At 35.7% G+C, this 72,089-nt stretch overlaps 1 protein-coding gene and 2 long non-coding RNA genes across 3 annotated transcripts in view; 2 read left to right on the top strand and 1 right to left on the bottom strand.

Moving 5' to 3' along the window:
- LOC131078263 (uncharacterized) overlaps nt 1-3,715 on the top strand; it is a 7,353-nt gene extending 3,638 nt beyond the window's left edge. The window contains exon 2 of the long non-coding RNA XR_009113758.1: nt 1-3,715. This exon is cut by the window's left edge and continues 1,341 nt beyond it. This is a non-coding gene — a long non-coding RNA (uncharacterized LOC131078263).
- Nucleotides 3,716-43,314: 39,599 nt separating this feature from the next.
- LOC131856527 (BTB/POZ domain-containing protein At1g63850-like) lies at nt 43,315-44,325 on the top strand. The gene has a single exon (XM_059208350.1). It carries the CDS (start codon nt 43,315-43,317, stop codon nt 44,323-44,325), a length of 1,011 nt encoding a protein of 336 aa, XP_059064333.1.
- Nucleotides 44,326-49,085: 4,760 nt separating this feature from the next.
- On the bottom strand, nt 49,086-51,242 carry LOC131078264 (uncharacterized). Its single transcript, XR_009113759.2, has 2 exons — nt 50,459-51,242; nt 49,086-50,253 (listed from the first exon to the last, which is right to left on the bottom strand). It is a non-coding gene; the product is annotated as an uncharacterized LOC131078264 (long non-coding RNA).
- Nucleotides 51,243-72,089: the final 20,847 nt, after the last annotated feature.

Here is a 72,089-nt window from a genome sequence, read left to right as displayed (position 1 = left end):
CAAATTTTAATATTTATCATCAGTAGGGTTTATATACACACATTTTGCAGTGTTTTCATATTTCTTCCGTCTTCTTGTGCTGTGATGACTCCACGCAACAGCACTGAAGGGCTTTTCTCCTGCTCAGCTCCTGTTAATGCTTTTTCCCTTACGCATCTTTAATTGTTGACAAAAGACTTAGGTCACAGTTTGGAATTGTTGATGTTTTTTGTATAGCATTCTGAAACTGATATCTTTAAGAAAGTTTAATGTGAAGTAATTATAGTATTTGAATTCTCACTATTATATTTGTTACGACCAATAAAATTCTTTAAAAAATGGAGTTAAATTAGTAATTTTACTAATTTATATAATTTTTGAGAGAGATTTTTATTTTTATGGTTAAAATTGATGAGGGAAACTGATTTTTTGCTTTTAAAAGGAAAGACGTGAATTTAGAGAAAGCCAGCTAGTAATCTTGTTTTTCAGAGTTGAGTCATTGAGTTTTCTTGCTAGTTTTTGACAATTGTTTTTTACAACTCAACAAGTTTGAGTCTTTGACTCGTGTTCCACATGAAAAATATGGATCAAGCACTCTAAAAGCTCTGGTTTTTTGGTTTTATAAGCATTGTTTTTGTCTTTTATAAAATTACGAAAATGATGTGTGCCAGGAAGGTCTGAGTGACTTTGAAAATCTTCAGTTGGACTTGGTGGCAGGGCCTTTACCCATCAACCCCACCCTGTTTCTCGATAGGGAATGGACTAGGGGTGCTGCCTTCATACCTCGTGAGCGGCACTACCTGTCGATCCATTGGGGGATCATCCTCAAACTCCCACCAAACTCATTTGATACATTTTGTACCTGTATTTTGCATAAAAATTATGATTTTTTTTTTTAAGTATTCTTTAAGTAGTAATAAGTTGGAATCCAGACTTTTTAGAATCTAAAATCCATCTTAGAGAGAACAAAATGCCACTACAATACTACAGGGCCGTAGAAAAGGAATAGCGGAGACAAACTTGAGGGAATAACTACAAATTAATATTGTATTTATCATTCTGGAAGGTGATTTTTACTAGAAATTGAGGTTGTCTGCTAATAAGTTTTAGTTCAAAGATCTAGTGGTTGTATCCAGCAACAAATAACCATCGGATCTACTTCTACTATTCAACTGCAAATTATAATGTGACTCAGGGATTCAGTGGTTGGCTTAGCTCTTAGTGCAAGCCCCTGGTTCTTATGTTTTTGGAAGCTTGTAGGGATATGCCTAGACTTTCAGCCTTGATATTATACAAGTATGTTATTAAGTGATCTTCTTCCGTTAATCATTCAGATAAATGAATCGGGGATAGTTGAGATTGGGCAACTAATACTAGGGACATTGTAAAAATCCAATTTTGTACCCTAATGTGGATCAGATTCGAAGTTTTGTGAAGTTTAAAGTTCGAATGTCTATTTTCTGCAATCAAATAGCTTTGTACATATGTGACTTAGCAAAATTTAATAGCTATAATAGGCAGGATTTATTAAGTAAACTAAACACCTGAGTCCTCACGTATATCATGATTATTATGGATGCAACAGTCCAGTCTAACAGTATCATTATGTTAAGCTCTGGACTTTTTCCTTGGAATCTTCAATGACATGATATTTTAATGCTTCTTACTTGTGCAAGTTGAAATGCTTGTTTATCTTAACAGGTCACAACTGAGAACTAAAGACCAATAAGAGAATAAAGCAAAGTTCATAGGATTTTAAATAGGCACACACATTCCTACTTTGATATTTGATAATTGATCGCCAAACTCTTAATTTTATTTTGTTTCTTTTAATAGGTTTTTCTTCCTTTTTCTCTATTTTTTCACATTTTATTTGTGTCTAATTTTTACCCCATATTCGATTTTTATCCTTATTTTTTTGGAAAAATCTATATACTTTCGATTTGCCGAGTTTTTCTACAAAAGATTTGTGCTGCTGTGTTATTTACAGCAATATGACTTTTTCTTCTTGGCGCAGATGAATTGTTCAGTGCTTTGTGTATTCGTGGATATGATCATGAGGTTAAATCAATATAAAAAATATGCATGTTCATACCAGTTGGGTCTCGTGTCAAAATAAGTATTCTGGTTACTATGATAAAAAAACTCTTCTATTTTTTGTATATGCTAGTATGATCATAGTTGGGTTTTATGCCAAAAAAATTTGGTGACAAGGCTTTCGTCTTAAAATTCTACCCTCCACCTTTGTATTGCCTGCTGGAGGTTTTGCGATTGTAGTTGGGTTGAATGGTTTTCAATTTTTTATTTACTCTACTACCACCTTATGGATATTGACTTTCAAACCTCTTCGTATGTGCAGCAACTGGTATCAGGTAAAAACTAAATTTTGCAACCAATATAAGAACATGATAATTTGTTTAATTATATATCTTTGTGTTGTGAAACTGCGAGTAATGAATTTGCTATATTAAAAGCTCTCTACATGCAAAACCATTTGTTTACAGAGATATGACTTTTCATATATGCTGAAAAGAGTTTGAATTTTGTTGAGGGTGGATGGGCAGTCTAGATTTCATACAATATAAATTCTTTCGTTGAAAATCATTTTCCAAACCTCTAAAGCTATTTGAAATTTTGAATTAATGGATGAGATGTAAAAAGCTAAGTTGCTGAATTGGGTACGGAACGGACTTGGCTATGAAATGCTGTACAGCAGAAATTTTTTTGGGGGTTTGGTATATTTTTGGTACGTTAATACAAATATATATATATAATTTTGTGAACCTTTAAAGTTATTTGAAATTTTAAATTAATGGATGAGATGTAAAAAGCTAAGCTGCTGAATTGGGTACAGGAACGGGCGTGGGTATGGAATGTCGCTATGGCAGAAATTTTTTTTTTTGGGGGGTTGGGTACATTTTTGGTACTTTCATTCAATATATATATATATATAACTAGAATCTCATAATAGATAAGTTTTGAGTTCACTAAACAGCACTGTAGGTCTTAAGAATATCATGAAGATCAAACCAGAATCACTATATCACTAAACATTTCGGCATCTAAAAACACATACATTTTTGGTATGTTCATAAATATATAACTAGAATCTCATGATAGATAAGTTCTGAGTTACCTAAACAGCACTGTAGGTCTTAAGAATATCATGAAGATCAAACCAGAATCACTAAATCACTAAACATTTCGGCGTCTAAAAAGGCGAACCCTGAAGAATCCTGAATGCATCGACGGGAGATTATTTTCAGAATCCGATTCCAGAATGTTACATACCCAGAATTGCCCAAGAAATCCCACGATTTAGCTACTTTGGTAAAAAGTTAACTGTTTATTTTATTTTACCATAATGAGTCAAACGAACAAGTCTTTTGTGATAGTTGACACAAATATATTTCTTTTATTTGTAAGCTTTGTATGGATGATCTACAGATGTTTCGCCACATGTTTAGTATTTTCCTGTAATGCACTTTCTCTTGGTAAGGCAGAACCATGTGCAGCAATATTAATTTTCACGATAGTGTTGAGAACAAGCAGCAGCTGAGAGTCATTTCAACTTCATATTGATGCTTTACCAGTACTTTTTTGGTATTTTATAACCTTATCTAGGGCATCGATTGTGATTTAATTTAGTTTTTGAATGCCAATGGACCAATCTATTGTCATAAACAATGTCCGGGTTCACGATTTATTTAATTTAACTGCTCTTGTATTGTTGATCTGCAAGTTCTTTCCCCTACTTTCATTGTATTACTATATTATACTGGATAGACATCATAAACTCATGTATGTTAATGGGTTAAATTGTTAGAACTGAAGATTTTTTAATGATGAATGGGAAGATAAAAAATTAGAATGATCTAAAATCACGTGTAGTGAAGTGACAGTAATGTGCTATAGTTCAAAGATGAAAAGTTAAGAATCAACTTCCAATTTGATTTTCTGACATTTATCGTCTACTTCTTTTAATCCATTTCAAAGTAACATGGAGTGCAACAATTTTGTAGTTTATGGACATCTATATCCATTTAAAAGTTAAATGAAGTGTCACAATTCTGTTTTTGATTTCTTGGCCTCATTCAGTTCAAGCTTGTCTTCACACAGTTTTGGGTAGGATGTTTGAACGCACAGAGGAGAAAAAACGTATGCCTCATCCATTCGTTGTACGATGGTTGAGCACTACAGAAGAGGTTTGAAACCCAAATCTTCCCTTATCTTACTTATGGAAAAAGCCTATGCTTCTGGTTCTCTTAAAGTTTATTGGCGTCATATTATTTGTTAGTTGGTGTGCACTTTGTTTTTCTTTTTGTTGCATGCTATCCTATGCATACATTTGGTACATCTATAATGGTTCCCAACCCATTGTTGCTGGTATTCTGCTCAAACATATCCAAAAGTCTTAGTGCGTAACAATTGAAAACATTTTATCGCATTGCAGCTATCTTGCGCATTGGAGAGTGCATTCCATGTGAAATTTCAAGTTAGTTGATAATTCCCGTTAGTTGATATATGATTAAATTTGTGTCCCCATCTATCACTTCGCTTTGGCTTTTCACCTGTGTATTCTTTGTGTCCTATTTTTTTCATGTCATGCCATGCCTAGATTATCTAAGCACTTCCACATAAAATTTCCAACTATCTAGTATATGTGCTTGCTTCTCATTACATCACGCAATGTAATTCGCATGGAAAGCAAGTGAGTTTAAAGAAGCACGAAACCCCCAAAGCGCAGTCTTGCAAGAATCGTTTTTTTTTTAAATTGAAACAATGCAAATAAGTTGACCAGCAACATAAGCAACTAATATATGGACACAAAATGGACCAGCAACATGACCATCAAAATGTGACATTTAAAAGCTCATCAATAACATCAAGCAAGCATCGATCAGCATTCAATATTGCAAGAGAAGTCTTAAACATTGTCCCATGCAAAACCTTCATTTTACTAAGCAATTGTGTAAGTTGAGATTTGATTTGTTGATTTTGGAAATCCATCTTTAAATTTTTTTAACCTCAGCCTATAGTTGAGAAAATAGATAAGCAAGGCAATAGGAAACATCAAAGTAAAGCTTTAAAAAAGCAAATTCCTAATGAAGTTGAGATTCGATTTGTTGATTTTGGAAATCCATCTTTAAATTTTTGTAACCTCAGCCTATAGTTGAGAAAATAGATAAGCAAGGCAATAGGAAACATCAAAGTAAAGCTTTAAAAAAGCAAATTCCTAATGATCATTATGATTATTAAATATAGTTTTATGCCTATTCCTTCTTGAATGCAACAAAATAACATGTTTAATGCCATTAGCAATGGTATTAGTATGTAAAACTACCTCGAGAAGGGCCTATTTCTAATGTAATTAAAAACAACATTCCACTATATTCCACTTTTCCATTAGAAATAGGCCCTTCTTGAGGCAGTTTTACATACTAATACCATTGCTCATGGCATTAAACATGTTATTTTGTAGTTTCCTATTTCTAATTTTGTAGTTTCAGTGAAAAATTTTGGTCAAAACATTTTACTAAAATTTGGAGATGAAAAGCTAGTTCGTATACTCCCATCACTTGAAAAATTCTACATTCCAAACTATACATTGTGGACAAATTGAAATGCATGATGGCCTAAGGCTTAACCTTTTAATTATCCTTTTTGTCATAAGCAAGAAAACATAAGGCATATTTTTGAGAAATGCCAATTTGTTAAAATATAGTGGAATGTTGTTTTTAATTATATTAGAAATAGGGCCTATTTCTAATGTTGTTTTGGCAACATCAATCTTCCTCTTTTCCAAGGGATATTTATGGATTAAAGAATATTTCTTTACCTTCTTATTTTCCTAAAGTCTTCGAGGCCAAGATTAGTATCTCCAACCTTCTTGCATTTTGTCACAATCTTGGACTCTAGTTTTGATTCTTTGTTATTGAACTTCATTTGCGCCTTTCTAGAAATCCCTCCTTGAGTTCACATTTACCACTTGAAAATCAAGAAAAATTTCTAATTTAAAAACAATAAGGGGGTTGGATGTTTGTTCCTAGCTCTGAGTGCAAAGTTTGAAGAAATTTTCAAAGAATAATCCTTAGTAAAATTTGGGAAATTGAAGCATTTGCCCGTAAAAATGCATTAAAAACCAAGATGATTTTGAATGAATTTGAAGAATCTAAAATGAAAGTTCTTGTGTACTTTTGGAGAATTAGAAATTCCAATTGAAAAATTGAAAGAAATTTTGGAATTTGAATGAAAATATACCCTCAATCCTTAGTAAACCTAAGAATTTTGATAAAATTCCCTAAATTGCTTAAGGAACCACTTTCAACTTTGTCTTCAAGCGTGGAAATTGGCTTTGAAATTCTCTCGAAAGATGTCTTGAAAATTTGCAATTTCGAACTTTTTCAACACTTAGCCAAAACATTCTAGAGTTTTGAACCTTCTCAACGCTTAGGCAAATTTTACCCCATCCTTTTTGGTTGAGCTTTATCTTGCTTCTCATATCTCATATTTAACCAAAATTTTGACTTTTTCTCTTCGAAGACTGTGCAAATTTCTTTTTTTATTTCATCTTTTTGCTTTAATCATCTTTCCTTCAACACTCTCTTTCAACACTTGGGTGATTTCTTTTGCTTCTATCCTTTTTTGCTTTATTTCACCTATACTTAGTTAAAGTCTTCTTCTATCCACCAAGGGCGAACTTAATGATGCTTGGAGGAATTTTCCATGTCCCAAGGTGGACTTTGTATGTGTTCAAGGAACTTCCTTATACCTTGGGCAAACTTCATGCTTGCCCAAGGAGTTCTTCATGTTTTGAGGGCGGACTTGGATGTTGGCACAAGAATTTCATCTCTCCATAGGCGGAATTTCTTCTTGATCGAAAATTTTCACCATGTTGCCACTCACTTAGCCAAATTTGTCACCATCGTCCTTGGGTGGACTTCATGTCTTGCTAAGGAAATTTTCACCAAGGGGGGGCAAACTTTGTATGAGCAGAAGGAATTTTCCCTATTGCCAAGGCATTCTTAATGCTTACACAAGGAATTTTCACCTTTGGAGGGTAGACTTCACATGCTACAAAGGAAAATTCACCAAGGCTTCGGCATACTTGCTAGCTAATCAAGAAATTTGCCCTTGGATGGAGGGCGGAGTTTGCTTGAGACAACAAATTCATCCATCTTGAGGGTGGCCTTCATGTGCAACAAGGAATCTTCTTCATCTTGAACAGACTTGGTTGGGAATCGAGAAATGTTCCCAATGCTAGGTGCCAGACTTCATGATGCCATTAGGAAATTTCCAAAAGCATGGGTGGACTTCATGTTGGTCCATGGAATTTTCCTTGTTTGCCAAGGCGAAGTTGGAATGAGAATAGGAATTTTTCCAAGTATGGAAGGCAAACTTCATCATGAAACAAGAAATTCTTTCATGGATAGGCATTCTTCATGATTTGGACAAGGAATTCCTCATTTCAAGTTCCATACTTAGTCAGTTTTTGTGATCTTCAATTAGCTTTTGGAAATTATCCTTTGGATTTGAAAGTGATTCCACACCTAGTTTATTTTGGATGAACTTTCTTGACTTGACATTTTCAAACTCAATGACCACTTGTGACCTCGAAAAAACAAAAAGCAACTTTCTATTTTTAGAAAGAAAACAAGTTCCTGGATTGGCCCTAAAATGTCAAAAACAAAACTTTCTAAATCTAGAAAAAGCGAAAAAAACAAATTTCCTAAAAAGTAGGAAGTTGTTAGAAGTGACTACGGGAAATTGTAATTTTACTCCTTCAACTTGTCTGAGCACATTTGTAGCATCAGAACACCTTTTTGACCACTCCTCCTTATTGATTTTGATGACTCCTTCAAATTTCGAAAAACTCGATTCATGTGTAGAGGTGAGAAATCAGAGACAAAATCCCAAGACGCCAAAACACCACCATAAAAAGCAACAACAATGGGGTCACCATTTGTAATGGGGCAATGTGTGATTACGTCACAACAAGTAGGAGTACATAATTTCATAGCTAGAGCTAAAGGATGTAGACATTGCACAAAAATAAAATGTATTTTATATTTGTTGCTTATGTTGAATTGAGATTTTTGATGGTATGCAAAGGTAACCAACTTATTGTAAGAAAGTCTCAAAGATCACCAACTTTGCATTCTCGTTTTAAGTAGATAATACGAGTGATTTGGACACCTTAAGGAAAAGGGTTAAATTTGATAAATAACATGTTTGTTCCACCAAAAAGATGAGGTGGAGAAGATAAATCTATGTTGGAGCGAGTTTTTCTCCATATTAGAAGAAAAATATGTTGCCAAGTCTTTTATATCCATTGAATGGGAAAAGAGGCCTCGATTGAATTAAAAGGGGCATGAAGAACTTGCCATTGCACATGCTGCAAGATACTTTGAATAGAGGCAAGATCAATGTAATTTTGCATAAGTATCATCCATGGTTCATTCCAATGGACAACTCTAATAATCCATTTGGAAGTGAAACAAAGTCCTTGTGTTTTTGGATCTATTAGCCCCTAGCAACCTTTACATTTAGGCTAAATACAATGGATCAATGATGTGGATATAAATGTTGGCCCAATATGGAAAGCTAATGTACTGAGAGGGGAGGGGTGAATTAGTACTTCAAAACTTTTTTTCAACAATATCTTTACTGTTATGCATAACCCAAAACTCTTGTAACATAACATAAAGCTAAAACAAACGAATAACAATCATACATGATTTCACTCCATAACACTTATATTTTGTTTATGCAGAAACTCTTGGTTAGAGAGAAAAATTGCGGTGGGGATGGCACCCACAGCTTCACTACTGCAATAATAAAGATTGCTCGGTTAGAGCTACATGTTTAGCTATTTCTAATAGCTTACCCTATTAGGAGTATCAAGATCTATTAGATCTACCTTACTAAAGGATTTTACAACACTTATTCTAAATGTTGCACCTGGTTAAAGGCTTTACAATTTATAGACTTTGTTAGAGTCTTTTACCCTGTTAAAGGTTTCTCTACAACTCAAAATATTACAATAAAATCAATACAAATATCTACAACTTCACATCTGAAATGTTATAGCAGATTCTATGTGCTCAAATAAGATTACCTTGCTTACAGCATACCTCGGTAACCCATAAAGTAACTCGGTAAACCCTTCTGTTTACTCTGTTCTTTGACTGTTTTGTGAAATGCTTCTCGGTGACCTTTGTGCCTCTGACAGTCGTATTACTCAGTGCTTTCTTATCTTTTACACGTCTTTTGTTCATACACTCATTTTTTTCATATTTTATCCTTAATCCATGTTGTATAAATAGATCTCTTATGTCGGTGATCAGGTTCATTGCTTCGATCTTACAATCATGATTTATCGAATGAATAACCATGCAAAATATTTCATTGGATAAATGACCTCAAAATCATACAGAATCTTGAAGTGCAATTTCCAATGTGATAACGGCTCTATGTTCCTCGATCTTGTAACACGTTTCCATATGAGTGTCCAAGTTCAATGAATCTGGTAACACATTTCACTCGGTGTATCATCTTTGCTACTCGGTAGTCATATAATGTTACTCGGTAGACTGCTCGGTGTATACTAAGCTCTGTGACTACTTTCTTCTATAATCGACTGTTCTGTACATACCGATTGAATATTTTAGTAGTAGTAACCGATTAGAGTATATAGAATGACTTTGGACATAAAACCAATGGCAACTTAATAAGTAGTAACAATCTCCCCTTTTGACATTAGTTGAGATGTTTGACAAAACTACTTTCAAAGTCATAACTCAAAATCTATATACTTAAATTTTTTTGACAAAAACTGATAGTATATACATTTGTCAATGAAAATATTTAAATATACTCCCCTTATCAATATACTGTACATAACTCTAATTTTGTATGCTCGGTGATCAATATTCTGTATTTATTGCTTGGTTTATTGCTCAGTGATCACTGTCAAAATTAACTGTTCATAAGATACTCTGTTTTGCTCGTATATCTGTTCTGCTCGGTATACTCCCCCTGTATACTACACTCCTTGTTTTTGATACTTTGATGCTATATCACTCCCCCTTTTTGACAAACATCAAAATTTAATTACCATTCGGTGGTGGCAACTGGTCAAAAATGGATTTGTACTTTGTTTGTCCGTCGGTAAGAGCGGCAGAGAGGGTATTCTTGACATTGTCCATAAATGAATTCTGAGCTGTAATGTCAGCTAATAGTGAAATTAGTCCATCTAATGTGCTTCCCTCTTGCTGAGTGGATAGGGAGGTAGCCTTGTGGATCTGTTCTTGGACGGATGAAAGATGAGGAATGAATAATGTTTGAAGTGCCATTATGTCCATCCTTATCTTGTGTTCTTCATTCCTGAGTTCCAACTGTTGAGCCATGAGCTTTTGCAACTTTGTATAGAAGTTCTGAATAGAATTGGGCTCAGTGGTCAACTTCCTTGAGAGATTGGTGATCTCTTTTTCAATCACGTCCATTTTATTTTTAATGTCCTTAATGAATAAAGAGAATGTACAGAGTTTTTGAAATAAATAAAGAATGTGCTTGAGTTGAGGGGTCAACTTAGCAATAAATTTGACAAGTTTAACTTTGCCAATAGCTATAGCCTTCTATACCTCTTCAATCATCCTAGCAATGAGCTCCTTGTCCTTTAATTTGCTCAAATATTTCGATGCATCTACTCCAGATATCTCTATCTTGGTTAGGAGTTCATCCAGTTGAACATGGATGGCTGCATCAGTTGTCACTGTAGCTTCAGGTAACATATCGGTTAAGAGTGCTTTCACCTTCTGAAGTACTTTATTTTTCTTTTGAATAGCCATTTGCTTCTCTTGTTCGGCTTTGGCTTTGCATAGTTCACCGAAATCAATGAGTGCTTGCCCTTTTAATTTGGATATATCAACATTTGGCAACACTATTGGTTTTGACAAATCAACTTTGAAACTATGCTTTTTCATCTTCTTTTCTTTACCTTTCACTGGTTGAACTAAGACAATTGCTTGTGAGGCCGATTACTTTAGCCTCTGATGTGTCCTTTGGTGCCTCTATGCTTGGTGTCTCGGTTGCAACATTTTCAGTGCTAGAAGGTGCTTGTAAGGTCTGTTTCCTGGTGGCTTGGGAAGTACCTTTTCCTTCTGTAGAATTGTGAACTTCTGTGCCTTGTTCCGTATCCTGAGGGGCCTCGATTGAAGTAGGTTGTTTGATTGGAGGATAGGGTTGAACTTGTTCCAAAACTGATTCACTGGATACAAGTAGGGCATAAGAATTTCCTTCTATCATTTCCTGGTCAGGTGCCTCAGTGTCCATGATATCTTCATCAACTTGTATAGTATTAGCAGGGTCTTGCTCGGTGACATCAACTATTTCAATTTCAGCTTGCTCACCAGCATCCTTGATGTGAAAGATTTCCTGCCACTTTTCCTTGGTTTCTATCTCTACTTCCAGATAAAGTCCATTCATCAATTTTAAAGCTTTTTGCTTGACTAGGAAGCTTTTGTGGTAGTTTTGCAGATTTTCTTTGATCTCATCTACCGACATGTCTGGAAAGAGATGTACCAGACTTCTTTCTCTAATCTGTTTTTCCGAGTCCATTGCATATTTCCACCTGTTATCAATATGCACATACAATTCTTTTGGAAGAGAATTAGATACTTCCAATGGGACCAATCGGAATTTTAGAAGTGTGCAGATGATAGCTTCTTCAATTTGTCTCTTTTCTGCATCATTTCTAGATTCATATTTAACATATCTGAAGGATCCAAATCCACCATATTGTTTCCGATTAACACAAAAAATTTCAACACTATGTACATTATCCTTTGTACTCTTGACAATCTGAAATTTGTTTTTGTCCTCAGATTCAGTATCACTAGACACTTTAGCCAAAATGAGTCTCCAAGTAGATTTCTTGTAAGTTTTTGTTACCTTAGGTGCAGCAACATTCTTTGGCTTCTTACTCGGTGAAGCTGCTAATGCTCTTCTATTAGGTCACTTTGCTAAGGGAGTCGGTGATACCTCTGATGTATCCTTCTTCTTCCTTTTCAGAACTTTACCTTTAGGCAATTTGGTGCTCAATGTAATAGCTGCCTCCTGGGCTTCAAATTCCTCTTCGGTGACGACTAGAGTGCCTTTGTTAGGTGTGGAGGAAGAACCTTCTCCAAATTTCTCTGTTAATACCTTGATCATTTTTGTTGCCTTCCTTGTAGCCTTGGGTACTACAATGCTCATCTTTACTTTCTCTTTAACTTCTTCATATGTTCCATATCTCAGCTCGGTAGCATGCCTTGGTAATGTTAGAAAAGCATCTATCTGCTGTTGTGTGATGTCAAAATCAATCTCATAACCCATAGGTGGCAAAGATTGAGTTCTTGGTTCCACAACATTCACATAGCAATAGTCGGTGTCCACTTCAAAACATATGTCATCCTTGTATTTTTCCACTAGCTGGGGTGGAATTCTATGCCTGTTATGCATCTTCTCTTGAAACTTGCTGAAATAATCATCCATAATATCATTAAAATTATCACCTAACTTCTTGATGAAGTCTTTGATTTGATGTGTGATTGGTCGGTGTAGCTCCCAAACTACGTTATTGACTGATGGAAATAATTTCTCAAAATAGAAAAACATGCATACCAGAAGTGATCCAAACTTCAATGTATTCGCCGAGTTGTTCTTCTTCAGCTTCCTTATGGTATTCAGATTCTCAAACAAGTTTTTCAACAATACCTCGCATAAATCAATTTTCATGCCTTTCTTCACAATTTTGTATGCTAGATCAACTGCTGCACAGGGTACACTATTTTCCCTTGCCGATTGGAAGAAACAATAACCTATTACTCTAATGGAAAACTTCAGCTCTGCATTTGTCACATTGTTCAGTTTCAGTCCTCTGCAATCAGATTCCACTCCGGTTAAGCTGATCAATTCCTTCTGTGATATCATTTTCTGAGCTCGTGCATGATCATAGATAGGGTAACTGGTGATCAAATGAATGATTTCCTTGGTAATTTTGAATGGTTGTTCCTCTAACCACATGAAATTATCATGAACTCTGCTTAGAACAAACTTGACCCACTGGGGTTTAAATACACGGGGATAGGTTAGGGCTTCAGTCAATCCCTTGATTCTAATGTGTTCGAACTTGCTATCCAATTTCCCATCAATGCACAATTCATCATATGTATCTTTGATTTCAACATGACCGAGTTCCTCAACACGACATTTGGTGAAGAATCTGAAATCCTCAACTAAGAAAACTCTATCCGGAATGAGTGAAAATGCAGTTTTGTCATCCGGTTCAGATGCTACTTTGGGAGTTAAAGAGTATTTTAGTGAGGGCTTTTCAATATTCTCAACTACAATGGGCTTCTGGATCTTAGGTGCCATTGCAGATTTCAGATAAATTCTAACAAAAGATTCTTAGGGTTTGAAGACTTTCAAACGGCAGACGCTTTCCTCTTAGCAAATATGAAATAGAAATTCTCAACAGATGTGATCGGTAAACTAGCTTGACAATGTGTTGAGATTGATGTGTAAATACCTTGAAATTCACTTCGAAGGAGGTTTGATCGCCTTAGAATCGCTTGCTCTGCTCTCTTGAAAAGTTGGTAAGTGTAAAATGACCGCGTAAATGCATAATATACCTTATCGGGCTTTCTGCAGATTAGGTCAAAAACATTAAATGCACTCGGTTCCACTAAACTGATTTACTTTCCTTTTTGCGCTTTAACTAAGTAGCCAGACTTCCTGCATTTACCAACTTGACAGGCTTCCTGTATTTACCGACTTGACAGGCTTCTTGTATAGTGCTCAAAAAGACTTTATAAAATTTCAGATTTTCTAATACATCTTAGCTATTCAGATTTTTAATTAAGTACATACTAAAATAGGAACTGTTAAGATTTAACCTTTGAGAGAATGCAGTCCCTTCATACTTTTACCGATTAATTTGGAATAGGTGCACCTAACTTGGTAGGTAAGGTGCTTTCTTCATTTGACACAATTTCCTTCTTTCTCCAAATCATCTGTAATTTGCCTTTTATTTCTTCACTATCTCCTCTTGGTTGATCTTTGCAATCTCCAGCCAAGTGTCCAACTTTATGACAATGAAAACATGCCATACCAGAATTTCTCCATGATCTTCAGTTTTTCATTCCAAATCTTATAAAGCAGTTGGCATTTATATGTCCATATCTTCCACAACATTCACACCATATCCTTGTATTGTAATCCCATGGTACTACAGAATACTATTGGTAAGGATCTATGTGAGTTCAGTAGCCTCTAGGATTTGCTCGATGTGCAGACCACATATAGTTCTTTTTCTTATACCAACACTTCTCGATACTATGTCCATATCTATTGCAGTTTTTATAAAATCCTTTGAATTTTGCCTTTTGATAATTGCTAGCAGACTTTGTCCTACATTGGTTAGATGTATGACCATATTTATTGCAATTGTGACAATAACCATTAGACTTAGTGACATTCGGTTGCTTACCTTTTCTGATTTGGCACATATTAGCAGTATGACCTTGATTTCCACAATAGTTGCAAATAGGCTTCTTTCCTTTGATATTCTTCTTATTTCCAACTTGCTTTGATGATTCTCCTCTCTCGGTAGTATGGATTCCATTCTCGGTAGAGTCGTTTCCTTTGTAACCGAGTCCTGCATCTTTGTTGGGTCTTCTTGTATTCAGTTGTTCATCCAACATCTTTGATGCTTCATAACTCTTCTTTAGTGTTTCTTTGGATTTCTTCTCTATTTCAAGTTCATTGGTCAACCTTGATATTTCAAGTTTCAATGCTTGATTCTCATCATCTTTTAGATTTGCTTCATGACGTGCATAACCTACTTGATCTGACAGATTTTGTTGAATACCAGTCAACCTTGTGATTTCATCATTCTTTTCAGATACTAATGCTTTAAGCTGTTGATTTCCTCTTTCTAGATCTCTTACTTTATCCTCAGCTGTCCTCAATGCATCAAGATTTTCAGTCATCTGTGTGTTGAATTGTTCATGTTCTCTTTTCATTGCTTTTAGCTGATCAGCCAGTGCTTTGTTCTTTTCCTTCAATACTTCAATCATTTCTTTAGTCTCTTCAGACATACTATTCTCAGATGATGTCTCAATTTGTTCCACTAACTCTTGAGAGTCTTGCAAATCACTAGATAATCTTCTTCTGACTTTCAATGATTTTTGCATTTGTCTTTGCATGTCTGCAATCACTTGATTTGCATGATCCAACTTTTCTTGCAAATACACAATTCTCCAAGATTGTTTATAGCCTTCCATTGATAAGATCTTTCTCTTTAGGCTGTTAAACCCTTTTCCAAGATTGAAGCTCTAATACCAATTGTTAGGCCCAATATGGAAAGCTAATGTACTGAGAGGGGAGGGGTGAATCAGTACTTCAAAACTTTTCTTCAACAATATCTTTACTGTTATGCATAAACCAAAAACTGCTATAACATAACATAAAGCTAAAACAAATGAATAACAATCATACATGATTCACTCCATAACACTTACATTTTGGTTACGTAGAAACTCTTGGTTAGAGAGAAAAACTGCGGTGGGGATGGCACCCACAACTTCACTACTGCAATAATAAAGATTGCTCAGTTAGAGCTACATGTTTAGCTATTTCTGATAGCTTACCCTGTTAGGAGTATCAAGATCTGTTAGATCTACCTTGCTAAAGGATTTTACAACACTTATTCTAAATGCTGCACCTGGTTAAAGGCTTTACAATTTATAGACTTTGTTAAAGTCTTTTACCCTGTTAAAGGTTTCTCTACAACTCAAAATATTACAATAAAATCAATACAAATATCTACAACTTCACATTTGAAATGTTATAACAGATTCTATGTGCTCAAATAAGATTACTTTGCTTACAGCATACCTCGGTAACCCATAAAGTAACTCGGTAAACCCTTCTGTTTACTCTGTTCTTTGACTGTTCTGTAAAATGCTTCTCGGTGACTTTTGTGTCTCTGACAGTCGTATTACTCAATGCTTTCTTATCTTTTACACATGTCTTTTTTTCACACTCATTTTTTTTCATATTTTATCCTTAATCCATGCTGTATAAATAGATCTCTTATGTCGGTGATCAGGTTCATTGCTTCGATCTTACAATCATGATTTATCAAATGAATAACCATGCAAAATATTTCATTGGATAAATGACCTCGAAATCATACAGAATCTTGAAGTGCAATTTCCAATGTGATAACGGCTCTATGTTCCTCGATTTTGTAACACGTTTCCATATGAGTGTCCAGGTTCAATGAATCTGGTAACACGTTTCACTCAGTGTATATCAATTCGGTGTATCATCTTTACTGCTCGGTAGTCATAGAATGTTACTTGGTAGATTGCTCGGTGTATACTAAGCTCTGTGACTACTTTCTTCTATAACCGACTGTTCTGTACATATTGACTGAATATTTCGGTAGTAGTAACCGATTAGAGTATATAGAATGACATTGGACATAAAACTAATGGCAACTTAATAAGTAGTAACAATAAATCCACTGTTAACATTCAATCTAGGCCAAAAATATTGATGGATAATTTTGATTAAATCTTCAATACCCTTTTTAGAAGGTATCCAACATGTGAAATAATAAATGTGTTGTAAGAAATATTTCATCGATAATTTGTATTTTATCGACCGAGCAAAGGAATTTATTTCTCTAATTAGAAAGTTTATTCCTTACTCTTTGTTGATCCCCTACAAGGCTGAAGCCTAAATAAGGGCAGTCAGGAAGCTTCATAAGTGTGGGACCAAGTGCGGCCTATGAACAAACTTTGGGATTTTAAATGTCGACTCTTCGTTCTAATTGGGGTTTGGAAAATGAGAGAGAAAAACTCAAAATACACAAATTAAGGCAATTGCTCAACAAATGTGAAGCTTATAATGAATGCAAAGTGTTTACAACACTTTAATCCTTGTATTGATAAGATATCTTGGACTTACCTATTTTGTAAGAGGGGCACGGTATGCCACAGACACTTCATTGTTGGGATGAAAACAAAATACACGAAGTGACAAAGACATAAGGTGTAATATTCAGATCCTCACCTTGAGAAGCACCCATAAAGGCCAAACAAAATTAGATAAATCTTTTAAATCTTCACAATGGTTCGTCAATCTATAGATTTTATGACGAATGGTATAATCCAATGTCTATCCCTATGAGAAACAAAAGAGTAAAATCCCTTACATGATCTATTATCCCTTATATATATAAAACATGAATCTCCCTACATTATGCTTAAACAAATGTCCATAACCCATTCCAGAGCTCTCAAACAACCGTTTAGTCAAAAACACTTTAGCAACCAAGAACATAAGAAACAAATGCATTGAGAATGTACCACAATTTCTTTGTAATTTCCACCATTCACAATTCCAGAATGGAACCTGATGCTGCACTCTGAATCCAAATTGAAAGCATTCATGGATGCATCTGGGATGGAAAATATGAAGCATGTAATCATTGGAATTTGAATTTTTAACCTAAGCTCGGAGCCTCTGGAAATGCTTGCAAAAACTGATCAAATGGCAACATGAGACCATGGAAACTGATAGGCATGTAGACTGGTATATTGGGAATCACATTACAAAGTGGATTTACATGACACTGTCTGGAGTGCAAGATATTAATCACCAAAGTTGACTAAGTTTTTTTTGCACTAGAACCTGGCAAAACCCCTTTTGAACCCTGTTTCAAATACATTTTAAAAAAATAGCAACACTATCATGAGGACCTGGAAACTTGCACAGAAGATCATTGAACTACAAATAATTCAGTAGACCAATTGTTTTGATGTGCAGGTCATTGGATTGAAAATCAAAATCAAAATGCAGGGCTACTTTAATGGCTTTAACACTAGTTTGTCAGCAAATTTGAATAATTTGCATTTCATTTTAACCTGGGAAATACATCAAATGAAGTTTGAGGGCCCTACAAACTGACATGTAAGCTTATTAAGATATGGAGAATCACAAAAAAAATATGAGATTGATGTAATAATCATCTAGATATGAAAACTGAATGCTCAAAGTGAACTCTCTAAAAAACATTTCACTGTGTAAACAACAAAACATAACAAATGGCAAACGATTTGGACTTGGCAAACATGTCAAATGAGGTCCCAAGGATTTGAGAATTGGTAGAAGGGTACATCAATATGCTAGAAATATGGGAAAAATATTGGTTTGTCATGACAGTCAACCAAATGTGAAATGCAAGCCTCCAAAGTACGCTACTCGAACAATTTTAAAAATGAAAAATCATATTTGTGTTAACCCCTCAAACTAGGTGCTTGAAAAATGAGTCTATTTCAATCATGGGAAGCTGTAAATGAGTGTATATGCTTATTGATAACTGATGAATATATTCCTAATGCCATTTCTCATATCATTCATCAGGCTCCAACTTATTCATCCTCAAAGTAGGCAACTCAGAAAAGTCTTTTGAGGGGTATGTTTCATGTGCCTTAGCAAAATTTTCAACATGATCACTTCAAATTCCTTTTGAATTTGAAAGTGTCAACACTTCTCATCAAACTTAATCAATTTCTTCGATTGCAAAACATGTTCTTCTTTCAAACACTTTAATTTTTCCTCTAGCTCTTCAATTTTCTCTTTATAATCACTAATTTCATTTGAAAGTTTATATTTTTCTACTTGTATACGTACTTTACTTTTCTTCACTTCTATTAATTTTTCTTTTAAAAGATCTATATCAGAAATTAGATTTGTATTTTCCTTCAACATTCTTTTACCTAATTCTCCCATTGAAACAAACAATTTAAACTCACCTTATTATGAGTCAACAGCTTTCCATGCCTTCTCTTCAATAACAATCTTTCTTCAAGCTTCATAAATCATAACTTTCAACAACTTCTTGACACGTGCAATATCGCAACATTCTTTTTCTTTAAAGATAACATCTGTAATCTAAAAATTTCAACAAAAAGTACCAAACTCTAACTAGGGCAACACAAAATTGCAATAAAAATTCTTTCAAAATATATTTAATAATGTGATCACCAAACAACATCAAATCCCTTCTTAAATAATAATGCCATTACCTCTATTAGCTACAATCTATTCTTTATCTCAATAGCACCCAAGGCTTCTAGACCTTTTGCTAGTCGATCTCTTTCTTCTCTGCAGTGATGGGAATTTGATCTCGTGGTAGCATCTTCTCTTCTAATTTAAAGTAGCCACAATCCTTTTCTACACTCTTTTAATTAACAAATTTTGGTGTACTCTTTTAGCTACGAGTCTCCCTGTATGCAAGTCTCTGCTATACAAATCTTTGTGCAAAAGTGAACTTCTTTTGCAGTTTTGCTCCCTTCAAAAGTTGGGAACCACTTTCAAACCACTTTCTAATCCTTTAAAAAATTGTGATCTATTACATACCATAATCTGGGTTTCTTTATTTTATATACCAAAAAATTTCTCTGATGACAGAGACTGGCTATAACACTCCTTGAAAAAACTGTACTTTTTCAATTGCACACCCACAATTTGCTTCAACTATGTACTCTCAATCAACCTGGCTCTAACACCACTTTGAAGGAGTGGATGGAGCAAAATACACACAAATTTACCAATTGCATACACAAAGAAGTTATATTGTGTTGTTGCACAAAACATAATCTCAATGCTTGTCTATAAATGGACTACATCTACCTCATTTAAGGAAGAATTTAGAAGCATATAGAGAATTCTAGAAAGAATTCATAACATACAGTTATGAGGAAAAACTAAAAGATAACTGCAGATTTAATGGTGGAAGCTGAAAACTAAATTGGTGGTAGAAATTACAGTGGAAGATTGAAATTTGACTGCGGTAGCTAGTAGAAATTGTTGCGGGGTAAATTACATTCCAAGATATTAGTGATTAACATCAAAGTTAAAGCAATCTTCCAACCTTATGCAAGATCTACGTCAAGGAATCCTTATGTGGCTTTGGTGTGAAGTGAAAAAATTAATAAAAAAATAGTAAAATTTGAAAAGAGTCTATGAAGCACACCTTTCCTCCATAAGCAAGACTAATGTAATCTATCATGCATGAGTCTGATTATGCTCTCAAGTCACTTACAAGGGACAAAGGTGTAAAATGTTACTGGTGATGAAATAGAATAAACTCTCTTCATATTTACTCGTCCAAAATTTATTTGTAAAACAAATAAAAAGTAAATTCAAGCATTAAAAAGTTTGAGAAGGATGGTATTATTTCAAGGTTGAGCTCAATGCTCATTATCAAATGATAACAATGTTAAGGGGTTATTAGGGTCTCCACTATGATAGCCCTCTATGTCTTTCTTCAACATTGTAAATTTGTATAGTTTTTGAAAAATAATTAAAAGCATAAAATAAATAGTCTATTATATTATTATTACTTTAAACTAATATGCTGATATCTTATATTTAATTTTAAAGGCAAGTATAAGTGGAGAATAACTCTTTCAAATGCTAAATCTAACAAGAGAGATGATGCAAAAAAATTCTTTCAAACTCTTAAACTATTGGAGATTAACTTTTCCAACATCTCTTGGTTATATGCATTATTTAGGAAAGATGGCAATCATGGGGATGCATTAGGTTGATCAACCGGTACCTCTTCTTCTTGGTTTGATTCATGCATCCCACAAGGGAGGTTAGGGTTGAGGAGCTCATTAGTATGATAATCCATTAGTTTCTTCTTTTGAGCTCACGTGTAGACCATACACGGGTAAACCTCTAAGGTGGTGGGAAATGAAAGTGGATTAGGTAATTAAGGTTAGAAGATTGGAGAATGGATGGATTTTAGACTAGAAGCAAAGGTTTGGATTAAAGATAATGGATTGAGATTTGGGGTGAGCTTTGGAGTTAGTATTGCATTTTGATTGGATTGGTTAGGATTAGCTTGGATCAAATTTTGATTAGGCCGATTTGGATTGGATAGCTTTGATTAAAGTTCGATTTGGATTTTAGTTTGGATTATGGTTTTAACTTGGATAGGGTTAATTAGGATTATATTGGATTCAATTTGGCTTGGATTAAGTTAAATTTAGGATGGATTTGATTTGGATGGGGTAAGGTCAAGTCAAAACTAGGTAAGACCTATATCCTTAGCGAAAGACTTTGATTTTGATTATATATTTTTTGACTTAGGATAAGTAGAGTTCCCAAGCAAGATTAGACAGGGATTATGGATTTTAACCAAATGAATGTGGCTAATTAAGTGCAATACTTAAGATAGATAAGTTCTTAAGCACTTCACTAAATAGGTATCACAAAGGATTAAGAATCTAGATAAATTTTGTATAGTTTGACCTTAGATAAGGATTAAGGATTGGGGATGATGGATTTGATCAAAGGATTGATTAAGATTTATTAATATTTATTATTGTGTGTGTACAATAGGCCACTTGTAAACAATGACAATGTGGACTTCTGATTTTGTTTTACAACTTGCCCCAATAGGCTTAGAACTACAATGCAAAAGACCAAAAGTGTAGATCTATGCAATACAAGTGCCAAATTGGCCAAAAAAGACCATATGCTGAAAGTATAATTTCCACTCAAAATCACTGCAAACTGATAGCAGGTTATGAAAGTAGACAAAAATTCATGCACTTTAAAAAAAAATGGCACCTGAAAAGGAGTTCGTATGAGCCCAAACGGAGTCTCGAAACTTGCAGAAATGAGGATATTGTTGAAATGTGGCGACTAATCAGAAAAGTACTGTACACTCAGCACGTATCCTCGCTGGGTTTGGGGGCGGTAGCCCCTGAGAAAAGTGGGGGTTCAGGGGTGGGAGCCCCCAAGAAAAAATTTTTTGGGGGTATTTTTGTTGATGAAAACCGACATTGTAATAAAACCCTAAAAAGGCCGACTTTGATTGTTGCCCTAAAAACACATGTTATAAGTGGTTGGGATGCTTAAGGCATTGTAATGTTGATGTACTATTTTTGCTGGATAATAAGAAAGATTGGACGACTATGTATGGTGGACGTAACCCATTCTGGGTGAACCACGTTAAATCTCTGTGTTATCTATGTCCTGTTTTATTTCTTTATCTTTTGTTTTAAATCTGCATATAATTGTTAGTTCATATTTGCTTCGGTTCTGCTTGAAACCCTAACAGATATATCATTGATGATATTCATCTTCTCTTTGATGAAGATGATCCTTCTTCGATTGTTGTGAGGGAACACTCTGACCCTCCTGTTCATTCTCTACATGATCATTTTTTTGAGGTTGACATGATTGTGGATTCTTATGTACAATAGTTATTGGAGGTCTCTTTATCCTTAGAGGAGACATGTGAGTCTTTGGATCATGTTCTACATGCTTCTCCATTAGATCTTGGAGTGCCTTTTTTAGCAGTGTGGATCAGCTCACCACCTTTGGAGGGGGTAACTTTCAACATTGACATGGGGACACTTGAGCAATTTTCAAAGATTCCATTCATCATGAGTTTTTTTCCTACATCTTCCCTTCATGATTGGGGAGGATTCATGGATACACCTTTGGTTTTGTTTCTTCCCAAGGGGAGGAACGTTGTTTGATGATCATGGAGCAGTTTCTTCATTCAGTTTTGAGCTTCTACCATTGGTGCGGATTTTACATTGGCGGGGTTGGGTGGGGAAGGGGCTACTTAGTCTCTCTTCTTCTTCTTCTCTCATATGGGGGGGAATTTTTCCTCACATGGGGTTTTGTCCTTCACATACTTCTTTGAGAGTTCTTTGTATAGTTTTCATCTCTCTTTTGGGGGGAGGGTTTTTTCCATTGGGTTTTTCTCTCTTTCCCCACTTTATGGGAGATCGCATTTGCATTTGTACATGGGTATCTAACATGGCCTTGTAATAGGGACCCATCTCGCATTGCTTAGTTGCATTGTAGACTTAAGTGCATTCCCCTAAGTTGCACTTAAGGAAGGGTGTTGGTGTAATTATTTATTCATCTTGGATATAATTACACTTTACTTAAGTTTACTTAGGTACATGTACCACATTGTAGTTTGCATATGAGACACTTAGGGAGATGTGCATACATTGCGAGTGTGTATGTAGGATAATTCCCACCTTTTATGGTGTGATCTTGTTGTTACATTCCACCTTCGGTGGCTGATCCACCTCATGTGGAATATTTTACTATTTCTCCTACCTACCCTTATCCACCCTTGCATCTCATTGAGCTACATGTCATCATTGTGTGATGTCTTGTCTCTTAGTCTTGCCTTTATAAGAAGGCTCATCTACATTGTATGTGATTCTTGATGATCCAGTTGATCTCTTTTGCATCTTGATAGGGATACAGTTTATTCTTGTCATATTTTATCTCTCTTGTCATTGTGCTATCTTTTGGTCTCTTTGATCTTGGTTGCTTCAAGATTAATCTCACAATTACTAAGTCCAAAGGGGATAATGGAAGGTCGGTTAATGAAAGTAGATGACTAGGATAATGATGATGGAAGGTGAATAGGTCAATGAGGATTTTGGTTTGTAGGTCCATTAGGATTTCCTAGGGCCATAAATTTGTCATTCCAAATGTCAAAAATGTGTTTGTTAGCTGATGTCCCTACTTTATTGGGAGCAACTACTTTAAGATAGCATACATTCATCCAAAAGACAAGCATGTTGCCATAATGATATGTCTCCAAGCAAGGACAAATCAAGGGTAATGAAGCATACGACAAAAAGATAGCACATAAGGGATCCAATAACTAGGTTTAGTATGCACATTTGAAAATCATGTATATCAAGTATAATTGCATTGAATTGATCTCATCCCCCAAGGGTAGTGGAACTACATGTATAATAGAAGAAGAGCACATAAGATGAACAACAAAAGTTTTTTTGGTTCAACATGGTAGAGACCAAAAAGTGAGAGATCAACGCGTTGCATTGTTCCCAAGTAGACAACACAAAGGCATATTTATGACAATAACACGTACGACATAACTTGAATATGCCATATAGAAGAATTGAAATACACATAGAGGAATGTCACAACTTTTTTGGCCTCTTTAAATTAATTTGCACCAATGGAGCAACAAGGGCCATCCAAAGAGAACCTAACATAACATAAAGACAATATCAAGCGACACATCACAAGGGAAACACATTACATGCAAGTAAACACACAAAAAAGAATCCACATAGTACAAGTGAGGTTAGTACATCAATTCATCCCCCTCCCAATATTGCATAAAATTGTTTAGGGATGGTGGAGAAGATGTGAGAGAAGCCCTGCAACGAGCATGGTAGATGGATCTACAATAAGTTCCAAACAAGGACCATGCTCTAATGATGAGTCACTTTGTTTCTCACTAGGAGCTAGGATTAATGCTTTTGAAAATCTTGAAGATAGATCATGATTAATCTCAATAACCGCATACATATCATCAAAACCATGAACATTAATATTGTTAGTATCAAAAACATTATTATCAGCCAAAGTAATCAAAATAGGAACTTTAATGCATATTGGAAATGTATTTTCAATTTTGTGTGGATAATTTTAATTTTTTATTAAGATGAACTTCCTCCCTTGGTCTAGGCAAAGGCTAGGCAAATAGAATCAAGTCAATATTTGCTGTCTTAGCAGAGGAAATGGTTTTAGAAGCAAGTTCATGAGCCTTGGTGCAATATCTTTGTTCACATTCTCTCACACTACAATTTATCTTGGTTTTGTTGGCATAATTGTCATAACTGATGCAGATCAAGAATGGTGAGTGAACCGATAAAGGACTGTTTGTGATGACATTGTGATGAAGAGATTGAGATTGAATGATCAGATGACTTTGATCAGTTATTTGTGTTGTGTCATTGATGGCAATTGATGTTTACTATGTTGTATTTTGTCATCTAAGTCTTTTTGGTCTACCGGAAATGCCTTACCGGTATTATAGATAGTGAACTAGGAATTAGGACCTTAACCGGTAAACAAGGAATGTTTTGATTTGATTAGGCGATTGGTGATGATTGAAGTGTTGCAGTTTGGAATGTGAGCTTGTATCATTGTAATATGTATCTGACTGGAACCGCATCATATTTTGGTTATCAAAAATCATGTTTATGATTTATGTTGTATTTTTGCAAGGGTTTAAGGACCGGTAAAGAATCCTCTTAACCGGTAATAATTTTTGGGTTGGCGGTGATCTACATCAAGTTCAAATGTTGGTGATGACATGACACAAACCGCATGAAGTATTTGAAAAATGTTTTGGCATGTTTGGAAAGTGAATTTCTTTAGAATATGCAAAGTACTTAGCAGAGTGTTCTAAGGGTTTGACTTTGTATCAGATCAAGATGCGATGATCATTCAATGGTTGTAATTGATTGTCATATCATTGATGATCCGTAATGAATTGTAAAAGATCTATGATGATCTATGTTGTAAGTCTTAGGGTTTTGTAACCGACTAAGTTGTAAAGGTTTTTTTATGTCGGCACAGTTGATGTTTGGTGTGTCAGTGGTTTTAAGAAAAGTGTGAAGCCAAACAAGAGTATGAGATCTGCTAGAGTGTAGAAGATTCAAAGCTTAATTGGATCTGATCAAGCAAGTAGTTAACTGTTGTACCCAAATCATTCATTGTTATTCTCTAACAATTGCAGCAGTCAAAATCCCTTAACCGGGTAGATCCGTTAATCAGGTAGCTCTATATCAGAGTGTTAAATCCTCTTGCGAGGTTGATCCTAACAAGTCAAAGCTCCTAACAGGGCCCATCATCTAAATCCCTTAACCAGGTGACTCCTGACAGGATCTGCTCCTAATAGGGCATTATTGTAAGCTTCTAACCGGGCTAGGCTCCTAACAAGGCACATTCTGAAAGAGTGCACAATTTTTGTGGGTACCAATTCCCACCATGGTTTTTCCTTGTTTGGGTTTCCACGTGAAAAACATGGTGTTCATATGGTGAATTCTTTTATGTGTTGTTATATTTTACTTTCAGTTTATGCACATTGATGAACCCTTAATGAGTTGTTTTGATAAACCTATTTAGCAATTGGTTATTAGTGATTACCAGTAATGGTAAAGAGTTTATTACTAGCTTATGTTTGATTTGAAGAAGTTTTTATAAGCTCAAGTTTTAAGATTGAAATTACTGTCAATACTGATTCACCCCCCTCTTAGTATTAATCAGATCCTCTAAGATTATCAATTGGTATTAGAGCATTGGTCCTCTGTGTGCAGAAAGCTTAACAACTTGAGGGAAAGATCCTAAAGAAAGATGATGAAGAAGGAGGGTCCCAAGTTTACCAAGGACAACTACTGGATATGGAAAGATCGGATGAAGATATACATTAAAGGATTGAGTGCTAAGTATTGGAATCATGTGATGAATAGGTATGTTGCTCCTACTACCATCCCCTTGACACCGGATGAGCTTAAAGAGAAACAAGAAAACATTCAAGCCTTGGAAGCAATTGTAAGTACTTTATCTGATTTTGAGTATATAGATGTTCATGGATTAGAAACTGCATTTGGGGTATGTGAGAAATTAGAATTGATTTATGGAGGAGATGAACATGTTCAAAGAGCAAAAGAAGAGAGTTTAAGAGGCAAATTTGATGACATGAAAATGACTAATGCTGAGAACATTGAACAATATCGTCAAAGGATTAAAGAAGTTGTAGGTGGTATTAAGAGTGTTGGAGGTAAGATTGATGATGATATTGTTGTTAGTAAAATGCTTAGAACTCTCCTACCATAGTATGCTATTAGAGTTTCTGTAATTCAAGAACTGAGATCTATCTCTAAAGATAAAGTCACTATTGATTCTCTTATTGGAAAGTTGACTGCGTTTGAGTTAAACAACTTTGATAATAGTGTTTCAAAACCATTTGAATCTTTTTTTAAATCTTTTGTTGCTGATACATCTATTAGGAAAGGAAAGGATATTTGTCATAATCATGACTGCAAGTCCAGTCATGGGGGTTGTAGAGGTGAGGATGATAATGAAGATCATTTGATGGAACTTGAGGCTATTGGTGTAAATAATTATTCATCTTGGATATTATTACACTATACTTAAGTTTACTTAGGAAATGTATTTCATAGTAGTTTGGGTATGAGACACTTGGGTGTTTGTGCCACATTGGGATAGTGTGTGTAGGATAATTTCCACCTTTTATGGTGTTGATCTTGTTACTACTCTATCATATCCACTTATTGTGGAGTGATAATTCCACCTTCGGTGGGTGATCCACCTCATGTGGAATATTTTATTGTTTCTCCTAGCTATCCTTGTTTCTTATCGAGCCACATGTCATGTTTGTGTGCTCACATATTCATATAGCCCTGCCTATATATACAGACTCATATTCATTGTATGTAATTATTATTATCATCTATTTATTAATGAGAATACAGTTTATTCTTGTTCTATATTTTGTTTCTATTTGTACATTTCATTGAGCTCTTGATCTTGGTAAAATCTCACATGGTATCATAGCTATTAGAGCATCATTGATTCGTCCTTGAGAGGCATTATTGTGACGTCAAGAGGTAGATCTAGGGAGAAACATTTTTTGGAGGCGTCATAGACCAGATCTGACCTCGCCATTGTGTCTGGGTGGCCGTTTTCATGAATTTTGAGTATAAATTAAGTCTATTTTGGTGAAAGTCAGATTTTGGGCTTGGAGAAAAAAAATTGCCCAATTTGGGCGGTACGGTATGGATTTCGAAATTTTCTTTTTTTTTAAATTTAAGTTTTTTGCAGAAAAAAAATTTGTTGAAAAAAAAAAGTATTTTTGAATTTTTTTTTTTGCAAAAGGCATAAGGGATTTTTTTGAAAAAAAATAAAAAATAAAATAATTTTTTTTTGGGGGTAAGTAGACCCCCCCGTGACCCCCATCGTACTACAAATTTTATTGTAGGTGTAATCCACTGACCATACTCTGCTCTGCCCATTGACTGCCTGTCGTGTCCTGTCCGCTGTCGGTCTTTGCTGCTACATCCTCCATCCCATTGGTGGCACCGCCGGTACCAGCTTCAGCTCCTTTCGGCACCGGTCCCGACCCCTCCCATCGACATCGGCCCCAATCCCTCCACCACAAGCATCAACACCTCCACCGTCGGTCGGGCCCCGAGCAGCCACGCAACTATGCAGACCCCACTGCCCCATCGTCACCTTTCGAGCTGCCACGTCGGCAGTACCCTCTCTGCCACCTCAACTGCCACATGGGTCAACCTGCCACATCAGCAATGCCATCTCGTCTACCACGTCATACGTACACATGTCATCCACGTCATCCGTTTGTACTGTATGAACGCCACACAGGCAAGGAGGTGAAGTTTTTGCGATGGCCATACGGCCATCAAATTTAGGCTCACAGTTTTCTGACGTCATCATTTTTAAAATAATTTTGCAGGCCCCTCCATTGAGCTTTTTGATTTTGCAGTTCAACTTCAAATGACCATATCTTGCTCATTTTTGCTCCTTTTTTGGTGCAATAGTTTTTGAAATGGGCTAGAATTTCATGTACTTTCTCATGGTGGAATTATTTTCTGATTTTGATGAATAGATTTTTCAAAAATCTCAGTTTTTGGTGACTGTACCTGTCTAATCCTCATTTCTGCAACTTCTAGGACTCCGTTTGGGCTCATACAAACTCCTTTTTAGGTGCCATTTTTTTGAAAGTGCATGATTTTTTGTCTATTCTCATAATATGCTATTAGTTTGCAGCAATTTTGGGTAGAAATTTTACTTCAACATATGGCCTTTTTTGGCCAATTTGGCACTTGTATTGCATAGATCTATCTTGCTAGTCTTTTGCTTTGTAGTTCTTAGCCTATTGGGGTAGTTGTAAAACAAAACCAGAAGTCCACCTTTCCATTGTTTGCAAGTGGCCTATTGTATACGCACTACATATAAAGTGTCAAAATCATCATTTTTGGGGGGGTACTTTGATTGATTGAATTTGGAGGGGGTGTCTCTTGTGTTCCTTCATTTTTACTGCTATGGGTTCTTCTAAGTTTCCTCTCTTAACTCCTCATAATTATGCTACTTGGAAAATTGATGCATGGAGTAAACTTATGGAAAAAGGACTAACTCATTATATTGATGGAACTATTGTTGCTCCCGCTAATCCTAAGGCTGATCCTGTTGATCACTTGGATTGGCTCACTAAAAATATCATGACAATTGGTACCTTAAGAAATTATGTATCAAAGGATCTCATTTTTCATATTGAGAAATGTAATCTAATCAAGGATGCTTGGCAAAAGTGATCTCACCATGTTAGATCCCAAGAACTTTGATACTATACCAGATTATGTCACTAAGGCAAAATAGTTGAGGGCACAACTCAAAGATTGTGGCATTGATAAGAAGGATACTCAATTGATCTTCAATTTGATGGGCAAACTTCCACAAGAATATGCAACATTTGTTTCTAGTTTCCAAACTCATAGGATGACAATGGGTTCAAGATACACAATGCCTGCATTTGATGCTTTCGCTGAAATGTTGATGATGGGACAAACTAAGTTGATAAGCATGGACATTCTTAAGACTTCTAAGTCTCAAGCATTAGTGGCAAATCAAGGGAACAAAGGAAAACAAGGAAAGGACAACTCAAATAAGAAGAAATGGCAATCAAAGCCTAAGGACAAATCACCATCCTCTCCACAAAAAGAAGATTCATCCTCTTCCAAGAGGGACAATTCACCAAAGAGGGAGAGACATACTTGTGCCTATTGTAAAAGAAGTATGATTCATCAACTTCTACTTCCTCACATTCAAAAGGAAAAGGGAAAGTATTCATGGCCTCTACAAGTGAGAAAAATCACTCTTTTGAGACAAGAAAAGGAAAAGCTTTTTGTTCTATTACCAATCATGATTTAGGGAGATGGCTTCTCGATTCAGGGGCTTCTCATCATATGGCATCTTCACAATCTATGTTCTCTACATTTGAGCCTTGCACCATGCTGCAAATTTTGATGGGCAATCATACATACATGGATGTGATTGGGAAAGGATCTATTGCCATTGGGGATAACTCCTTCAATGATGTGTTGTGTGTACCCCATTTGATAAACAACCTCCTTTCCATCTATCAAATCACACATGGTGCAACTAAGAGAATTGTGGAGTTCACACTTGAGTCAGCTTTCATTAGAGACTTGGAGACTAGAGCTATCATTGCGATTGGGGTGGTTGATCATGCATCTCAGTTACATTCATTTTCAGATTTTATTGATGATGATGATTTCACATATGATGATTCTTCACATGATGATCACATTTCTTGTGATGATTCAGATTTTGAGAACTTTGGGTACTTGAACTTGGGGATTCTCACATGTGACCCCGTTCTTGAGACTTGTGTTTCATATCCTCCTATTGATATCACATCACCTATTGCACTTGATGATGCAAATAGTGTGACAACTTTGCCTTCATGTGATTCAGTGCAATAGGATATTCATTGTCTTCCAGCTTCAGATTCATGGGATGAGTACTTAACATACATTGCAGGTTTGTTTGTGGAATCCTACATTGCAAATTTGGGAGACATCATTGATGATATTTATCTTCTCTTTGAGATGATCCTTCTTCGATTGTTGCGAGGGAACACTCTGACCCTCTTGTTCATTCTCTACATGATCATTCTTTCAAGGTTGACATGATTGTGGATACTTATGCACATCAGTTGGAGGAGGTCTCTTTATCCTTTGAGGAGACATGTGAGTCTTTGGGACATGTTCTACATCCATCTCCACTAGATCTTGGACTACCTTTTTTCAACAGTGTGGAGCAGTTTACCACCTTTGGAGGGGGTATCTTTCATCATTAACATGGGGACACTTGAGCAGTTTTCAGAGACTTCATTCATCATTAGTTTTTTTCATACATCTTCCATTCATGATTGGGGAGACTTCATGGTTACACATTTGGTTTTGTTTCTTCCTAAGGGGAGGAATGTTGTTCGACATTCGTGGAGCAATTTCTTCATACATCATCGAGCTTCTATCATTGGTACAGATTCTACATTGAGGGGGGGCTTCCTATCTTTTCTTCTTCTCTCATATGGTGGGGGGGGGGGGACTTTTTCCTCACATGGGGTTTTGTTCCTCACATGCTTCTATGAGAGTTCTCTTGTATAGCTTTCATCTCTCTTTTGGGGGAGTGTTTTTTCCCATTGGATTTTTCTCTCTTTCCCCACTTTGTGAGAGATTTCATTGCATTGGTTTGCATGCATTTGCATTTGTACATGGGTACCTAACATGGCCTAGTAGCCGAGACCCATCTTGCATTGCTTAGTTGCATTGTAGACTTAAGTGCATTCCCCTAAGTTGCACTTAAGTGGGGGTGTTGGTGTAAATAATTATTCATCTTGGATATTATTACACTATACTTAAGTTTACTTAGGAAATGCATTTCATAGTAGTTTGGATATGAGACACTTAGGTGTTTGTGCCACATTGGGATAGTGTGTAGGAGAATTTCCACCTTTTATGGTGTTGATCTTGTTACTACTCTATCATATCCACTTATTGTGGAGTGATAATTCCACCTTCGGTGGCTGATCCACCTCATGTGGAACATTTTATTGTTTCTCCTACCTACCCTTATTTTTTATTGAGCCACATGGCATGTTTGTGTGCTCACATATCCATATAGCCTTGCCTATATATGCAGGCTCATATCCATTCTATGTAACAACTATTTATCATCTATCTATTAATGAGAATACAATTTATTCTTATCCTATATTTTGTCTCTATTTGTACATTTTATTGAGCTCTTGATCTTGGCAAAATCTCACAGAGGCACTATTGGCTAAAAGGTTTCCCAGAGGCACCGATAAGTATAAAGGTAAATTACCCTTGAAGTGTTTCTCTTGCAATAAAATTGGACACATAACTGCTAACTGTCCTAAGACTGATAAGAAAGAGAAGTTAAGAAAGTACAAAGGAAAATGACAAAAACATTGTTATGTTGCAGTTGATGAAGGAGTAACTGATGAAGAATCAGAAGAAGATGACAATGAGGAGATATTGTTTGTTACTGTGAAGGAAGATTTGACTGATGAAAAGACATTGGTGTCTCACATGAATAGTAGTGATGAATGGATAATAGATAGTGGTTGCTCACACCACATGACCGGTGATAGGAGCAAGTTCTTATCCCTCGAAGAATTTGATGGAGGTATAGGAATATTTGGTAACAACTCACCCTGCATGGTTAAAGGTAAAAGAACTATTTCATTAAATGGAAAAAGCAATGCAGATGATGTCTTTTGGGTTGATGGATTAAATCATAACCTTTTGAGTGTTGGTCAATTAAATGATAAGGGTTATCTTCTAGAATTTAAAAGTGGAGTGTGCAGGATTCTTAGAAATAATGGAGAATTGATTGCTACTAGAAAGCAGACAAGGTAATCTTTTTCATTTGAATACAAATGTGAATAGTTGTTTGGTGGAAAATATTGAAGATAGCTAGTTGTGGTACAAGAGATTTTGTCAGGTTAATTTTGACAATTTGATAATGGTTAGTAAATCAAGTATTGTGAGAGGTTTGCCCCAGCTTGTTAAACTAGATAATGTATTGTGTAAAGATTGTCAGATGGGTAAGATGACTTCTATATCCTTCAAGAGTAAGTCTTTCTCTTTAGAAAATATCCTTGATTTGGTTCATACTGATCTTTGTGCTCCTATGAGGACTACAGTTATTTTGGTGATAAATATTTCATGATTTTCACTAATGATTTTTCCAAGATGACATGGGTAACTTTTATAAGAGAAAACTCAGAGGAATTCAGTAAATTCAAAGCATTCAAAGCTTTAGTTGAGAAAGAAACCAGGAAGAATTTGAAATGTTTAAGATCTGACCGAGGTGGAGAATTTACTTATGATGAATTTGTGAAATTATGTGATGAACAAGGAATCAAGAGGCAGATGTCAACTCTTAGAACTCCACAACTGAATGAGATAGCAGAGAGGATGAATAGAGCAATTGTTGAAGCTGCTAGAACCATGTTGATTCAAGGTGAAGTATCAAAAATGTTTTAGAGAGAAGCAGTTAGCACTGTTATTTACACTTTGAACCAGGTACTTGTCAAGAGCGGTAATAACAAAACACCTTATGAATTATGGAATGACAAGACTCCTACTATAAGTTACTTTAATTTTTTTGGGAGTAGATGTTTCATTAAATGTGATGATTACATTGGAAAGTTTGATGCAAAGTGTAATGAATGTATTTTTCTTGGTTACTCTACAAAGAGTAAGGCTTTTAAATATTATTAAAAAAGAATAAAAAAGATCATTGAGATTGAAAATGTGAAGGTAGATGAAATATCTGAGAAATTTGATGAGACCAACAGATCTAAACTTGAGAAAGATGAAGATAAACTTGTGTTTATTGAACCAGAGGTACAAAAGAATGATGAGCAGAATAATGCAAAAATAGGTGATCAATTGGTAAATGAAGACAATGATGAAGAAGATGAAGAACGTGAAGAAAAGGGCATAGCATCAGAGCCGGTAATACTAAGATATGTCAGACTGAATCATTCAAAAGAACAAATTATAGGAGATAAAAATGTTGGTGTACAAACAAGAAGGAAAATTAGAGAAAACTCCTGTCCGATTTCAACTATAGAGCCTAAAATGGTAAGAGAGGCATTGAAGAATGATGATTGGATTAATGCCATGAATGAGGAATTGGATCAAATTGAGAAGAATAAGACATGGACACTTGTTCCCAGACCAAAAGACAAGAATGTGATCGACACTAAATGGGTCTTTAGAAACAAGTTGAATGAAGAAGGCAAGGTTGTGAGGAATAAAACAAGGTTGGTATGCAAAGGCTATGCACAAGAAGAAGGAGAAGGCTATGGAGAAACCTTTGCACTGGTGGTGAGATTGGAAGGAGTCAAAATGTTACTTTCTTATGTTGCATTTAAAGGATTTAAGGTCTACCAGATGGATGTTAAATCTACTTTTATTAATGGCATCCTTGAGGAAGAAGTGTACATAGAACAACCAGATGGATTTGCGTTAATTGAGAATAAAGATATGGTTTACAAGTTGCATAAGGCACTGTATGGATTGAAGTAGGCATCGAGAGAATGGTTTGAAAGATTGCATGCACATCTAATCAAGATAGGATTCCAATGTACTAGTGAGGATGGTAACATATATCTTAAGACTGATGGAGACAAAGTATTGATAGCTAAAGTATTTGTAGATGATATAATTTTTGGAGGTGATGATGATTTATGTATGGCATTTGCTGAGGAGATGAAGAAATAATTTGAAATGTCTCTTATTGGTGAAATTAAGTTTTTCATTGGGTTGCTGGTCTAGAAATTGGATGGTGGAATATTTATTTGCCCGAGTAAGTATGTAAAGGAAGTGTTGAAAAAAATTGGCATGGAGGATTGTAAACCAATGGTGATATGTTGTAAACTGTCTAAGCACGATGATTCACCCTCTGTTGATGAAAAGGATTGTAGGTCCATGATCGATAAGTTGCAATATGTTGTTCACAATAGACCTGATATTGCACATGTTGTTGGTTTGGTTGCTATATTTCAGAAGGATCCCAAGGAGACTCACTTGGTAGAGGTGGAAAGGATATTCTGGTACTTGAAAGGCACAATAGACTATGGTTTATGGTTTATGGTATTCCACAGTGTGTACATGAGAGTGGGATTAGGGCTTGTTTGCTTAGTCTCACTTTTTTCCCTACACAGTATGAAAATTTACAGAGATAGGAAGAAAAAAAAATTGACTCTATCCCAAGCTGATTATGTTGAAAAGGTGTTGCGGAGATTCCATATGAATAATGCAAAATCTATCAGCACACCTTTGCCTAGTCATTTGAAATTGACTAAGGAGATGTGTCCAAAGACACAAGAGGAGAAAGACAAAATGTACAAGGTACCTTATGCTTTGGTTGTAGGAAGTTTAATGCATGCCATGGTATGCATGAGACCATATATTGCACATGTTGTTGGATTCATAACCAGGGATATTAGTAATCTTAGATTGGAGCATTGGAATGAAGTAAAATGGGTTCTCAAGTATTTGAGAGGTGCATTTAGTAAATGTGTTGCTAATAGTAATCTATATTTCAAGATTGAGAATGATAACATTTTGATTGTTGAAGTTTTTGTTGATGATATTATCTTTGAAGGAGATGATGACTTGAGTATGAGTTTGCTGGTGATATGCAGAAAGAATTTGAAATGTCTATGATAGGAGAAATGAATTTTTTCTTAGGCTTGCAGATTTCACAGACTGGTAAAGGTATCTTTATATCTCAAGCTAAATATGTGAAGGAATTATTGAAGAAGTTTGGGTTAGATGACTCCAAACTAGTTGGAACTCTTATGGTGACTAGCTGCAAGCTATCTAAGAATGATGAATCTCTGAAAGCTAATCAAACCTTGTACAGATCTATGGTTGGTGGACTGTTGTAATTGACTCAGACTAGACCTGACATTATGCATGTTGTGTGCATGGATGCTAGATTTTGAGTTGTTCCGAAAGAGAGTCATGTCACTGTTGTGGAAAGGATATTCAAATACTTGAAAGGGATAGTGGATTGTGGTTTATGGTATCCGAAAAATGATGATTTTATGCTTTATGCCTATACTGATGTTGAATGGGTTGGTGGTGTCGATGACTAGAAGAGTACCTCCAGTGGTGCATTCTTTTTGGGTAAGAAATTTCTTTCATGGGCTAGTAAGAAATAGGATTTAGTTTCCCTATCTACTGTTGAAGTTGAATACATTGTTGTTGCTAGTAATTGTACTCCAATAGTTTGGATGAAACAAATGTTGAAGGACATCAGATTTATTTATCATGAGCCTACTGTCATATATTGTGATAATTTCAATGCTATTAACATGTCAAAAAATATGGTGCAACATTCAAAGAAAAAGCATGTATCAATCAAGTATCATTTCTTGAGGGAGAAAGTCAGTGAAGAGGAAGTAAAGATAGAATGTGTATCTACAAAGGAACAACTTGCTTATATTTTTACTAAGCCTTTGCCTACAGATACATTTGTCTACTTGAGAGATAGATTAGGGCTATCTGCCCCTCCTAATGAGAACTAGATGTATTGAATTGCATCAATCCGATGGACTTCACAGTCTTATCTTCTTGTCCAGATTGACGAGTTTGTTTTGCTCCTTTGGTGGACTAGTCTATTTTTGGTTTAGTTAAGTTGGTTATGTACTTTAGGGGGAGAGAATCATGATTTGTTTATTCAAAGGGGGAGAGTAATCTTGGTTTTTTGTTTTAAGAACCTTTGTCATTGATGTCAAAGGGGGAGAGAAAGCATGTGAAAACTGCCTTATCTATTGTTGGTGAACTTGATCTTAGGGGGAGTTTTGTTGCAAATGATTTATTTCTTTTCACTGATTGTATTTCACATTCATATGTTGCCATCAATGCCAAAGGGGGAGATTGTTGGATATTGATGCTTCTAGGATATGTTGTTGTCATTGATGTCAACATATTATTGTATCTTGGTGTTCTGATGGTTGCAAAGACTGATCAAACTGGTTTATTGGGATTATGATTCTGTGATGGAGTATTTCTAATATCCTTGTATCATTCTATATTGGTTTCAACAATCCAGGAGCTTGCTTGATCATATCATTAATCTGGTTTATGGTTTGGTTCTTTTGATCAGTATTTTGTAGAGTTCGGTATTTCCTCCGGTATACTCCAGTGTGATTAGATCTTGAGCTAATATTTTGGGATATTGTTTTTTATGTTCACGAATATCTTCATGTTAGATGGTTCGTGATTTGGTGCTCTGCAAGTCATCTTTCCATGTGGCAGTTTTTGTTGTTTGAGTGTTCTTGAGTTTCAGATGTTGATCGATGAAGCTTTGAATGAGTGGTGTTGGTACAACTATTACAAATGATTCTAACGTGCTTTATGGTGTTGCCTAATTGTTTCCTATTTGATTTGATGATATGCATTGTTCATTATGGGCCATATTGGTGATTTTTCTAATCTGATGGTGTTCTTCGTGACATATGACCTATTTGGTGGTGTAGCATGTTGCGATTGATCTTGAAGACAATTTCAATGGTGTTGTGTGTTTGGGCATTTGTTTTGGGTCCATGTTATGCCATATATGTCATAATAGTGGTCTAGTGGTTGATCTTTGTATCGTGTACCAGTGAGATTTTGTAATTAGGTCTTATTGGTTTGAGCCAACCTTGTTGCCAAGTTTGATGACCGATATAAATAGATGCATTATTCATGTAATTTTGATATCAGTGAAGTGTATACATTATCAATAGTAAAGGTGCGAACAAACAACTATATCCTTCAGTATTATGATCAAGTAGAGATTGCAGTGTTGCTGAGCAGACAAATGTGCTTAACTAGAACTATCATTAGGCATTTGAAGATGCCATTCTTTCAATTCATTCAATTTTGGATTGTTGTTTGAATGTTTTGTAAGTCAGTGAGACTTTCTTGTAAGGTAGTGAACCTTCCCTGAGGGTTGTGGCCTTTTGGGTTACTGTATTTTAAGCAATGAGCTCTAGGAAGTGAGCCTGAATGCATGTGCATTCCCCATTGTAATTATTTCATATACTACTGTAGAGTATCATTTCATTGTGGGTAGGGTCCCACCGTAGTTTTTCCCTTGACTAGGTTTTCCACATCAAAATTTTGGTGTTATGTGTTGTGTTATTTTTCTTATCTTTGTTGTTGCTGCTATTGATCATATTTGCATTAAAGGTTAATTTGTTAATCTGGTGAATACTGATTCACCCCCCTCTTAGTTTTACTTCATTGTTGTTTCCAATAGTATCATCATTCAATATTGAGTCGTAATTCAACATCTCCCTCAAAAAGAGAATCTTCCATTACAGTTATTTCAATTATCTTTATTTCAATTTCATGGTTAATTCCAAAACAAGGGTTTAACCTAAGGCAAACCCCTATTCCCAACCTATTTCTCGTTCTTTATGTGTGCAGGAAATAGGTATAGAGTTGAAGTCCTCAAAATAAGCATTATTTGCAGAGACAAATCAACCCTCTTTGGCGAGTGAAAAGTGTGGAGGACCAGGGTGACCATCGCCATGGTCCTAACATTACAGGATCTTTTTCAAAGATTCAAATCCAATTCGGCTTACATTGCTCAAATCTAGGTTCATGCAAAAATCCTTCATCTGTAGCTCACTATTTTCTCAATTTTACCTTCATTTTTCATCACTTTACCTAATTTCAGCAATTTAGCTTACAAAAGAGAAATAAAACTATCACATAATTAACCCAAATCTATTCAGAATTCAATCCTTGTCTAATTTGTGATTGTATCTAGTGGATCCCTTTTCCTCTTTTGAATATAATGCTCCCTAAGTGAAAAATTAGTGGTCTTCATCCTTTTGGGGGTGGAAAGCCTAAATTTTTCCACATTACATTTTAGTGAACCTGACTCCCTACACCCTTAATTTTGATTTTTATTCTCAGATCTGAGTGTGTTTGCAATTTAAAATTCAAGTTTTCATTAACAATTTTGATTTCCTTGTAAATTTTAAAAAAATGATGAGTAGAATAAATTAAAAAATAAAATTGAATATCTTAATAAAAGAAAAATAACATTAAAGTGTATTCTTATAAAAGAAAAAGATAGTAATAAAAGATAGATTTTTTATTCAAAATATAATTAATCTACAATAATTAAAATTTTAATAAGACAAATAATTATAAATTGAATTAATAGTAATAACTCTTGATTATTATAAGTAATTTCATAAAAGGGTGTATTAAAATAAATTTTAAACTTGATTAATATTTGAAAGAAAAATAACAACACACTAATTCTTTCTTTTTTATTTTAAAAAATAAATTGAAACTTAAAAAAATAAAATATACTAATAAAATAAGATAATATTAGAAGATATTCTATCCTAATAAAATAAAATAATATTAAAAGATATTCTCATAAAAATAACATTAAAAGATATATTTTCTCTCTTTTATGCATGTTTCTTTTCTAATTAATGATATTAAAATATATATTTTAAAGTTTTTATCATAATTTTTTGAAACTTAAAAAAATATATAAAAGATAAAATTTTCCTTTTGCATGCCTCTCGAACAGGAGGGGGTGCTATCAACTGTACGCCTCGACCTAAAGGAAGGTCTCGGGCCAGTGAATAAAGGGTAGTCTTGGGCTATGCCCCTCTCGGGCCAGTAAGGAGTTCTAATTCCTTTCTCTAGTTTCCTCTCCTTCACTCACCGGGCAAAAAGGGAATTATCTTATTACTAGAGTTTGCCGGGGCGGGCTCTTATCTTCTACCGGTGCGGTCAGATTAGGATCCTAAATCGAGACTACTAAGGCTAGGACCGTCAACATCAAGATAGGGCCGCCTTTTCCTGTAGATCTGGAGGAAGCAGCAATCGAACAACCCTCTACTTATGTCTAAAGGGGCATTGATTGAAGCACAGATTTTATGAGAAGGATCTTTCCTGGCAAGGAGAGTGATCTGAAGGTCCAGCTGTTAAGCTTGAGTTCTAGCTTAGACAAAAGAGCTTCCCAATCAATTTGCTTTTTGCATTGTCCACCAGAGAGAGGGGCGCCCAAGTATTTCGAGGGTATAGATCCTCTTTGGAAGCCCAAAATGCGAGAAATGTCTTAATAAAGGCACTAGGGGTAACTCTAACAGCACAGACTATGGGTAGGCCTTTACAACACACCGGGCCGCTTCGATCACAATGGGGACACCTACTAGCAGTAGGGCATCTCCTCTTAGGCTATGGGGACAGGCATTAGGATGGTCTCCATCACCTCTTATACTGTAATGGCGGGCACTACTACTCTAGGAAGGGTGGATTCGATCTCGACTGGGGCGTATACTACCAAAAGGAAGGGCAGATAACAGCTGTCTCTTGGTCTTAGGGCCAGGGATATAAGCCTGAGAAGAAAGTGCGTGTTAAAAGGCCAAGTGAATGAAAATGAAGCATTTCAAAATGCATCTGACTGAAGCGGTGGGGTGTTGGCAAATTGAATAGATTCTATATGTCACATGCCTACCCCTACCATGTGACGTATAGAATCGAGAAAGGAGTAGCTTCGGTCTAAACCAAGCCTTCTCATTGATGAAGACCTTCGGGCAGGATGATTCCCTGAGTTAGCCCTCACAATTGCTTTCTATGGATCTTATCTATAAAAGGGTAACATTGGAAGACAGGGCGATTGGCTTGGCTTTTAAAACACAAGGTCGGAAAGAGGGAGGACACTTACCTTACTGGGGGAGAATTCCCATAGGGTTCTGACCTTTAAGTTACTAATCGGGAGGGGGGGTGCTTTACTATATGCTCGCTTCCTGGTGGAGCAGGGAAAGAAATAAAGACGGATGCTTGCCTAACTAATTAGGCTAGCAAAGAAAAGAAAGAAGGCGGTAAAGTTGATAGGGAAGAGAAAACGGACGGTCCAGTTCACTGACTGGGTTACAATTCGGCATCGCTCTCACTCAGAATAGGGAGTCTTAGCGGGCCCTTCATTTCAAGAGTGAGAGTAGGGGTGGGAAATAGAATCATTACTGAAAACGGGTGCTTGCCAATTAATAATATTAAAATATTTTTTAAATTTTTTTTTTATCATATTTGTTTTTTTAAATTAATATAAATATAAGCAATTAATTCAATCACCTTGCAACTATTCAAAAATAGGTTACATATTTTATATAGAGAATATTTTGGACATGATAAATTGGTATATTTTAAAAAAATATTCAAAATAGAAAGTTGGTCAACAATAGAAAATCATCCTATTCAATAAGAAAGGAGATTTACTTTTTTGCTTTATTTGATATAGTTAAAAAATCTAGCATTTACCTTGTGTTTAAAATTTCCATATTAATCAATATTGACAACTTTTTTTTATAGTTAAAAAAATAATTGACGTTTGAATGATTGTTAAAAAAATTCATATTTATAACTCATATTATCAATAAATATTTTTAATTAAAAAATTTATATGATAAATATTGTTTAATAAAAATAATTTTAAATTATGATTTATAAATTATTAACTATTTAAATTACCTACAATTCTTTCGTTCCACCACTCTTAATCCTCACTAAAAATTCATATTTATAACTCATATTTATAATTCTCAATTAATATTCTTAAAGGAAGTTTATTATTAACTATTTAAATTTCTTACAATTCTTTTGATAGAAATTAATTAATATACCTATATTTAAAAAATATATGTAAAATATCACTAGAAAATCATCTATAAAATAAACGTTCTTCTAAAATATTAAATTATCAAGAATAGAAATCCATTAAAGTTCTATTTTATTTGGAATATAAAATTGTGAAGATTAAAAGAGCAGAGAAGCGAAAACAAAACAACAGAAAAGAAAACACACAACACAAGGTTTAACGTGGTTCACCACTAAGTGGCTACGTCCACCAGAAACGCAGGGAGAATTCTTATTAAGCAATAACCAATACTACAATCATACATGACTGCACTCAGTCATTTATACAGACATCTCAGATATGAAATGAAGAGTCTTCTGGGGAAGACAAACAACCATGTGACTGTTGGGCTTCATATATCCAACAATCTCCCCCGTGAAGTCCAACCGACACAGCCTGTAACACTCCCTGCATCTCCATTCCAAAGCTCATACTACAATCAGTTGGCAAGACTTTAATTTTGCAAAGTCTTGTTCATGAACACTGAGGTTTAATCTTCTAAAAATTAAATCAGAGTTATAAACATCTTCTCCTACTAATCTTCCAGGCACAAATTGACCCTATATTCCATAACCAAGAACACTAGATTCGACAAGTTCAAAATATATTCTTCTATTATAGTCAACAACATCGATGCTCCCCTTCTTTGCAACCGAAACTTCTTCAATATGACCAGCAACGATTGTTGCCAAAGCAACTTCTCCTTTGAGGACCATTACATCCGTAGCATTTTCGGGAGCCAAAGCTTGGCAATGTCTGCACCAAAGCCCAACCGATTCACCAAAAAGATTAGCCTGTCCATATACACCACAATTACACCCAACTCCTCGGTTTGAAGGCATGGGAGAGGAGCGTGCAATCAATGCATTCCACTCTGCCTCTACTGCTGCAATCTGCAACAATAAATCATCACTTTTGCACTCTGCCTGTTCTTCTTCAGGGTCATCCTCATTCGCTAGATTCGAGACTACATCCTCCTCATCTTGGAAGGGAAACAAACCAGTCTCTTCTTCAAACAACGAATACAACAAACCCTCTTCTTCTTCAACTGAAGTCTCCTCCTTTTTCCAACCATCCCACCAATGACGTTTGATTTCATCCTCCACTTAGACATCACTCTCTATCGAGTCTAGACTGCCAAGAAATTTTTCGATGACTGATTCGGCCTCATCATTTGAAACTTCAGCTTGTTTATTGATAACATAAAAACACCCAACTCCAGGATCAAACACAAAGTAAGGGCACTCATATCCAGGATCAACTATACAATCGGATCCCATCTTTGCTCAATAGTTCACCATAGCTTTGATACCAATTGTGAAGATTAAAAGAGTAGAGAAGCGAAAACAAAATAGCAGAAAAGAAAACACACAACACAAGGTTTAACGTGGTTCACCACTAAGTGGCTACGTCCACCAAAAACGCAGCAATATCCAATACTACAATCATACATGACTGCACTCAGTCATTTATAGAGACATCTTAGATATGAAATGAAGAGTCTTCTGGGGACGACAAACAACCATGTGGCTGTTGGGCTTCATATATCCAACAAAAATAACATCTCCAAAAACTTAAACATGACATATTTCATACATTTAGCTGTCATTTGCATGTCAAATTATTTCAAAAATGAATTTTTGTTTACAGATATTTTGATGTCATTGTAGATATCTCGAATAATAATTATAAAATAATACAAATCATCTTAACTTACAAACTACCTTAATGCAGCAAAAACTCTTGGACTAGATCACTTTACATTCACATTCCATCACTCAAAACTTCGAGTTATAGACTATTAAAACTTGGAGTTACGGCGTGAATGTAATAAATTGTTTTTCGAGACTTCTGCTTCTCTGGTTCATTCCTACAAAATTGGTGTTGGAGGAGACTCCTCTCTCTGGCAAACTATCCCCATTTTCTGTTGATAAGTTATAAAGCCCTAAAATACGATTAGCTCTTATCGATTCAAATTCCAATTTAAAAAAGACCCATGAGATTCCAATTCCGTATAAATAGAAGATTAGATTTCGACTTCAAATCTGAATTCCATTCCTTAAATCGCAAGCTGCAATGGACGCCCATTCCTTGGAAATTGGGGATAAGAATGACGGCGATGTTATATTACAGATAATTTGTGCCAACGGTGTTGAATATAAGGGTAATCCTGTTTACTTACATTCTCATGTTTTGAGCAAATCCAAATTTTTTGAGGCCAGGCTCTCTGAGAGGTGGTCTTTACATATTTCTCCTCCTGAAATAAAAATAACTGTCATTCCCAATGGCCTTGCTGAGGATTATATAAAGTGTATTAGCTTCATGTATTCATCTTACAAGGGGAGAGGCATTCATTTCTCTGGGGTAGATGAAGCTCTGGATATTTTTCCCATTGCTTCTGAATTACTCTTTGAAGAAGGCACGCAGGCTTGCATGCATTATCTGGAAGCAGTTCCGTGGACTCGGCAACAATCAATCAAGATCAACTCTTTACTATCACTTTTGCAAGTAAGTGATTCTGCCGATTTATCTGCAAGACTTGAAATTTCCAACTCTTTTACTACTGAAAAGATAGAGCTCTTCAAGAAGAAATTGCCACAAATGTTATCTGATATAGGGAAAAATTCAATACCCCTTTCTATGTCTCGGCTTATCATGGAGCAACAACTCAGTAAAATTTTTCAAGGCAATGCATTTCCTCCTATGCAAGAAGTATGTAGAGACGCAATTATAAATGAATTTAGTCTCAAAATTGAGGGTATTAAAAAATCTCAAGAATTTGACATTGCTGGTGACTGTAATCATCTGTTGTGGCTAGTAGACATTACTAAGCTTTGCAATATTGAAATATTTAAAACTGCATTCAAAATGTTTGTGGAAGACTTACAATTAGGTGACATATTGCTTCACAAAGGTGAATTTCTCTATTCCGACCGAGCTCGTTCCCAATCATTCTCAAATTATCTACTACAAATTTTAGTGGACAGATTTTTAAAGGGTTTGGCAAATGGTGATATAATTGTTCCAAAGTCTTCGAATTTCTTTTCTGAGAATATGGGTACCAGTTATGGCATTTCAGATTTGTAACATGTTAAATTCCTATAACAATTGCTATGATGGCTCTCAAAGATTTGTTGAGGGTGTTACTAAAGTGGTAGGGACCCTTCCTCCTTATGACCAGAAAGCACTATATATGTTTTGGAAAAACTCTTTAAAGGGATCTGGATACACAAAGATATCTTGTCAGTGGTTGATTGATGCAACATGGCTAGCAGTCTCGGGACTCAGCGATGCGCAATGAAGACTTAAACATGACTTCAAATTCTGGATTTTTGTTTTTTCACTTATATTGCTGCAGGGCTGATTAATGAAATGTGTAATTATTGGAGGATTTGTCAACTGAAGTTTGATAAAAAAAAAACATGGAGATTCAAATTAACAGTACAGAATCTTTTAGGAAATTTAGAACTCAGTGTTACTGGTATGACTCATAAAGCATTATTAATAGGGTGGTTTACTTGGACTAGAGGCATATGTTGTATTTTTGACATTCTCATTATTATATTAGAATTTGTATAGTTGATTGGCGATTGTATGTTCCAGCAAGTTATAGGGTGCTACCAATTAAAGTTCAAACATAATTAAAATGTATTTATTTGCAAATTTTTTTCTGACAGTTTTAGTCAAGAAATCTCCATAAATCCAATTTCTCTTTAAAGAATAAGAACCACTTCAATTTTGACAGAAAGCTGTAACACATCAATCATCAATTTTATATATGGGTGAATACTTCTGTTCAGATTATTAGTAGGAAATTTCTATGCAAATAAATAGTTTTCTGGTTTTTTTAATATAAGAGGATCTCAACAAATTAGATATTGGTTTGGAATTATTCAAGATGCTTCTGCCTCTCTAATAATTTAGGTGATCATATTTGTTATGTATTTACTAGCTCAAAAATCCTCTTTTGTTTCCTATAATTGTCGTGTTTTAACAACAATATAGAAAGGGTTATGATATAGGATTATGTATATTTCATTGAGTTCTTTAAAGAATAAAAAATAATAGATTGTTAAAGATTTGTCTATATTGTATCTTAAATCCACGTGAAATCCAAGCTAAAATACCATCATTTTCCAATCAATATTACTTTAGTATGAACAACCAAATTGAAAGGTTAGGACACCACGATATGGCTAGTTGAATTAAGGGTTACAAAAATTAATACCTCTGTAATGAGTACATACTGAAAATTAATAGCCCTGTAATGAGTACATACTGATCTATCTTGCTCCAAGCACAAGTAGCTCCAAATGAGCAACGTGTTAGCGAGAGAGCTCTGAGAAGTTCCAAGCATATAATTTGGAGTGGCTCTAGAATGCTTTCAAGTTCTGTAATCAGTTTGTAGTTCGTTTATTTGTAAAAAGTTTTATTTTCAGTTTAAAAGAAACCAAGAAATAATATTGCACATCTACAGTTTGTGTTTTGCTTCCGCTATGTACTGTCGGTGATTGGCAAAGCTGAATTGCAATCTTAGAGATTTGTTTGTTTCTTAAATTTAAGGATTTGTGTCAAAACTTAGTCTCTGCCCTTTTCTGACAATTTAAATTTATCTACATGATATCAAAATTCTTCTTGAACATTTTAAATTTCCAAATGTTGATGTAGGTAATAAGTTAATGATGATACAACCATCTCTTTTTATTTTTATTTTTCCTCTATTAAAATGTCAAGGGAGCGTTCAACTGAGGAGACTATCCTCCCAAAGTTATAAACACACTTTCTATATAACAAACATCTCTTAAAAAAATTTCTTTTTTAGCAAGAAATGAATATTTCCTCATGTTTTCTCCATTAGCAAATCCTCTCAAGGCAACAGTAAATCACGTGATAAAGTGTTCCATATAAAATCAAGAAAATTGGGAAATTATTCTATTATTATTTTCGTCATGAAAATAGAGAATTGAGTCAATGTCTGCTATGCAATAAGCTAAATTTTAAAATTGGTCATTTGAGTCTACTTAGATCGTAGTAGGGACAAGGAATGATTTTACAAGAGACTATTGGCAAGATGAAAGTATAAAAATGTGTTATTCTGATTTTTAGTAAACTCAATTTTAAGTATTTCTAATTAAAGGTCAGTTATAACAAAAAAAATGTGTTCAAAATGGATTTTCAAAATGGATTTCATCTAGCCATTTAACTAAAAAGTCATTTCCAAAAAAAAAAAAAGGTATTCTATTTAGATTTGATCCAGCAAAACTTGTTTAGTCAAAAATATCACATACATGACATCACTTTGATGCAAATTATATATATATAAACTTGACCTTATATATATCTCATTTTGTAGATCTTACTATGTATATTCTGAAAAAAAATTACAAATAAATCATTAATTCCAAAAGTTAAGGTTGATAATATTCTATTATCAAAGATACGAAAAGAAATCTGCAAAAAATTAACAGTAAAAAATAAAATCTTAACTAAGAATTGAAGTTTTAAATAAAATCTTAACTAAGAATTGAAGTTTTAAAGAAATACATCAAAATATATGTTGCCATTGAAATGGGACACATTATTGAGCTGTACAACTTACAAATGTGTTAATTTTTTAAATAGAAGTTAATATAAAAATTCCAACAAGAATTTTGTGGAGGTAACTTTTACGTCAAATGAAGCATGAAACTTTTGGAATATGTTTTGAAGTTTGGAATCGGTTTGTCATAAACGAGTCTCGGGCAATAGGTTAGCGAGAAGAAAAATATTGGTTACTCCACTATTGTAACCTGAGAAACTATAACTAGCAATTGCATGCTTTTTTCATGCAATGGTGAGCTGATAGGTGTTTGCCAAACAGGAGCAGGGAGATCGAAACCAATGGTTAATTTTTTTCTCACAAGCCTCTTCAACCTTCTAACATTTCAATATATGTCATTTAAAACAGAACAAATGAAATCAATCAAAGTCTACAGAGATTTGCTTGTTCACATCGATTGTAAACTGTCAGTTATACCAGATGCACTGTAAAGAAGGTTCTCCCAAAACAGCATAAAAAGAGATCTCCAACATGCAAAAGCAGGCTTACAAAGAGATACAAATGAAAGAACTAAAGGCCATGTTACCATTATGCTCCCCATTGTACTGCTACACCTACTATTTATATTCTAATACCCAAAAATTATGCAGTACCATAAACATCAAGCATCCTGTTTTAAGTGATATTCCTAAATACAGATGAGAGGAGAAGGGGGGCAGCGCTGGTCTTCATATAAGACTACAAGCTTTCTACTAACTGCTGTTATGCTGATCAAATCAATTGCTACCATCTGAATTTATGAGATGCCGTGTTAGGAACCTGACAACTTAGGATATAACAAGGCAAAGGACTTCCTACAATGGGCAAAACATTCAACCCTTGCTGGGTAATTCCTTGTATAAAAGGCTAGAAAAATGCAAGCCAACATAGAAACAATTGCACATACGTTTTATTGAAGAAGAAAACAATATTCTGTGGAGGTAAAATTGATTTACTAATAAAAGACATCTCAAGGTAGAATAATAATATATTAACCAATGCAATAAAGTTGCATCGTATGTTTTGATTCATAAGACTTGATGTCTTAAACAACCAAATTGCTCGGACAGTAGGAATGTCGCTCTGAACTATAAGGAGGAAGACAACCCTAACTCTGTGGGCACTGAGCAGGGTAGGAATTCTGCGAATACTATTTTGAATATTCCCTGTAACTGTACTCTGGAATCCTTCAACTTCCAGAAATGGGTTATTGACAACATTACTAGTATGCAAAGTAAACAGAGGGATCTGGAAAATAAGATAAATAAGTTGATTAAGGATACAAATTCTGGGAAAAAGAATGAGGAGACGGAAACCAATGAAGCCGAGGAGGAAATCGAGATGGAGGATTGGCTGGAAAAAGACCTGATTAAAGGGGATTTGAAACATCTGGAGAATGTTATCAGAATTTTGAAAGAACAGGTTGAGGAGGATAAAAACAATATCAATACCCGGGTTGCCCACACTGAGAAGGCTTTGAAAAGTTTCATGAACCACAGTCTTCAGGTCCTAAAAGTTTCGTCACAAAACATGAATGCACTGGTGGATCACTCGGAGAGAAAAAATAAGGATAAGAATTTGGTAATCATTGAAGATGTACCAACTTCCAGCTCCACCCATCAGATTTCCAGGCAAAGGACTAGGCAGAACACTATTGAGATGGAGACCAAAACGAAAGATATCCAGCTGAGATAGGAGAGCAATGATCTGAGGGAAGTGGCCAAGGCGATGATGCTTTTGGTTCAGAATGCTAAGGAGTCTATAAAAGTATTCAATTGATATGTAATGCTGGGTTTGGAAGGCCAATTTTTTGTTGGCTCCTTGCTGTCTTTTTGTCCTAGTTGCTGGTTTTTTGCAGCTGTTTTGTCTTGTTTCTTTCATGCTTATCTTTCGTAATGTAAGCGGGTTTCGGGTCCCTTAAAACCTGTTTTTTCTTAATCAAAAACAACCAAATTGCAAATATATTATTCTAGTAACATTATTTCACAATCCAAAGAAGTTCAAGTTTCAAAAGAAATAGATTACTCTTATTCGAGAACAACCAGATTAACATTGAGCTAATCAGTCTACTGATGCGAATGTATAAGTAACAATTCACAATGCTTATGAAGTTCTGGTCACAAAAATATATATCTGAAATTGCAAGGAAAGATGGTGTTCCAAAACTGTACTTATAAAAATCTAGCTATGCACTAAAAATTACTTACAAATCTTAGTCAAGAATCAAGAATTTAATAATCTAAAACAAAAAACCATTTAAGATGTGTCATTACAGAACAAAGATTCAAATATACCAAAATCGCATTATTTGGAATGACAATTTTTTTAAGAAACCCAAAAAAGGCTCATGAAAAGCAAAACTGAAAGAAAAAGGTATTGTGGTTTCCTTGATTTATTACCAATTAGTAAAAACTATACAAAATGTGTCTTGTCGTCAACGATTTCCTTGCAAACTGCACGAACTCATTTCACCTATTTCAACATCTATCAACTGGCAGCTGCCTGTATCCATTACCATAATCTCAACAATATCTAAATATTTTAGTTAAAAAGAAATAAAAATCAAATAAGCTAACTGCTTCTGAAATTATTCTGATAATATGGCCCATGTTAGAAAATCAAAGAACCATTTGAAAACAATTACCACTCGTAGATGTACACTATTTTATTTGGTTATCATATATTACTCTCTGTTTTAAGAATCATCAGGTTTTTCCTAACAATGTTTTCCCTCAAATGGAGATCAGAGTTCTCATCCAGACCTGCAAATTCCAATGAATAACATGCCAAATGTTTGGGGTTACCTCAACATTACATGCAACAAATTTAGGAGGATTTCTTCTTTTTTATCATGTCTCCTCTTGTAAATATCTGAACAAAAACAGTGATTGACACATTCTTAAAAAGAAAATTCTTCTCTTGCATGCACAGTATTGTATATCATTACAGTATACTTTTCTCTGTTTCCATAAACATGCATTTTGAAATCGAATGCGTGATCTTACTCTCAAAAGCTTGCATATCGCCTCACTGTCCAATGAGAGATTTATAAACAATACTGGTGTATTAATATTTCGAAAAAATCTTCTTACCAAGCATCGTACTGCTAATTTTAGAATGTTTAATGTTGGATTGACTACTTTTTAAGAACTAGTATATGTTTCATTGGTGTTGGCAAACATGCCCTTCAACGATATTTTCGAGAAATTGGCTGCAGAGTCGTCAAAGCTCACAAAATACACAAAGAGGGAGACTATAGATTAGGGTTTTTGTTTGGAGAAATTGCAGACACCGTCATAAAATGGAAACTTTGAGCCATGTCACTTATTTTCTTTTTTCAATTTTTTACAGTTTTGGTTTGATGACTGCTAATCGTTTGGATGAGAACAGGATGAAATCTGTTCGGCCGGACAAATGATTATTTCAGCTGCGTTAACCTTCAAAAATAATAAAATTGTATAGTATTAAATTCTATGTAACTCTTCAAATAGTTGAAATCCCTTCTCAATGAATTTTCTTTCTATGGGGATTTAATCAAAAGTTCTGAAATGCATTAGGAGGAATTCAAATTTATGCTCATCCAAAGAAACGTAAAGAAACCAAACAACCCACAAATCTACCTAGGGTTTCAAGCAAATATACCTTGAAATCTCCAGAAGTGCCTATGTTTCCCGCAATACGGAGCCTCGGAGTTGGAGGTAACGTTCCCATGACGGGTAGTTTGCCCTTACCAGTAAAGTAAAAAAATCTAGGCTGGGGTTTTGAGGGCAGAAAGTTTTTCTCTATTGAACGATTATTTCATAAATCCCTGCTTGCCAGATCTTCATTTTCTTGAGAAAAAATTAATTTTTAATTTCAGGGTTTGACAAATGGCTGGCATGGATGATGGGGAGGTGGATTTCTTGAACCAGGAGATATTTTGGGGAAAACTACATTGATTTATTCATGTTTTACCAGAAATCAAAACCTCAAAGATATAATACACAGAGATTTGACAAACGTTTACACTAATTAAATTCATGAGCTTTGCAAAATCTTGTTTAATAGAAAAAATTCAGGAAGCATGGAGAATGTGGCAATGAAAAGGAAAGGATCAAACCCTAGTTGGAGGGAATTGTTGAATGTAATCTAAAATAGCTTCCCATGTCTAGTAGTTCACTCTAATCAGCGGAAAGAATCGCTTTGCGAAAACATTGCCTTTTGCCGCGCTTCACCAGTTCTTCTGTCCTGTGCTGGGCGGTTTCTCCTCATAGTGGTGGATAAAGGAGATTCATCCTGAGCCCTATTTCCTCAGGTGATACATCATTTTCATTTTCAGTTTTACCTTTCCTTTTCTCTGCGATGTCAGATAAGATGAGGGAAAATATATAGTTTTTCTAGGGTTTTCTTTATTTCTGTTTTTATCATACATGAACAATAATGATTGTTTTTGCTTGTGGTTGGAAATTGGCTATTTATGTTTGTTTGTTATATATATATATATAAAAGTTATTCAATGGGAGAAAGGGTAAAGAGAAAATTAGAAATTCTTTGAGGTATCTCTTGTATATAATTTAATTGTAGGATGTAGATTACAACTTGTATTAATCCTACTTTTTAACTTGTAAAAATTTAAAATTTTGTGTCAAACTCTCTCAATTGATAACCTCTTGGGCATAAATATCCCCTGTCATCCCAAGCTATTAAATACCTCATGATAGTGGAGCAAAGTCATCTGTTACCTCAGCTAAAGACCTTGCAAAGCAATGATGTAGCCTCCCAAAATCATAGATAAAACAACGAAATTAATAGACAAAGTATCTTAAAGATATGTCATCTCATGGAATGTTACGATTATGGACATGTGCAAAATGTGTTTATTTTAAGGTTTTAGAGACTTTCTACCAAGGGTCAATGACTAAACAATATCAATGGAGAGAAACACAAGTTTGCATACCTTTGGGTCATAATTTCATGCTTTCCAACTATAAACACATATTACAAGGCATGCACATTATTGTTTTGGTGAAAAGACATTTCAAGAAAATGCACATTTCAAGCCTAATGTTAAACTCCACAACCTCTGCGAGTGATATGCAATGACTCCAACATTTTTCAATAAGTGTTTTGTCACACTACATATTTAGTGTGAGAACTCTATGTCTAGACAATGTCTCATTCAAGATAAAATGTTATGGAGTATATTACGTAGATGTTATGTGGTCATGATGGTTCAAGATATAAGTTAGTACTAGGACATGAAATTATGCGAATTGTCAAAAAAATTGGTTCTATCGCATTTCACTTCAAATTTGATGATCACATGGGAGTGAGCATACGTGTCAAATTTTCAAGGGATGTGAATATGGAAAAGGAAAAGGAAAGGGTCTTTTATAGTCCATGATGTCAGCAATCTGTATATGGGTCTACAGATGGGTTAGAGAAATATGAAAGTTGTTTATCAAAGTGCCTCAAAGAAATGCGATCTCATGGAGCGACATGACTTTACATATCCATAAAATCAATTTGGTGATAAGACTAAAGAAACTTTTAAACAAATGCAATGGCAGGCATAAAGTCGATCCCATAAACTCTGTAGCATACTCCACCTTACCAACACAAAATTAAAACTTAGAAACATTGTGTGCAAAGGATATAGAAGAGTTCTAATAAATGTTGTGGTTGCAATGACCCATGTAGACATGCAATCAAAATATGAAAGCATATACAAAGGCCTGGGCTACATGAAAGAAAATATCAAAGCGGTGTCACCTCATGGAATGCAATGGTCACAGGGATATGCATAAAATGGATTTGTTGGTAAAGCTTTCAAAACTTCAACACAAATGTAATGTGCAGGTGTAAAACCATTTCCACAACTTGTGCCAACATCGTTCCTCTCCATCAACACTGAAATGGAAGCTTTGAAAACAATACTTAAACTGCCACCAAAGCATGAAAGATGGTGAAACATTGCTTGCCATTGATCTAATCGACACATGTATGCAAAATGTGGAATCACAACTAATGCACTTGATTTGTTTTACATAATGTGCCAAAGAGATGTCATTTGAAGGATTAATGAATTGAAATGGTTTCACAACTTACATTAAATAGATATGTTGAATTAGGCATCAAGAGATTTCAAATGAATGCAATTGGTAGGCAAAGTATTGGTTGCTACAATATTTACCAACATTTTACATACATACGTGATGTGATAGTTTTAGAAATAGCATATAGACTTCCCTCAAAACATAAACGATATAAAAAATTTGTCAAGCACACCCTAAGCATTGACATTTAGTATGGACCCCTCAAATTGCAACCCCATTCATTCTTGGTAGTGACTTTCTAGGAAAATAAAACTCACTTAATACAAGGGGAACATATCTCAATGCACTTTTTTCTTCTTGTATAAAGTGAATTTTATCTGTTGCATAACCACTACTAAGGTTAACTAGGTTGCCGTTTTGAGGGGCCCACACTAAGCATCAATGCTTAGTGTGTGCTTGTTTAAGGCTCACATAAATGCTCTAGCCAACATACTTGCAAATTGTGGGAGCATTTGCATAGCATGATATCTATTATATATTTCCTAAAAGTTTATCATCTTTGTAGCATCCTAAATTGTACTCCCTTGCAATTTATCAGCATTTGGGCCCTCACCTTGGCGTTCGTGCTTTGAGGCTTGAATGAGACCCATTTTTCCTCATGTCATGCATATTTATCACCATTTTCAATGTACACATCATCCTACCCCTTAATTTTGGTCTCTAATTGGGAAGGACCAAGGTGTGGCACCCTGGTCCTCCTAATTAGGACCCAAATTTGGGCCCCTTAATGCTCAAATAATGTGAGTGTAATTATAGCTCTATGTCATCTCATGTCAAAAAATTAAATTGCTTTTCGACGAGCAAGTATAAAAGGAGGTCTATCGGGCTCTCATTTGATCATCCACACACATGAAATTCAAGCAACCAAGAATTAAAGTTCAAGCAAGCAAGCAATCGATCTTCATTCAAGCATTGGAGCAAACATAAAGGCAAGATAAAAGCATTGAAGTTGACACTCATGTTGTATATTACCGAAGACTTCATGAAACCCTAATTCCATGTGAAGATAAACAAAACTTCACAAGGAGGTATAACATTTGTGTTTTCAACCATTATTCAACATCTCCCTCAAAAGGAGAACATTTCTATTATCGCAATTCAATCATATTTCATTTCTATTTCATGGTTAATTCCAAAACCGAGGTTTGACCTAAGGCAAACCCCTATTCCCAACCTATTTCCATTGTCTAGTGTATGCAAGAGCAGGTACGAAGTTATGTTCATTAGTATAAGCTTTATTTACAAAGACAAATTGATCCCCCACCGAAGTGCGACAAGTGTGGAGGACCACAAAAACTGTCAGACTGGTCCCAACAAATTAGGATCTCCTTCTAGGAATAGATCTGAATCCTTTTACAATCCTTAGATCCAGGTTTCTGGCTCGATCCGATGATTGTAGCTTGTCTGTTCATTTGTTTTTACATCAATTCCAACATATTTACCCTAAAACAACATTTTTACAATTCAACTCAAAAGAGAGTACTCAACTTGGTAAATCCAACAGGATTCTCAATCCTCATCCTTGTTGATTTATGACTAGATCTATTGGGTTTACCTCCCTCTTTTAACATAATGGTCCCTATGTCATAAATTAGCAGTTTCTTCCTTCTATGGTGGAAACCCTAATTTTTCACCATTACATTTTGGTGAACCCGACTCCTTACACCTACAATTATGTTTTTTATTCTCAGGTCTGAGAGTTTATGCAATTTCAAATTTTCATTTTCATTTGCAAGTTTTATTTTTTTATTGAATTTTAAAATTTTAGAGGTTTAATTCACAAAAATCATAATTTTAAATTCTAAAAGTGTGCTTGTGGTTTATTTAATTTGGACTTATCATTTCAGATCTGATTATTTATTTAATGTAAAATTCAAATTTTCCCTCCTAGATCTCATTTTCAAATTGAATTACATAAATTTAGTGGTTGAATTTACAAAAACCCTAATTTATAATCCTAAAATCTATCATGTAGGTTGCATAATTTATCAAATAGATATTCAGATTTGATTTTTATGAATGTTATGCTATGATCTAGATGCATTTATCTTTCAAATTCAAAAATCAAATTGCTTAATTATTTGGTTAATCAATCATTTTTCACAAAAAATTGTATACTTAATCATAATTTTCAAATTTAAATTCAAATTTCCCTGCTTTGTGAATGAGTTTTACTACTATTAGTCCTACCTATAATATTCCTGTGAGAAGAAGTTGTAGAATTTAGGCTTCCCAAGGTTTAATTACTAAGGATATGGAGCCTAATTTGGATAACTTGTTTCATGAGAATGTGAGTGGTTCTTCTATTCCAATTGTAGACACCTAAAATTGTCCAGTCTAATTAAATAAATATTTTTATTTATTTAATTATTTAAGCCTAATTCTTCTATTAATTAAATGAATCTTTATTTATTTAATTAATTCATTTATCCTCTTCTAGCCTTATTTCTCATTTAAATAAATACATTTATTTATTTAAATTGTTCTTTTCCTAAATTAAATAAATACTTTTATTTGTTTAATTGATCCCGCTTCTTCTATTAATTAAATAAATCTTTATTTATGTAATTAATTCATTAACCTTTTCTACCCATGACACATGTCATTCATCTCTTAATTCCTACACTACCTACCCTCTCATTATTTTATTATTTCATCTACCTACCCTCTAATCTTAGCTGACCATTTATCTTTTACACCTCTTAATCTTATCCCTCCATTTCTTATAGTGTCTTCTATATAAGGAGATACTTCCTTCATTATCGACCCTAATCAAGCACTCTAGCATTCGAACTATCATATGCGATCAAGCCTACTTGCAACCACATTTCCATTCTTTGTTGAGCTCTTGTGCACACATAAAATCTGAGAGCAAATATATCAAGCAAGATCAATGGAGATAGGAAGAATGGAGATCCAAACCCTATTGGACATGTGATGGTATATTCTTTATGATTTCATTTGGTTTGCATTGTCTTAGGTAATCTTCATATGTTATGGTGGATCTTTATTGTTGTTAGGCTAGGGTTTTGTGGTTGAATTCATTTAGTCTTTCAATATTGTTATATCCATTTTTACCATAAACACCAACAATTGATGTTATTTATCACCATTCTTTACATAATTCTCATGATGAGGACGAATCACTAACTAGGGTTTCTATTGACCAATTGGAGAAGATTGACAATGAATTTGAAAATCTTCAACAATGGATGAGTCAACAATACCCTGAAAGTGAGGCCATCCCATTGACTAAAGGATTAAAAAGAATAGTTCAAAATGATAAAATCGGTGTTGATTTGTTGTGTGGCCTTGCTCATATTGTTGATGCTAATATTATGCCTTTGAAAAAGTTGTGTTGAAGTCCCTGGTTACACTCAACCTCCTAGTTTTAGTTAATCATTCCATTCCCATGACTACATATATCACTAGTGTACCTACTTTAACATCCAACATCATGGCTACTTCCACACAAAATTTTATTCCTACACATGTTAGTCAAGGAGGCAACATTGCTAATCAAAACTCTGTCATCCCTTGTTTTGTAAGTCTTCCATTTGTTACTTAATCATCTCCATTACCTACCTATCATACTGTTCCACCTCCTTATTCTCAACCTCCTTCATTTAACAATGTTACTCATCCATCCCAATCAAACATGTCTAATTTCAACCCATGGACTACAACAACCATTAATATCCTAGTTCAAATTATGCCATCCTTACAACAACAAATAGCTTCTATGAGTCACTCAAAGTTATATGTGCCAACATTTGATGTAGTGAGCCCATTCTCTAATGATATCATTCACATTGTCCCCCCTAAACATGTAGAAGTCCCTCAATTGGAGATCTATAATAGAAAAGGTGATCCCATGACTCATGTGAAAATATTTCAAACTTTGTGCAATGATTTTGCTTATGATCAAAGACTTTTGGCTATATTGTTTACTAGAATATTTATAGATAAAGCTTTGCAATGGTATTGTTATTTACCTCCTTATTCTAATACATCATTCCAACAATTAGCTAATGATTTCATTCAAAAATTTCACAATACTATTGGTCCCAAGATTACTTTGACTAATTTGATACATTATAAGCAAGGTGTTAAAGAAAAAGTGATCGATTTTTATTGGTAGATTTAAGCACTTGTATTCTCAAATTTCTTATCCTATGCTTGATCAAGATGTTCAGAGAATTTTCATTTCTAATTTGAAAAAAGATATTAGCAATAAGCTTTTCTTTTTTGAGTTTACTTTCTTTACGCAGTTGTGCGCAATACTTCATGACTATTAGCTTAAAGTGGGTCAATTTGAACAATCTCCTTCAATGACATTGGTTGATAAGAATGAAAGTGTTCAACAACCTTTTGCAAAGTTTAAACCTAACAAGGTTTATCAAGTTCAATGACAAAAAAACCACTCAAGTAGTAGCTACAACAATAAGTGTGCCTCCTTTATCCAAGTATTTTAGAAAATAATTTACTCTTCTTTCTGGAACTTTGCATAACATTATGACACAATTGTTATAAAAGAATGTGTTGGAACTTCCTCACATCAAACCAACTGACATAACCAAATCCTTGCCACCTTATCATAATGCCAAAGCTTTTTCCCAATATCATCGTCAACCTGGTCATGATATTGAAAAGTGTCATGATATTGAAAAGTGTTATTCCCTAAGGAGTAAGATTCAAGACCTTATTGATAACAATACCATATATGTAGCTAGTGTGAATGACAAAGGAAACAAATCCATAGCTCCTCCAAATATTTACCAAGCCTTTGCCTTCTCATTCTACTAATGTGATTAACTCTAAGCATCTTTCCTTTTCTCCTAATCATCTTGGCCTTGAGTCTAATAATGGGGTGAATATTATCGATAAATGTACACCTCCTAAGGAGCTATGTATCACCTTTGATCCTAGCAAGATTGATACATCACCTGATGGCCCAATATATCACCATGAAGATCAAAGACATACTCTCACATTGAGTACTCATTGATCTATCATGTATGGTGAATGTGATAACTGAGGAATATATTTATACTTTACAATTGTACCAAGTGACATATGATAAATATGATGTGGTGATTAAAATATTTGATGGTTTCTCTTGTCTCGCTATTGTCTCTATCACTCTTCTCGTTGAGGTTGGTACTAAGCACTTAGATGTCAATTTTTATACCATTCCCACATCAGAACCATTTCGTGTGAAGTTAGGATATCCTTGGTTCTCTTCCATGAAAGTGATCCCTTCTATAGTTCAATAAGTGTTTGCAATTCCCTCTTAATGACAAAATTATAACAATTAATCATAGCATGTTCTGACCCACGGTGAGGCATGGAGATTTTAATCTTGATTATTTTTGGTCTAAACAATTTGAACCTATTAAACCTCGAAGTGATGCTCTTTTTCAATTTTATGAAAGGTGGAAGAATGAGATTATTCTATCCTTGAGTAAGCCCAATGATCCCAATCCCATTCCCCTTCTTCATGATAGACCTATTCTTCCTCCTCATGATGGACCTGGTCTCCTTCCTACACCCTTTATTCCTCCTTTATATGCTATGATTTCGCCTCGTAGACATCTTACAAATGGAAGCGTTTGACATCTCATATCTTTCAACCTAAAAACTCTTCTCCTATGTATCCTTCTTTAAAGGAAGAGAAGAAGCCTATGCCTATTGATCCTAAACCTTCACAACCTTCAACTAAAACTAAAAGAAACTGCTGTGCAAGAGAATTCCAAAGAAGACAAGTCATGCCAAGGCTCATGAACTTGCTTCTCAACCCATTTCCTTCTCAAAGACTCCAAATATTGATACAATCCTATTTGTCCATCCTTTGCCTAACCCTAGGGAGGAAGTTAAACCTAAATCTCCAAGACATAAAATGCTTAAGAAAAATGATGGCTCATGTTCTATTCCAATTAAAGATCCCATTTTTATTAATATTGAGGAAGAGATGGATGAAAATGATGTTCATGCTAACAATGTCGATGATAATGATGATGAATATGAATATGTTGACATTGACAATGATTTATGTAAACAATTTTCACAAGCATTTATCCTAGCTCCTAGTAACAAACAAAGTTATCTACCATTAGAGAATGGTCTTTCTTTGGAACTTGTGGTAGCTCCATCTACCATGCTCGAAGTTGCTCCTCTTGAATATTGTCCACCTTCCCAAAACAATGTTGAGAAAGATGGGGAGGTGGATGACTTTCTTGATTAGCTTTATTCGTGTTATAGACTCTCTCTCTCTCTCTCTCTCTCTCTCTCTCTCTCTCTCTCTCTCTCTCTCTCTTGCTTGTCTGTAACCTTCTCAATTCTTCTATTTGTTATCCCTATTGTTGTCTACTTAAGGATGATGCAAAGCATTAAGATCTCTTTTGGTCTCTCCCATGTTGACTCAAAAGACATGTGCCCTTCTTTCATAGTAGTTCTACTTTCTTTGGGGGATGAGGACAATTCAATGCAAATATATACATGATATACATTATTTATCATAATAGCATATTAACCCGAATCCTTATGTGTTTTACATTTTGTGATCATTATCCTTTGATTTGTTCTCTTCTTTGGGGAATATCATTGTGATAATGTGATTCTCTTTTGGATGGATGTATACTACCTTAAATAAATTTCTCTCAATATGTTGTACACAATTGCTTTAACATGGGGGCATACACTCCGCTAAATGATTATCTCTCTTAATACTCAAGTTACTTTGAAAACTTAGTCTCTTGCTTTGTAATTTTGGTATTTTTCTTTTCATGACTCAAGGTAAGTGAGCCTCACTAGGACTTGTAGTCATGGTTCTCTTTTCTTTCTCTTTCTTATGATGTCTCTTTTATCTTGATCTTGAAGTCAAAAGATACCTAAAGTCCACTGGGGGCTTGGTGTGTCTTGCATCCTTAGAATCTTGATAAAAGCCTTTCAAAGGTAACTCTTTGTACTTTATCAAGAGTATGCTTCGTCTCATACTCCCATTAAAGTGGGGGTTGAATGTAGCATCCTAAATTCTACTCCCTTACAATTTTGTCCATATTTGGGCCCTCACTTTGGTGTTTGTGCTCTGAGGAATGAATGTGACCTATTTTTACTCATTCCAGGCATATTTATCACCATTTTTAATGCACACATCATCCTGCCCCTTAATTTTGGTCTCTGATCGGGTAGGACCAGGGCATGGCACCCTAGTCCCCTTAGGTCCAAAGAACCCAGTTCCTTGGTCCTCCCAATTAAGACCCAAATTTGGGCCCCTTAATGGTAGTATAATGTGATCGAGAATTCCAGCAAGTTGTGTCATCTCATGTCACAAAATTAAATTGTTTTTCAATGGACAAGTACAAAAAGATGTCTACCCCTCTCATTTGATCATCCAAAGGACATGAAATTCAATTTCACATCAAGCAATCAAGCGTTCAAGTTAAAGCAAGCAAGCAGTTAGTCTTTATTCAAGCATTAGAGCAAAGATAAAGTCAAGATTCAAGCATTGAAGTTGAAATTCATGTTCTATGTTACTGAAGACTTCATGAAACCCTAATTCTGTGTGGAGAAAAATAAAACTTCACAAGGAGGTATATCATTTGTGTTTTTAGTCACTATTCAACATCTTTCTCAAAAGGAGAACATTTCCATTATTATAATTCGGTCATATTTCATTTATATTTCATGATTAATTCCAAAAATAGGGTTTGAACTAAGGTAAACACCTATTGCCAATCTATTTCCCTTCTCTAGTGTGCAAAAGAGCGAGTGTGGAGCCGTGGTCTTTAGGATAAGCTTTATTTATAGAGACGAATTGATCCCCCATTGGAGTGCGAAAACTACAGAGGACCAAAGCGACCGTCACATCGGTCCTAGAAAATCAGGAACTCCTTCTGGGAGTAGATCTAAATCCTCTTCCAATCCTTAGATCCAAGTTCATGGCTCAATCCGATGATTGTAGATTACCGCTCATCCATTTTTTACATCAATTATAGCTCATATTTACCCTAATTTTAGCATTTTTACAATTCAACTCAAAAGAGGACAGTCCAATTTCAACGTGGTAAATTGAATAGGATTGTTAGTCCTCATCCTTGTTGATTTGTGACTAGATCTACTGAGTTTACCTCCCTCTTTTAATGTAATGGTCCCTAGGTCATAAATTAGTGGTTTCTTCCTTCTATGGTGGGAACCCTAATTTTTCACCATTACAATCTCATGGAATGTGATGATCATAGGGATAAGCACAAATATGATTTAATGATAATACTTTATAAACTTTTAATCACATGAAATTAGCAAGCTTAAGACAAAATTTACAAATTTTGCCTTCTTCATACCTTGTGCATTAAACCACTGCGTAAACCTTCATCAAAGCATAAAGAAGATGAGGATTTTGTTAGATGCCAAGAAGAGATGCCATCTCATTTAATGAAATAAAAATCATTCACATATGGAATGGTTCAAATTTGAAATGTGAAGACATCTTTCATAATAGAGCGAAGTCGTAGTTCTAAATATATTGATTGAATATGAAGGGTTAAAAAGGCACTTGGATGCAGTTGGATTGGAAGCCATAAAATGGTACATTATTTGTGTAAAAAATAGATAGCATCCATAGAAAAGAGACCTACACAAAAATTTGGAATGATTTGGCATGACAAAAGAAGTTGTAGGGAAATTCAAGATTTAGTTATGTGGTAGAAGGAAAACAAATTACTTATCTCCTATCACTGTGAAAAGTATTTGTTAGAAATTTTATATTTTTAAATTTCAATTTTTTCCCATGAGTTTGTTATTGATCCACCTATCTGTCGGGGTTTAATTCTATCCATAAGTTTTCCTGCAACAATCAACATTAGTAAATAGAAGACTTTGGGATCTCCATCCCTTGCTCCTAATGTGTAGCAAAGATTGCAAGTGAAATTAGTCTGGGTGGGTAGCTTTGAATTTGAATTTTGAGTGGGAACTTGTTTGATAATTTTTTGAGTGTGAGAAGTGACATGTATGTCGTGTTTAGCCATTGTTTAGTGATTTCTCCAAGAACTAGTAGCTCCAAGTGAGCAACGTGTGAATGAGAGAGCTCTAAGTGTTGGTATTTTGAGTTTATTGGTATTTTGCATAGAGATTGCATTAATGATATGTTGTCATTGATGTCAATTGAACCAGTAAATGGTATTCATGTTATTACTGATATTGTTGTGTTTGATATTGGCTAGTAACCAGTAAGAATAGAGTTGTAGAAGATGTTGTAACTGGTATGTAAAGTTTGTGAATTGAACCGGTGTAAAGGGTCAAACCTTTCTATGTAATGTAACTAGTAAACCCTATCAGCTGTTAAACCCTAACCGATCAAGTTTGTTGGTTTATTATCTGATGAGCGGTAATGATGGAGACACGTGTGATCATTGTATGAGGATAAATTCAAATTGGTTTGGCGCATTTGCTTATTGTCTAGGGAAGGAGCAAAGTGGATTGTATTTAATACACAACGTGTGATGAGTTACAAAGTCTAATGGAGTGATGATCATTGAGCAGTTAGAATTGTCTTGAAGAATGTGAAGAGATTGTCATGATTTCTAACGGTCAAGATTGAACTGACTTGTTTGTAATCTCAATGATGAGAATTAGGTTTTTGTTGTGTTTTTTTTTTCATGAATAAAGAGGTAAAAACTTTATTGAAAATCAAACACAAGAATTACAAAGAGAACCAGAGCCCCAATGCCCCAAAAATGAACCACAAACCCAGCCTAAGATCAGCCAGCTTAATAGCTATCCATGTCCTTAGCAAAAATCTTTTGCAAGTCCTGATAGTAATCTGAGGAGAGATGCTCCCAACCTTCAACTTTCCAATCACTACCATGTTCCAAGGCTCACTTAGCTAAACAATCAGCTTCTCTATTCCATTGATGAGGGATGTGGATGAAAGAACTAATTTGAAGAATCTGATGAACAATCCCTACCAGTTGCCAATGAATCCCACTCACCTTCTACTCTGTCAACAAGTTAACAATAATTTGTGAATCCGATTCGCAGATAACCTTCCTTCGTCCCAACTCCCAAGCATGCTCCAAGGCATAAATAATTGCAAATCCCTCCATAAAATTATTAGACAGCTACCCTTTATGCACCAAAAAGAAGAAAACCACCTCCCCCATACAATTCCTCCCAACACCACCAACCCCAGCAGAGCCTAGGTTACCCCTAGAGGAGCCATCGGTTTTAATCTTGATAAACTCATCCTAAGGGGGTATCCACCTTCCCACCCTTTGAACCTTCTTCATAGCACATCTACCTATCCTAACACAAGTTGAGGCGGGAGACAACTCCTGCTAGCCAAACCTACTCACAATATCCACCTCATCTCTATCTAGAGGAAAATTCACCTCACATTTAGCTTCCACCGTCTCCCGAATAATAACAATGATTCTATTCCACACTTGCTGAACTAACAGTCTGACCTCACAAAAGATCTTCCCGTTCCTCTCGAGCCAGATCTGCCACAGTATGAAAATGGGCCCAATATACTAGACAATATGGAGGAAGGAGGACAAGATAGGAGGTCTACCCAAATTGCTCCAAAACTCCACCAAAGAATCTGCGTGAACACAAGGGTGCTTCCACACCCCCACCAGTAATGCCAAATAAGAAAAGAGAAGGGGCATCTGAAGAACAGGTGTGAGGAATCTTCCTCCCCATTACCACACAAAGCACAAATAGAAGGCCCCAAGAATCCCCACTTGCAAATATTGTCCTAAGTTAGGCATCTATTCAATGCCAAAGTCCAAGCGAAGCAATTACAGTTCGGCCAAGAAAACATATTCCATACCTGTTTCCATCAATGCACCTCTCTTCCCTCCAGTCTTTGGTTCAACACTTCTCGGTATCCACTAGCCACAGTAAAGACGCCCTTAGGATTTAGAGACCAAGCAAGTCAATCCCTACCCTTGAGGGAACTACAGTGTCTACTCGCCAAAATGCCATGCAACTCAGCACACTCTTCTTCCATACCAATAATTGGCCACTCATTAGGAGCATTCTACCACTCCAACTCCAGCTACCCACACCTATAAACAACCTTGAAGTCACTCACCCTTGACCACCCTGCCTCCAAAAACCTCTGGCAAATATTTCCAAGGTTAGGAAACTAATCAAGGATGGGGGGGTATCCATCCCAAGAGACGTTCTAGAAAAGTACCTCTTCCCCCCTCCTACAAATACAAAAGAGTCCTTCCTTAATGAGAGAAGCCCCCTTCTTGAGAGTATTCCAAATCATTGAGACTTTTTCCTCAAGCAGATATCTTGGAATTTTCTCCATCAGGATCCTCTGCATATATTTATAGGCCAAAATCCTAGCCCAACCTCAATCCTGCTCAACACACCACCTCTAGTACAATTTAGTCGCCAGAGCCTCCCCCAAAAAAATGGACTGCCTTAAACCAAGCCCCCTCAACTGCTTCAGGCTACACACCAAGTCCCAATTGACAAGACTCCATTTGGATGAGGATAGATTTCCTGCCTATAAGAATTTCCTTGCCAGAGAGTCCAATCCCTTCAAGAACCACTTAGGAGCCACTTGTAGCATACATCCATAAATCGGAAGAGCCTGAACCACTGACTGAATCAGTTGAACCCTCCCAGCAAAGGATAACCATCTGTGTGTCCAGTGTTCAACCTTCATGCAAAATTTATCCAAGACACCCTGCCATGACTCCCTAGGAGGGTTACTAGGAGAAATAGGAATACCCAAATAAGTCAAGGGCAGAGAGCCAACTTGGAATCTCAAGATAAGAGCAATCCTCCTTTGAATAGTTCCAAGAGTGTTGAAGAAGAGGATAGAAGATTTATCCTCATTGATCAACTGGCCCGAGGCCGCAAGATAAACATCCAAAACCTTACGCAAATTAGTAGCTTCTTTGATCTGAGCAAGTCCCATCAGGGTCATGTCATCAACAAACTGCAAATGTGACTACAGCTGCAAGTCATTACCCCAACTCCAACCCTGAATAATAACAAGATCCACATTATGCTTAATCAACCTCCACAGACCCTCAACCAGAAGAATGAATAAGTAAGGGGAAAGGGGGTCCCCCTGGTGAAGACCCCTAGAAGCACCAAACAACTCAGTATGATCTCCATTGATTAGCACAAAGAAAGAGGTAAACGTAACACAACTCATAACCCATTGGATCCATTCATCAGCAAAGCCAAAAGCCATGAGGATCTTCTGGAGGAAGGACCAATGAACTCTATCGTAAGCCTTAGCCATATCTAGCTTGATAAACATAGTTTTTTCCTTGGAGGTTGCCATAGAATGAATGGTCTCTGTAGAAATGACCACATCATCTAATATTTGGTGCCCTTCCACATACCCACTCTACTCCTCAGAGATAACATCCCCCAGACACTTCTTCAACCTATCCGCTATCAGCTAAGAGATGATCTTATAAATTACATTGTAGAAAGATAGGGAAGAACTGACCTAACCGGTTGACCCCGTCACACTTGGGGATTAGAACAATGAAAGTCGCATTGAAAGCCCGAAGCATTTGCTTATTCCTTTGGGACTCCTGGACTACTTCTAGTAAGTCCAGTTTGATAATATCCCAGGAAATCTTGAAAGAATTCAACCGGGAACCCATCTAGTCTAGGAGCTTTTCCCTTCCTCATATGAAAAACAATCCCCTTGAGTTCTTCCAGCAAAATAGGACCCATAAGCTGCTCATTCATCTCCCCAGTAATAAGAGAAGAAATGCAAGTGAGAACCTGATTCTCCTCCATCGATTCCCCCTGAGAATCCTCACTGAAGAGGGACCGCAAATACTGTAAAGACTCCCTAGAGATCTTCTGCAAGGATAAAAACTGCTCACCTCTATCATTGACTAGAAAAAGAATGGAATTTCCATGTCTTCTTGCTTTCACTGAGTTGAAGAAGAAAGCAGTGTTCTTATCCCCCACTTGAAGCCAATCAATACGAGCTCTCTATTTCCAGTATATTTCTTCCCTAAGCTCCCATTCCTCTAAAGCCTTGTAGCCCTATCCTCCTCCCTAAGCAAGGCTTCAAACAAACCATTCTCTCTGATTTCACTAGTGATGCCATTCAACACTATTTGAGCATCTTTCTTAGCATGAAAAATGTTCCCGAAACCCTGACGGTTCCACTGTTTAAGCTGAAACTTAACAAATTGCATCTGCTTGGCAAAAGTGTACATAGAAGTGCTAAAGGCCAGCCTCCCCTTCCTCCATTACTCCGCTACAAGAGCCTACAAAGCAGGATTCCAGAGCCACATAAGTTGGAATTTGAATGAAGGAGAGCGAGTGACCCGAGTAGAAGAAGAAACTAGCTTGATGGGTTAGTGGTCTGACCCTCTCTAGTCAAGAATCTCAAAACTTGTGGACCACCCCACCAACCCAAAAACTAGAAACCAGAAATCGATCCAACCTCTCTGCAATCCAATACTCCCCCACCCCCCTATTGTTCCAAGTGAACAAACCATTACTAGGCTTAATGTCAACAAGATGCAACGATGATATACTATCCCAAAAAAGGAAAGAAGAAGGTTCCAATCGCATAACACCCCCTTCTTCTCACTCAACTCAATGATGGCATTGAAATCTCTCACCATAATCCAAGGATGAAAAGGGACCAGCCTTTGCATACAAGAAATATGAGACCATAAGTTCTACTTACCTTGAAGATCAGTGGGGGCATAGATGTTAGTAAACACGATATAATCCCCAGTCTCAAGACTAGAGACAACCCTAGATAACGAAGATTTGGAGGCAACCCACCAGATAAGGTGAATTCTTAAAGGGTTCCAAAGATAGGCCACCCCTCCAGAGGAACCAGCTACCCCAATACACTGACACTCACCTTGCCCCCAAAGCTTTGACACCATACCCATCATACTCTCCACTGAAAGTTTAGTTTCTTGCAAGAACATGACATCAGGTGAATGATTCCTAATCAATTCCCAAACAACTTTTTGTCTAGGGCCACTGTTCAAGCCCCTCACATTCCATGAAAGCACAATCATTTTGGAGGATTGGAAAAGTGAGAATCCAGAGACTTTACTAACCCTTACTCAACCAAATTCTCCCCCATCAATTTGATCTTGTCCAAATCCTTCTTTCTGCCAACCTTTGAGTTCTTCTTCGAAGCACTTTTCTTAATATCTTTCTGATGCAGATCCAGGTGAACAGAGGAATTATTACTTTTAACTTGAACCGATTCCAATTTTAGAGGTATCGAAGAACCCTCCCCCCCAACCAAATTCACCTCTGAACTAGGAGTGAGTCCCAGCTGGACCCTTACTGGTTGATCCATCTCCATTTGCTAGCTTCCAACCACATGCAGAGCTTGGGCAAAGTCCTCAATTACTCTTTCCAGAACCCCCCCTGATGCACCTTGATCTAAAGGGGTTAACCCTAGATTCACTTCTTGATGGCTAAGGTCATCCAAGGCCTCAAATCTATTAAAGGTATCCTCCTCCTGTCTCTCCTGTAAGGACCTCTTTTGTCCTTGATTCCTGTTCTTTGTCTTAACTAAGACAAAATGATCAACACCCACTACCTCAACTGACATAACACCTTTTCCTTTATCAGCCCCATCTAGGCTATGGGTCAGTTGCTGAGGTTGGTGCACCACCAGTTTATATCTAGGGCACTTGCGTTGTAAATGACCATACTCATGACACAGACGACACCAAAATGGTGAAGTCTCATAATCTAACTGTTGAACCCAAGAATAAGAGCCCATAGACATATCTATAACATCTGGCAAAGGTTTACTAAAATCAATTTCAACACAGATACGCGCAAAGGTCATTACCTTTCTCCCCAGGCTTTGCATTGAAGATCCCACTAGCTTCACAAGTAGTGCAACAAGCATCCGTAGTACATCCTCCTGACAACATTCCACTGGAAAATGTGGTAAACGTGTTAGGATTAATGATAGTCCCAAAGATACTGAGGGGGGGGGTTGAATCAGTATCTAATCAGTTAGTAGAATATTTAGACTTATTAAGAACTTTGCATCCCAAAACAGTGTACCGGTAAATAAGAATTAATGCAGCAAATAAGAATAACAGAGACAACATAGAGAACACACCATAACACAAGATATTTAACAAGGAAACCCAGTGTGGGAAAAACCTCAGTGGGATTTGTGACCCACAATATTCACTCATTGGCCAATGAATAAATATTACTTACAATGAGGGGCCTGCACATGCAGGGAGGCCAATTGCCTAGAGCTCACTGCTCAATAAGAGTCACACTGACTACAGAAGTGGATTATGAAATCTAATACAATGTACTTCTTCAAATCAATATCAACTATGCCAGGTTCAGTACCGAAGCTCATTCTATAACCAAAACCTTCGCTGTCAACTATATCTCCTTATACAAAAATATTATACATATATTCTCTCTATGCATACTAAATGACCTATAAGATCTCATACATATATGTGAGTCTATTACAATATGCCATGTCATCTTTACAAAAGATAATTACATTTAAATACAATAAATAAAAGTTTATTCCCTGTCGGCTAGGGTGCTGGTATGCATTGTTGCCGATGTCGGTGAAGTGCCTATCGGTGTATGTAGATGTCTATGTCAGTGTTGGTAACAGCCGATGGCTTACCAGATGAATGCCAGAAGGTTGCCAGATGGTTTCCATCAATGACAACATCACCTATTCTCATAAGAGTGTAGAATGCCAACATAACGAACCCACACTGGAACCCTATTCAGGAGCTCCTCCGAAGGGTTAAACCCCGCATGCCAAGGTTTGATGAACAACCCCAGCTGGTTGTAAAACTATGGGCCTCCTTTAAAAAACCTACTACAATCCTCCATGTAGTTGAAAGTAACCATGAAGTAGTTGTTTGCTAGCAACATAATCTCCATTTCCCCTTCTGGTACCTAGGTCCTTTGTGCCTAGTTTTCCAAAAACTGCAAAGAAACCCTCAATCCCCAAAACTTGCAATATAGCGAGTGTTTTGAAAAGTATTCAACATCTTCAGCTATCATCTCAAGAGGAATAACCACCCTCGGTTTCTCATTGCATCTCTCCAGACAACCATTAATCTTCATAATGCGAGAGCTACCAGCACTACCAGACCTCGATTCTGAGGAAAAATAATTTTTGTTAAAAGTATTCATACTAAGGGATGGGGATTTTGAGCCTACCACAACACAAAAATCCATGGCGGGCGGTGCCTTCGAGGCCTCACCACCAATACTTGACATTGGATCTCAAAAAAAAAAAGGGAACTCACACCCCAAAGGGGCATGCTAGAAGGCATGACACCCAAGGCCCCACCCCTCCCAACCACCACTGAGAGGTAGAGCCAACCGTAGCCCCCTGCCCCACATGAAACCCTTGGCCTGCAGAAAAACTTGAATCCCAACCGCGCATAGAAAACACCCCTCCCGCAAACCACTGCTCCACCCCCCACACCCTCGGGCACTCCCTGCCCTACACAATCCTCCACTACCCTCCCCCGATGCACCTACAAGCACTTCCACCCATGAGCTAGGGCATCAGTGCCCTAGCTTGACAACTAGCATTTCCCCGCATGCATGATGCCATCCTCATCAACCTTTTTCTTATTTTTCAATTAAAAGTCTTTTTCCTTCTCTTCATGATTAGTCACTTCCTTAATGATTATATTGGCTCAGGTTTTTGTTGTGTTACCAACCTAATTGATTTGTATTTAAGATCGATGAAGTTGTTTGTAAAGGTTGTTGACAAGATTGGTAGAAAACCTGTTGAGTGTGTGGTTGCCCAACCAGTGAATGGATCTACACTTTGAGTGAAGGCATATTGAAGCTTAGAAGGGTCTGATCAAGCAAATGTAGTGCTACTCAGACAGATCAAGAAAACCTGTTGTTTTCTACCAATTACAATAGAAGTAAAATCCCTTAACTGGGTAACCTCTAACAAGGTGGTCCGTTACCTTGGATTCTTAAATCCTCCAGCGAGGTTGCTCCTAATAGGGTATTGTGCTTCTAACAAGGCATATTTGTATATCCCTTAACCGGGTGATTCCTAACTGGAATTAGTTTTTAACATGACTTATTGTAAAGATCTAACAGGATTTGGCTCCTAACAGGGGGAACTTCGAAAGAGTTCAGATAGCTATCCTTGTGAGTCCCATCTCACCATGGTTTTTACCTATTTGGGTTTTCCACATATAAACATTTATGTCAAGTGGTGAATGCTTTTGTGGGGCTGTGATTTTATTTGTTGATTTGGTTAACTTCTAATAACGCATGTTAAGTAGAAGCATTGAGAGATGAATATGTTGAGTTAAGATTAAGCATTGTTGATGTTTACAAGATTAAAGGTTTTTATTGATAAAAGTTGTCATAACAGTTAAATCGGTTAATGTCAAGTATTCTTAAGAATATTGATTTTGACTGAGATATGTTTACTTTGTTTGACTGAGTTTGAGCTTGGGAACTTTCTATCAGTTTTTTAATATACTGATTCACCCCCCCTCTTAGTATTCTACTGAATACTTATTCTTTCATCATACCATCAATTGGTATCAAAGCTATCCAGGTCCTCTTAATCTAAAAGCCTAACAACTTGAGGAAAAGATCTCGTAGATCATGATGAAGAAAGAAGGTCCGAAGTTTAAAAAAGATAACTATAGAACATGGAGTGACAGAATGAAGATTTACATTAAGAGTCTTGGTAGTCAGTATTGGGATCATGTAGAACATAAGTATACTACACCTACTGGACCCCTAACTGATGATCAGAAGAAAGAACAACAAGAAAATCACCAGGCATTAGAAGCTATTATTAGTTCCCTGTTTGATGTTGAATATGTAGATGTTCATGGTCTTGAAACTGCATATGAAGTATGGAAGAAACTTGAAGATATCTATAGCGGTGATGAGCATGTCAAGATTGTTAAAGAAGAGAGTTTAAGAGGCAAGTTTGACGACATGAGAATGTCTGAAGGTGAGAACATCCAGTAGTATGGTCAAAGGATCAAAGAGATAGTTGGAGAGATAAAGAGTGCAGGAGGGAAAGTGGAAGATGCCACAGGTAATCGGTAAGATACTGAGAACCCTACTACCGGTCTATTCTATCTGAGTTATAGCTATTCAGGAGATAAAATCTATTGACAAGACAAAGGTAACTCTTGACTCTATTATTGGCAAACTTACTGCTTTTGAACTAAATGTCTATGATGGTAGTGTACAAAAATCAGAATCTACATTTAGAGCTTCTGTCTCTAACCCATCTGTGAGAAGAAGTAGAGATACTGACAATAGCTATGAATCTAGATCCAACAGAGATGCTGATGATGAAGACAACTTAGTGGAACTTGAAGCGTTGTTGATAAAACGACTGCCTAGAGGCACTGGTAAATATAGAGGTAAGCTACCTTTAAAATGTTTTGCATGCAACAAGATTGGTCATATAGCAGCAAACTGCCCTAATGGTAAAAATGAGACAAATTTAAGAAGTACAAGGGTAAAGGAAAGAGAGATTGTCTTGTAGCTATTGATAGTGGTATTACTGATGATGAATCTGATGATGATGATAGTAAAGATATTATGTTTGTAGCAATTAAGGAAGAAGTATCATACCGAAAGGCACTAGTATCCAGAATGGATAACTCTGATGATTGGATCATTGATAGTGGTTGTTCAGATCACATGACCGGTGATCAGAGAAAATTTCTTTCCCTGAAGGAATTTGATGGTGGTGTTGTCATATTTGGCAATGACTCACCCTGTATGGTAAAAGGTAAGGGAGTTATTTCTCTTAATGGGAAGAGCAGTGCTAATGATGTCTATTGGGTTGAAGGCCTAAAGCACAATCTGTTAAGTGTGGCACAACTTAATGACAAAGGTTACCCACTGGGGTTTAGAAATGGTATATGCAAAATCTTTGACAACAAAAGTGAATTGATTGCAACTGGGAAACAGACCAGAGGTAATTTATTTCATCTCAATCCTAAAGTTAGCAACTGTTTGATTGCAAAAATAGATGATAGTTGGCTTTGGCATAGGAGATTTTGTCATATAAATTTTGACAATATTATTAAAGTAAGCAAGTCTAAGACAGTAAGAGGTCTGCCTCATCTAGACAAACCGGTTAATCCTCTTTGTAAATAATGTCAACTAGGAAAGATGACTTCTTC

Source organism: Cryptomeria japonica, chromosome 7, assembly GCF_030272615.1.
Source record: "Cryptomeria japonica chromosome 7, Sugi_1.0, whole genome shotgun sequence".
Classification (NCBI taxonomy): Eukaryota; Viridiplantae; Streptophyta; class Pinopsida; order Cupressales; family Cupressaceae; genus Cryptomeria; species Cryptomeria japonica.
Note: the sequence above shows the minus strand (reverse complement) of the source record. Positions and strands in the feature narration are given on the sequence as shown.

Excerpts from the sequence above, each read along its gene's own strand:
- LOC131856527 (XM_059208350.1), top strand. The coding sequence starts at position 43,315 with ATGGACGCCCATTCCTTGGAAATTGGGGATAAGAATGACGGCGATGTT.